This window comes from Bidens hawaiensis, unplaced genomic scaffold (assembly GCF_021521415.1).
Source record: "Bidens hawaiensis isolate Kalapana, Puna unplaced genomic scaffold, B.hawaiensis_p1.1 tig00009139_1, whole genome shotgun sequence".
NCBI lineage: Eukaryota > Viridiplantae > Streptophyta > Magnoliopsida > Asterales > Asteraceae > Bidens > Bidens hawaiensis.
Window position 1 is genome coordinate 607,956 of NW_027491672.1, and position 72,089 is coordinate 680,044.

The 72,089-nt window shown below is 36.9% G+C and overlaps 8 protein-coding genes and 1 pseudogene across 9 annotated transcripts in view; 4 read left to right on the forward strand and 5 right to left on the reverse strand.

Moving 5' to 3' along the window:
* Positions 1-2,351: 2,351 nt before the first annotated feature.
* LOC143531274 (protein LEAD-SENSITIVE 1-like) lies at positions 2,352-3,254 on the reverse strand. The gene is made up of 2 exons (XM_077026606.1): positions 3,164-3,254; positions 2,352-3,074 (listed from the first exon to the last, which is right to left on the reverse strand). The coding sequence occupies exons 1-2, from the start codon at positions 3,252-3,254 to the stop codon at positions 2,440-2,442; spliced, it is 726 nt and encodes a 241-aa protein (XP_076882721.1). The 3' UTR covers positions 2,352-2,439.
* Positions 3,255-7,536: 4,282 nt separating this feature from the next.
* Positions 7,537-9,548, reverse strand: LOC143531307 (uncharacterized). The gene is made up of 2 exons (XM_077026633.1): positions 7,735-9,548; positions 7,537-7,629 (listed from the first exon to the last, which is right to left on the reverse strand). The coding sequence occupies exons 1-2, from the start codon at positions 9,061-9,063 to the stop codon at positions 7,537-7,539; spliced, it is 1,422 nt and encodes a 473-aa protein (XP_076882748.1). The 5' UTR covers positions 9,064-9,548.
* LOC143531308 (uncharacterized) lies at positions 8,034-17,011 on the reverse strand. Its single transcript, XM_077026634.1, has 2 exons — positions 14,962-17,011; positions 8,034-8,166 (listed from the first exon to the last, which is right to left on the reverse strand). Exon 1 carries the CDS (start codon positions 16,303-16,305, stop codon positions 14,995-14,997), a length of 1,311 nt encoding a protein of 436 aa, XP_076882749.1. The 5' UTR covers positions 16,306-17,011; the 3' UTR covers positions 8,034-8,166; positions 14,962-14,994.
* A 4,260-nt stretch (positions 17,012-21,271) lies between these two features.
* Positions 21,272-22,388, reverse strand: LOC143531310 (protein LEAD-SENSITIVE 1-like). The gene is made up of 2 exons (XM_077026635.1): positions 22,084-22,388; positions 21,272-21,994 (listed from the first exon to the last, which is right to left on the reverse strand). The coding sequence occupies exons 1-2, from the start codon at positions 22,172-22,174 to the stop codon at positions 21,360-21,362; spliced, it is 726 nt and encodes a 241-aa protein (XP_076882750.1). The 5' UTR covers positions 22,175-22,388; the 3' UTR covers positions 21,272-21,359.
* A 3,316-nt stretch (positions 22,389-25,704) lies between these two features.
* LOC143531275 (protein LEAD-SENSITIVE 1-like) lies at positions 25,705-26,821 on the reverse strand. The gene is made up of 2 exons (XM_077026607.1): positions 26,517-26,821; positions 25,705-26,427 (listed from the first exon to the last, which is right to left on the reverse strand). The coding sequence occupies exons 1-2, from the start codon at positions 26,605-26,607 to the stop codon at positions 25,793-25,795; spliced, it is 726 nt and encodes a 241-aa protein (XP_076882722.1). The 5' UTR covers positions 26,608-26,821; the 3' UTR covers positions 25,705-25,792.
* Positions 26,822-39,537: 12,716 nt separating this feature from the next.
* LOC143531276 (protein LEAD-SENSITIVE 1-like) lies at positions 39,538-40,679 on the forward strand. Its single transcript, XM_077026608.1, has 2 exons — positions 39,538-39,636; positions 40,021-40,679. The coding sequence occupies exons 1-2, from the start codon at positions 39,546-39,548 to the stop codon at positions 40,647-40,649; spliced, it is 720 nt and encodes a 239-aa protein (XP_076882723.1). The 5' UTR covers positions 39,538-39,545; the 3' UTR covers positions 40,650-40,679.
* A 4,709-nt stretch (positions 40,680-45,388) lies between these two features.
* On the forward strand, positions 45,389-46,245 carry LOC143531277 (protein LEAD-SENSITIVE 1-like). Its single transcript, XM_077026609.1, has 2 exons — positions 45,389-45,486; positions 45,571-46,245. Exons 1-2 carry the CDS (start codon positions 45,396-45,398, stop codon positions 46,191-46,193), a joined length of 714 nt encoding a protein of 237 aa, XP_076882724.1. The 5' UTR covers positions 45,389-45,395; the 3' UTR covers positions 46,194-46,245.
* An 11,928-nt stretch (positions 46,246-58,173) lies between these two features.
* Positions 58,174-59,362, forward strand: LOC143531279 (protein LEAD-SENSITIVE 1-like). The gene is made up of 2 exons (XM_077026610.1): positions 58,174-58,298; positions 58,374-59,362. Exons 1-2 carry the CDS (start codon positions 58,208-58,210, stop codon positions 59,015-59,017), a joined length of 735 nt encoding a protein of 244 aa, XP_076882725.1. The 5' UTR covers positions 58,174-58,207; the 3' UTR covers positions 59,018-59,362.
* Positions 59,363-71,655: 12,293 nt separating this feature from the next.
* The window catches only part of LOC143531280 (protein LEAD-SENSITIVE 1 pseudogene), a 1,760-nt pseudogene continuing 1,326 nt past the window's right edge, over positions 71,656-72,089 (forward strand). Inside the window, exon 1 of the transcript XR_013134993.1 lies at positions 71,656-71,749. The product of XR_013134993.1 is annotated as a protein LEAD-SENSITIVE 1 pseudogene (transcript). The remainder of the gene's footprint in view (positions 71,750-72,089) is intronic.

Genomic DNA, 72,089 nt, shown 5'->3' on the forward strand with positions numbered 1-72,089 from the left:
AGACGCATTACAAGTCACTTATTTACAAGATGAGAAAGTTTTACATGAAGATAGTACATCATTCCATCAAATAAGGAAGTGTACACTACAAGATCAAGTGGTGAATTATCAACTCCAAAGTCTTAGATAAACTTTCGAAGAAGATCGAAACCCGTCACTTAAAGGATGTATAAATGAGGGGGAGTATTATACGCGTTGCACTCTTTTTCCCTTAGCTATGGTTTTATCCCACTGGGTTTTCCAAGCAAGGTTTTTAATGAGGCAACATCACTAAGTGTATTTCATTATGTGAATAGTCAAGGGGGAGTGTTATGAATACACAATAAGTAGTGACTCTCCACATTCAAAACTTTTACTTTTCATTATGTTTGTAATAATGTTATAGCCCTATAAATAATGGCTCTTGTTATTGTATTAGATAGACTTATCAATGAATAAGAACTTTTCTCCTTTATCTACTTCTCACTTTATCTCTATACTATGATTACATACATATTCTATGTAACTAATAGGTTGTTGTTTTACAACACTAATGATGTTTTGTCTTCTTTGGATTACACATTCTTTCTTTATGAAGTGAAAAACGTGGCAACTACACTTTTGCCATATCACAAATTATCACAAATCACAAATTTTATCCGTTATATTTATACCAAATTTTATAAAAAGTGTGAAAATATTTTGAATTTTGTTATATAAAAATGAAAATGTTTTTTATGTGAAAACGACAACTATGCACTCATGTACCCTACACATTATCCAACTTAACGAGAAAAATTAACTGGGCAAAGGGCAGAACATTTAACATTTAGTCTGGGGTTTTGGATCGGCTAACGAAATGAATGACAAAATTTTGTAACTTCATACTCTTTTTCCAATAAGATCGCCGTACAAATCCTAGAATACACGATTGGATGGTTTTTGGTTTGCTGGTGGTGTGTCATTTGGTATTATTCACTAGGTGTAGGGTTTTGGATCGGCTTATGAATCACATATTCGGGCCGGAAACAATATAAGTGATTAGTTTTTTTTTTGACTTTTAAAACTGATGTTGATAAACAAGCTAGGGTTAATTTCTTAAGTAATATGAGATAATGAGAAGCAATTATCGACAAGGATCTTTGGTCTATTATTTTGTAGGAAACAAGTTGTCCTTTTTTTAGACCGGCAACAAGTTGTCCTTTAGACCTCATGTGTCAAATTGGACTAACACCAATTTTAAGCCATAATTAAGTCCTTGTAATCAAGCTTATGAATCAGTACCAGTAAGCATCCAAGTGGAGTTTAAAAATGTACACTTGATATCGGATGGAATCTTTACCTATCAAGGGGTCATGGATATATAATATTGAGTATAGTTACGTAAATGTAATTAAAAGAATCTTCTAAATTAATACATAACATAATTTAATTGGTAATGGTTTGATAGTTTCCCTTGAACCATGTCGTCTATAAATATAAAATAACAAAAAAAACTATAAGGTGGTAGACCAGTGATGCTTGCCTTCGAGATTTTAAAATCCTCTCACAACACTAGATATTTATGAACTATTTATTATTATTATTATTATTTATTTTTTGGCTAATGATTCGATGTTTAACTTCTTCCTGATGGATGCCTTTTGATATGTTTCTAGTGCATGGGAATCGAAACGGGATTCTCATCCTTAGACACGTACCCGTGAAATTTGCCGGTAAATATTACTGTAATATTTAAGAAAATTTATCATATTTTCCCTGAAAGTATGTATTAAACATGAGTTGTGTGGAGAAGTAGGGTGTCTACTAATACAAGATTGGAGCTATAAATCAATTGAACTCGACGACTAATCGATCAGTGTGAGTGTGCTGATGGCAATACTCTAATATCCGATCAACAGATCGACAATCTTATCTTAATTCGATGACGATAATCAAGAAACATATTCTATATATAACCATTTCCACATGGTTAACAGTGAAGCTTCAATCCACGTCTTCACATGAGCCGGTCAGGTGGGGCCAAGTTGATGAAATCAACTTGTGAGAATCAAATTTCACACAAATTAACTATCTTTTTGTTGAAATTGAATCTTGTTAGGTGATAATTAACAATGTTGTTGTCTAGGGCCAACACACAATTTCATTAATCAATTTGTGTAGTAACTATAGCGGTTCATATCTTGGAAGGTTAAGATAAGGTAGTAGATTAGTGATGCTTGCCTTCGAGGTTTTAAAATCCTCTCATAACTTAAGATATTTATGAACTATTATAACGATTATTTTAGGTAACGGTGAATACATGTATTAATCAGTAATCACTAATCAATACCCAATACACTATAATAGTGTTACCCATTTGGGTGACTACATAATTGATAATTGACACAAATATTACATTCATAGATGAAAGCTCTTTTGAGCTTTCATGGAACACATCCCAAAATTGTTTATTCATTGCTACTTTAGAGAAGCACAAAAAGAAGATAACTCTTCCACAGGCACCTTCACAACATCCTTACGAAGACCCAAGTCTTTATCCTCTCTCTTCGAGAATGATCTTGGAATCGCGGTTGCATATCGAATAACACTTTCCCGCAAGTCGTTATTTTTCTTATCCTTGCTTGTTGGATGAACCATATTCGCTTGACTACTCCTCCCTTGATACCCTTTATCAGTGCTCCATAGACCAGTTTTACAATAAAGCGCAAAATCTTCACAATTATTATTCATCAAATCATACTTTCCATACCCATTTTCATGCAAATAAGTAGCCCTATGGATAACTTCTTCGGATGGATCAGATTCCGCCATGGTGCATGTTCCCCCAACGGCTTTTGCTAGAAGAAATACGCGACTTACTTGATATTCATATCGGCATAATGATCCCTTTTTAAGGAAGCAATCTATGCAAGACAATCTTACTCCACTTTCTGCCACTTTCTCCAACCTACAAAATGAAGTCGAACAGTGTGTTTTTTCACCGTCACCGCCACTTGTTGAGAAACCTCTAAAGGGTGCTAACAGACCAGTACCCCCGGCCTTCTTTTTCGGGTTCACAAAATGAATAATTTTGCCTTCCCCAATGAAGATGCCTGCACATATATATTTCTAACTAGTTATTTAATTGCCAGATTAATGTGTAATTAAACATAAACATTTAGTAGTTAAAAAGGGAACTAACCATGGTGAGTGTATGCCGATTTCCTCCAACTATATATATGGTCTCCTTCCTTGTGCTCAGATCTTTCGATTTTCTGGGATAGTAGACTCATTTGTGTCAATTAAAATGCTCTCAAGGATGCATGCTTGTATTTGTATATGTGTTACTATGTGTGTATATATATACTTGTAAATTATATGGAGGAAAAAGAAATGAAAGGGCCTTTCCAAAGTGGTCAAGTAATATATAATAGTTTGCTTGACTTTTGAATGTTCAGCCTATTGTTTATACGTCAACTCATATTTTGTTTGTGGACTGAGTAGGATAGACGGAGTCAAAAAACAGCTTTCTAAAAACAGTGAATCGCTTTAAATATTCAGGCCATTATGTGTCAAGTGGGTTAATTCTCATTCAAAATATTATTCTGAATCGGATGAGAACTTTCTTAAAAGGAAAATTAAAATAGAAAGATGTGAACACATGTACGAGGTGATTGAAACTGCATAGAGACTGATTATACTAGAATCCAGAAAATAATGACTGACTTCCAAAATCTTAGTACGAGATCCAACCACTTTGGAGCCATAAGCTCAAAGCTTTCCTTCATACTTGTTTGACTAAAGCTCAAAACACTTGGGTTAATAACTCTATCAATCAAAAAAAAAACTCATACGAATGATATATATAAATAGATTTGTATTTCAAAGTTTCAACACAGAACAATAAATATGTTCATGTTTAACCCTAAAGACACTTGAATTGGTATTAGAAGCAGTATGATTGTTTTGTGAAGCATCACTTCAGTATGATAATAACCGTCGCAGCATTGATAACTAGTTCACACCGTAACTCGATCCCAAACATTTTAACGAGACATGGGTTTGGACTTTTGTCATAACCACGCCCAAAACAAAAGTTTTAAACCGTTACTAATATAAAATCGGACCCAACTAAACAAAGAATGGAGAGCAGGTGAAGACAAGGGCATGTGGAGTGGTTGGATGATTCAACCAGAATTATTCATATCTAAAATCCAATTTTATACAATAGCCCCTCCAAATCAAAGAACATGGCAACTTGAGAGGAAAATTAAATGATTTAGCGAACTGGGATAACGAGAAGGAAATTAACGGGTGTTACAAGTCTACCCCCTTACAATGGGATTCGTCCCTGAATCCCGATGCTACAGGAACAACTGCGGATAAAGTTTCATCATCTCATCTTCGGATTCCCAATTAGCCTCGGAACCCTTACGGTGCTTCCACTGCACCTTAACCTGCCTAACTACTTTATTCCTCAAACGCCTTTCCTGACGGTCAAGTATAGCGACAGGCGCTTCAACATAGTTTAACTTACTATCAAGCTCGATATCATCAAGAGGCACACGGGCCTCCTCATCAGTTAAACATTTCCTCAAATGAGACACGTGGAAAGTAGGATGAATCTCCTCGAGTTTGTCGGGTAAATCCAGTTTATACGCTACCTCACCAACTCGTGACAAAATACGGAACGGACCAATGAACCTCGGACTGAGTTTCCCCCTTTTACGAAAACGAATAATACCCTTCCAAGGAGAAACTTTCAACATAACACAGTCACCAACCTCGAAGTCAATAGGTCTCCGCCTTTTGTCCGCATAAGACTTTTGACGATCCTGAGCGGCCTTCATAAAAGCCTTTATCTTATCGAGTTTTTCAGTCGTGGCCTCAACCACTTCCAAACTACCCAACTGTTCTGACCAATGGAGCCCCAACAGACCGGAGTCCTACACCTACGCCCATACAACATCTCAAACGGTGGCATTCCAATCATAGCGTGATAACTGTTATTATACGAGAACTCGACTAATGGTAAGTGACGATCCCAACTATCACCAAAATCGATAACACAAGCCCGCAACATATCTTCCAGAGTTTGAATGGTCCTCTCGGATTGACCATCCGTCTGCGGGTGATAAGCGGTACTAATAAGAAGTTTAGTACCCATCTCCTCATGGAATTTCTTCCAAAATCGGGAGGTAAAATGCGTATCCCTATCCGAAACAATAGATACGGGCACTCCGTGCCTAGAAACGATCTCATGAATGAATACATCGGCCAGCTGCTCAAAATTAAAAGTTTCTCTAATTGGCAAGAAGTGAGCGCTCTTAGTCAATCTATCCACGATTACCCAAATTGTGTCATAACTACCCTTAGGAGTACGAGGCAACTTAGTCACAAAGTCCATCGTAAGATGCTCCCACTTCCACTCAGGTATTTTTAGGGGTTGTAGCTTCCCGAAAGGCTTCTGGTGTTCAGCCTTAACTTGCAGACACGTCAAACACTTACTCACGTACTGAGCCACCTCATACTTCATCGCTGGCCACCAGAAATTCTTCTTCAGGTCTTGGTACATCTTGGTCGCGCCCGGATAAATGGAATAGCGCGACTTATGTGCTTCATCCAATATCTGGCTCCTGAATCCTCCATGCTTGGGTACCCATAAACGACCGTCCTTATACTTCACCCCGTCACCGACGTTTTCTAAAAATTTCTCCTGACCCCAAATACGTTCTGACATAATCCATTCCACCTGTAAGGCCTCGTTCTGAATGTTGGTTATCTGTTTTAAAATATCGGGTCTGAGGATAAGCTGGTAAGACACACGAATAGGATTCGGTCCCTTCTTCTGGCTCAACGCGTCGTCTACCACTTTCGCCTTGCCGGGGTGATACATAATCTCTACATCATTGTCCTTAATCAATTCTAACCACCGACGCTGACGCATATTCAGTTCCTTTTGTTCGAAGAAATACTTTAAGCTCTTATGATCGGTATAGATAATACAACGAACACCATACAAATAATGTCTCCATAACTTGAGCGCGAACACAACCGCCGCCAGTTCCAAATCGTGAGTAGGATAATTCGCCTCATGAGGCTTTAACTGCCGAGAGGCATAAGCTATGACTCGACCCCGTTGCATCAGAACACATCCAAGCCCCTGATAAGAGGCGTCAGAGTAAACAACCAGATCCTCGGTGCCATCGGGTAAAGCTAAAACCGGAGCATGCGTCAACTTGTCCTTTAATTCAAGGAAAGCCTCCTACTGCTTAGAACCCCACACAAACTTAACATTCTTCTTAGTCAACTTGGTTAACGACGAAGCGATTTTTGAGAAGTCGGGAATGAAGCGGCGGTAATACCCCGCCAATCCCAGAAAACTATGAATTTCAGACGCAGACTTAGGAGATTCCCATTCGTTCACGGCTTCCACCTTTGCAGGGTCGACCAGAATACCGCTCGAGTTAATGACATAACCCAAGAATTGAACCTCGCGTAGCCAAAAAGAACACTTAGAAAATTTCGCGTACAATTTATTCTTTCGCAAAGCTTCCAAAACTTCCGTGAGATGTCCAGTGTGATCGGACTCACTTTTGGAATACACAAGAATGTCATCGATGAACACAATAACAGAACGATCAAGCATCGGCCTACACACCCGGTTCATAAGATCCATGAACGCAGCCGGTGCATTAGTCAAACCGAAAGACATCACGAGAAATTCATAATGCCCATAACGAGTGCGGAAGGCAGTCTTAGGGATATCTTCCTCACGAATTTTCAACTGGTGATACCCGGACCTAAGGTCGATATTTGAAAACCAACTAGCTCCATGGAGCTGATCAAATAAGTCGTCGATCCTTGGTAGAGGGTATCGATTTTTCACAGTCAGTTTATTCAATTCACGGTAGTCAATGCACATCCGCATACTACCGTTTTTCTTTTTGACGAACAAGACTGGGGCACCCCAAGGTGAGATGCTCGGTCGAATGAAGCCCTTGTCAAGCAAGTCTTCCAGTTGAGTCATAAGTTCTTTCATTTCATTTGGTGCTAGACGGTAAGGGGCTCGAGCAACAGGTTTTTCACCTGGAACACGGTCTATTTGGAACTCGACTTCGCGATCCGGCGGCATATCTGACAAATCATCAGGAAAAACATCCGGGAAATCCCGAACAATAGGAACCTCACCGACAGTAGCATCCTCGGTTTTCACGTTTATAGCATACGCCAGATACGCTCCGCACCCCCGTTGCATCAATTTTCTCGCCTTAAGCATGGATCTGATAGGTGGAGTTGCACTATTCCGATCACCGAAGACCGTAATTTGGGTCCCATCCGGGGCCCTTAGACGTACAAGTTTCTGACCACAAATGATTTGAGCATCAACACTCACGAGCCAGTCCATCCCAAGCACCACATCGAAATAGCCAAGCGGCTTCAAGTACAGTCGCATCGGAAATCTATACCCAGACAACTCGATGGTACAACCCTGAATAGCCCTAGACACGGATACAGACTTTCCTATGGCGACCTCAACATCAAACATGTCAACCACGCGCTCAGGTAATTTATTCAACAAGGAACAGAAATTGGTAGACACAAAACTTCTACCGGCACCCGAATCAAATAAAACGGTTGCATGTATTTCATCAAGTAAATAGGTACCTGGTAGAATATTACACTACTTACTTAGCTACTTGAACACACAAACATTTCCAAAGGAAAAGAAATTCGAAATGGTAAATTATAATGACGTATTGGGAAAAGTACCCGAAACAACGTACGCATCATCTTTTGCCTCTTTCTTGGTGATATTGAAGGCCCTCGCCCTGACCTTTGGCTTTTCTTCCAATTTCCCCCTCGAGTAAGTTCCCGGGTCGCCCCCCCCCCAGTCTTGATAGTAGGGCAGTTTGATGCCAAGTGGCCAGCTCCCTTACAGCGGAAACAAGTCAACGTCGGACACTCGAAATGGGGGTGTCCAACCTTATCACAACGAAAACAGGAACTAGACCCATGCTTACATTTCCCTCTGTGCCGTTTCCCGCACTTCTTGCACTTTACAAAAGCCACATCCATCTTAAAATCCGAATTCTCAATCTTAACCCTCTTCTCGGCCGAATTAAAGTTGTTTCCCATGGGCCGTTTACTGTACGAATTGGGATTCCACGTCCTCCTAGTCTCGGTTGGCGGTAACTTCTCCCTCTGATCGTATAATGTGCCGGCTAGGGTAACCACTGAATGAAACGAGTTCATGTTGGTGGTCATCACACCTCTTCGAATATCCGTCGGAAGACCCTTCACATACTTGTTAATCCTCTTGGCTTCAGGAGTAACCAAATCGGGACATAAGCGAGCCATCTTATTAAACTTCGTGGTGTACTCCCGATGCGTCATACTGCCAGCCTCCAAGGTCAAGAAATCTTGTTCAATCTTATCCAATTCGCGTGGAGGACAAAACTGATCAGGAACCAACTTCTTCAACTCAACCCAAGTCATCCTCCTAATAGAACGATTGCTCATAGCCTGTACCAGATTATCCCACCAACATAGCGCTTCAGAACGAAGCGAGGCAATCGCAAAGGTCACCATGTCATCCCCCTTACACTTACTAACCCTCAATATGGCCTCCATTTCTCTCACCCACTGATGTGTTTCCAACGCACCCTTAGTACCGTCGAAGGGAGGAGGGTCACACTTATTAAAATCTCCATACGAACAGCCTCGGGTAGATGCACTAAAGGTGCGGACCTCGTCTTCATCGCCACTCGGCACAAACACCTCTTCCTCCCTGGCTGGCATCTCCTTACTCATCCCTTCCTTATCCGAACTCTTACTCAGCAGTGATTTCTCCATGGCCTTGACAGCCTCAGTAACGATTTCGGGAATGGCGCTATGGAGAACCTGGTAAACCTCATCCGCGATAGCCGTGCGCATAGTAGGATCTAGGGCAGGGTTACCCTCTTCCACAAGGACAGGGGTTTCTTCCGGTTGTGGGGCTGGATCACCTCTCTCGGCCTCGGCACGTGGCTTACGACCACGACCACGAACACTACCACGAACACAGGGACGTCCTCTCTTAGTTGCACGATTAATAACCATGTCTTATCCCTACAAATACAGAATCGTAACACGGTCAAATGACTTTAACGCTAACGCCATGAGAGTTAGCCATATCCTATCCATACAAAGACAGAACCCTAACATAGTCAGACACAAGTAGTATTTAGAACATGGAAGGTAAAGGTAAACTGCTAATAACGTTGATCAAGTGTTATTAGTCGTTTACTTCACCGGCCCGTCCTAAGCACCCCCTGCTCTTAACCATATTAACATCCCATCTAACACTTAAACAATTAATCATATTCTGGAAACTTTAAAATTCAAGGAATGACTAAACAATTAAAGTTACCTCTTGGCGTGCAGCTACTCGCGGTTGGCATACTAGTCTTTTCCCTTACAGTTCGAGTCCAAGCGTTCGGGGATGCTCGGATCCCTCGAACCATGGCTCTGATACCAACTTGTAAGACCCCGACTCCCGGTGGTCCCACAGTTGGTACTCATACACGATATTTACAAAAATACTTAAACTTAAACAGCTCGATCCATTAAAATAATAATTCAAAGTATAGGTTCAGCGAAAAATTATTAAAACAAATTCCCAAAATAAAATTGAAATGTATTTAATAAAACATTAAAATAGAATGTTTAATTTTATTGAAACTTCCGACTAAGTATGCCTTCAACAGACCGAGTAGTCTCGAGCACGTCCAAGCGGTAAGCATCATCCTCTTAACCTGAAACTCACACTAACATGTACACAAAGTCAGCTTAAGCTTAGTGACTTCAAGTTTAAATAAATAACATATTTAATAATAATAGATTTTAATTCCTCAGAAGCCACAGTATGCTACGGTGGCTACCGTAAGCTACGGTAGCCCCATCAGAAACACCATATCGACAATAATAACAGATAATCATTCTTATATATAAACATCTCAATACATGCTTTCCTATATATAAAAATATATACATATATATATAACATTCAGGGCCGAGAAAACGTACAACCCCAACACGTAACATTCCATCAACGCGTGCAAACACGAAGTATGCATACGTAACATCCGTAATCGATAACGACTACATCATTCGCCAATTATTGGCCATTCAATAATATATATATACACTTCCATACATCATTCAATGTTATCATTTGAAGGCCCATCATATATAAATAAGCCTATGCAAGGTAATTTAAATGGTTCTTCAAGCAAAATCGCTTAAGTGTACATGCTAGCCCAAAAACTAAAAAAAGAGTAAAAAGGGGCGTCATGAAACTCACCTGACACAAGGCACAAATTCACTACGAGCTAGAGGTCCCCTAAATATCCCCACAACTCAAACGCCTGTCGGTTTATAAACAATCATTACTAACGACACCGAAAGGACTCGTTTATCCTACGGGACGTGCTATCACGGCTCGAGTACCTAAGGCCTCGACCTCATCAATCTCATTCATAACAGCTCCCGGGTCTTAATTATACCCACACGACTCTTAGATACTCCCGGGAACAAAGAATTCCCAATTTGCCCCCCCGGAAGCACTATGTGATACTAACACGCGCGTTTAAGAGTTGGTTAGGCTATTAATATCCAACTCAGCCCCATGTGGACCCAATATGATGAATTCACAGTCAACAAGTCCACACGATGCTACACGAGTCAAATGGGTCGGTAACTCGCAAGTACAAAGCACCAACTATTCAATAAACGCGAATTCACGTTGTAACGACCCGTTTGAGTAACCGACAACCAATTCAGTCCCATCACCTTTAAAATCAATTTCCTATAGTCCATTAATCATACCGAGACTATAACATTTGAATTGGTTGTTAGTTCCCTCAAATAACGCGCTAGACATCACAATTCACAAACTAGTCAACCGAATATTAGTTTTCAATCTACAACTAGTTGACCAATCAAACAAACATCAACAGACATAATCTTAAAGTATGTTATACTAGACATACCTAGGAAGATTATGGAGTGAAAACCTCAATCACCTCAGTTCCGAAACTGCTCAAACGGGCAGCCACCCGGTAAGACTAAAACAAGCAGTTTATGATCAATACGTGAGTCATAAAGATGGATTATGGTGTAATAGACCAGGGGAAATACAGAACTTACCTTCAATAGAAGTCTTATGCCCACCCCCTGGGTGTAAACAAGATGATTGCAGGTGTGAGTTACATCTTTGCTGGCCGTTCAATTTAAGAAAGAAAAAGAATGAGTGAAGCATGGGGGAACATGATGAGTGGATGAGTTGTTGTCATGGGGGAGTTGTTCTTTTTGCTGAATGGTCGATTAGGTAGGGAAGAAAGGATGGAGAGCAGGTGAAGACAAGGGCATGTGGAGTGGTTGGATGATTCAACCATACTTATTCATATCTAAAATCCAATTTTATACAATAGCCCCTCCAAATCAAAGAACATGGCAACTTGAGAGGAAAATTAAATGATTTAGCGAACTGGGATAACGAGAAGGAAATTAACGGGTGTTACAAGTCTACCCCCTTACAATGGGATTCGTCCCTGAATCCCGATGCTACAGGAACAACTACGGATAAAGTTTCATCATCTCATCTTCGGATTCCCAAGTAGCCTCGGAACCCTTACGGTGCTTCCACTGCACCTTAACCTGCCTAACTACTTTATTCCTCAAACGCCTTTCCTGACGGTCAAGTATAGCGACAGGCGCTTCAACGTAGTTTAACTTACTATCAAGCTCGATATCATCAAGAGGCACACGGGCCTCCTCATCAGTTAAACATTTCCTCAAATGAGACACGTGGAAAGTAGGATGAATCTTCTCGAGTTTGTCGGGTAAATCCAGTTTATACGCTACCTCACCAACTCGTGACAAAATACGGAACGGACCAATGAACCTCGGACTGAGTTTCCCCCTTTTACGAAAACGAATAATACCCTTCCAAGGAGAAACTTTCAACATAACACAGTCACCAACCTCGAAGTCAATAGGTCTCCGCCTTTTGTCCGCATAAGACTTTTGACGATCCTGAGCGGCCTTCATAAAAGCCTTTATCTTATCGAGTTTTTCAGTCGTGGCCTCAACCACTTCCAAACTACCCAACTGTTCTGACCAATGGAGCCCCAACAGACCGGAGTCCTACACCTACGCCCATACAACATCTCAAACGGTGGCATTCCAATCATAGCGTGATAACTGTTATTATACGAGAACTCGACTAATGGTAAGTGACGATCCCAACTATCACCAAAATCGATAACACAAGCCCGCAACATATCTTCCAGAGTTTGAATGGTCCTCTCGGATTGACCATCCGTCTGCGGGTGATAAGCGGTACTAATAAGAAGTTTAGTACCCATCTCCTCATGGAATTTCTTCCAAAATCGGGAGGTAAAATGCGTATCCCTATCCGAAACAATAGATACGGGCACTCCGTGCCTAGAAACGATCTCATGAATGAATACATCGGCCAGCTGCTCAAAATTAAAAGTTTCTCTAATTGGCAAGAAGTGAGCGCTCTTAGTCAATCTATCCACGATTACCCAAATTGTGTCATAACTACCCTTAGGAGTACGAGGCAACTTAGTCACAAAGTCCATCGTAAGATGCTCCCACTTCCACTCAGGTATTTTTAGGGGTTGTAGCTTCCCGAAAGGCTTCTGGTGTTCAGCCTTAACTTGCAGACACGTCAAACACTTACTCACGTACTGAGCCACCTCATACTTCATCGCTGGCCACCAGAAATTCTTCTTCAGGTCTTGGTACATCTTGGTCGCGCCCGGATAAATGGAATAGCGCGACTTATGTGCTTCATCCAATATCTGGCTCCTGAATCCTCCATGCTTGGGTACCCATAAACGACCGTCCTTATACTTCACCCCGTCACCGACGTTTTCTAAAAATTTCTCCTGACCCCAAATACGTTCTGACATAATCCATTCCACCTGTAAGGCCTCGTTCTGAATGTTGGTTATCTGTTTTAAAATATCGGGTCTGAGGATAAGCTGGTAAGACACACGAATAGGATTCGGTCCCTTCTTCTGGCTCAACGCGTCGTCTACCACTTTCGCCTTGCCGGGGTGATACATAATCTCTACATCATTGTCCTTAATCAATTCTAACCACCGACGCTGACGCATATTCAGTTCCTTTTGTTCGAAGAAATACTTTAAGCTCTTATGATCGGTATAGATAATACAACGAACACCATACAAATAATGTCTCCATAACTTGAGCGCGAACACAACCGCCGCCAGTTCCAAATCGTGAGTAGGATAATTCGCCTCATGAGGCTTTAACTGCCGAGAGGCATAAGCTATGACTCGACCCCGTTGCATCAGAACACATCCAAGCCCCTGATAAGAGGCGTCAGAGTAAACAACCAGATCCTCGGTGCCATCGGGTAAAGCTAAAACCGGAGCATGCGTCAACTTGTCCTTTAATTCAAGGAAAGCCTCCTACTGCTTAGAACCCCACACAAACTTAACATTCTTCTTAGTCAACTTGGTTAACGACGAAGCGATTTTTGAGAAGTCGGGAATGAAGCGGCGGTAATACCCCGCCAATCCCAGAAAACTATGAATTTCAGACGCAGACTTAGGAGATTCCCATTCGTTCACGGCTTCCACCTTTGCAGGGTCGACCAGAATACCGCTCGAGTTAATGACATAACCCAAGAATTGAACCTCGCGTAGCCAAAAAGAACACTTAGAAAATTTCGCGTACAATTTATTCTTTCGCAAAGCTTCCAAAACTTCCGTGAGATGTCCAGTGTGATCGGACTCACTTTTGGAATACACAAGAATGTCATCGATGAACACAATAACAGAACGATCAAGCATCGGCCTACACACCCGGTTCATAAGATCCATGAACGCAGCCGGTGCATTAGTCAAACCGAAAGACATCACGAGAAATTCATAATGCCCATAACGAGTGCGGAAGGCAGTCTTAGGGATATCTTCCTCACGAATTTTCAACTGGTGATACCCGGACCTAAGGTCGATATTTGAAAACCAACTAGCTCCATGGAGCTGATCAAATAAGTCGTCGATCCTTGGTAGAGGGTATCGATTTTTCACAGTCAGTTTATTCAATTCACGGTAGTCAATGCACATCCGCATACTACCGTTTTTCTTTTTGACGAACAAGACTGGGGCACCCCAAGGTGAGATGCTCGGTCGAATGAAGCCCTTGTCAAGCAAGTCTTCCAGTTGAGTCATAAGTTCTTTCATTTCATTTGGTGCTAGACGGTAAGGGGCTCGAGCAACAGGTTTTTCACCTGGAACACGGTCTATTTGGAACTCGACTTCGCGATCCGGCGGCATATCTGACAAATCATCAGGAAAAACATCCGGGAAATCCCGAACAATAGGAACCTCACCGACAGTAGCATCCTCGGTTTTCACGTTTATAGCATACGCCAGATACGCTCCGCACCCCCGTTGCATCAATTTTCTCGCCTTAAGCATGGATCTGATAGGTGGAGTTGCACTATTCCGATCACCGAAGACCGTAATTTGGGTCCCATCCGGGGCCCTTAGACGTACAAGTTTCTGACCACAAATGATTTGAGCATCAACACTCACGAGCCAGTCCATCCCAAGCACCACATCGAAATAGCCAAGCGGCTTCAAGTACAGTCGCATCGGAAATCTATACCCAGACAACTCGATGGTACAACCCTGAATAGCCCTAGACACGGATACAGACTTTCCTATGGCGACCTCAACATCAAACATGTCAACCACGCGCTCAGGTAATTTATTCAACAAGGAACAGAAATTGGTAGACACAAAACTTCTACCGGCACCCGAATCAAATAAAACGGTTGCATGTATTTCATCAAGTAAATAGGTACCTGGTAGAATATTACACTACTTACTTAGCTACTTGAACACACAAACATTTCCAAAGGAAAAGAAATTCGAAATGGTAAATTATAATGACGTATTGGGAAAAGTACCCGAAACAACGTACGCATCATCTTTTGCCTCTTTCTTGGTGATATTGAAGGCCCTCGCCCTGACCTTTGGCTTTTCTTCCAATTTCCCCCTCGAGTAAGTTCCCGGTCGCCCCCCCCCCAGTCTTGATAGTAGGGCAGTTTGATGCCAAGTGGCCAGCTCCCTTACAGCGGAAACAAGTCAACGTCGGACACTCGAAATGGGGGTGTCCAACCTTATCACAACGAAAACAGGAACTAGACCCATGCTTACATTTCCCTCTGTGCCGTTTCCCGCACTTCTTGCACTTTACAAAAGCCACATCCATCTTAAAATCCGAATTCTCAATCTTAACCCTCTTCTCGGCCGAATTAAAGTTGTTTCCCATGGGCCGTTTACTGTACGAATTGGGATTCCACGTCCTCCTAGTCTCGGTTGGCGGTAACTTCTCCCTCTGATCGTATAATGTGCCGGCTAGGGTAACCACTGAATGAAACGAGTTCATGTTGGTGGTCATCACACCTCTTCGAATATCCGTCGGAAGACCCTTCACATACTTGTTAATCCTCTTGGCTTCAGGAGTAACCAAATCGGGACATAAGCGAGCCATCTTATTAAACTTCATGGTGTACTCCCGATGCGTCATACTGCCAGCCTCCAAGGTCAAGAAATCTTGTTCAATCTTATCCAATTCGCGTGGAGGACAAAACTGATCAGGAACCAACTTCTTCAACTCAACCCAAGTCATCCTCCTAATAGAACGATTGCTCATAGCCTGTACCAGATTATCCCACCAACATAGCGCTTCAGAACGAAGCGAGGCAATCGCAAAGGTCACCATGTCATCCCCCTTACACTTACTAACCCTCAATATGGCCTCCATTTCTCTCACCCACTGATGTGTTTCCAACGCACCCTTAGTACCGTCGAAGGGAGGAGGGTCACACTTATTAAAATCTCCATACGAACAGCCTCGGGTAGATGCACTAAAGGTGCGGACCTCGTCTTCATCGCCACTCGGCACAAACACCTCTTCCTCCCTGGCTGGCATCTCCTTACTCATCCCTTCCTTATCCGAACTCTTACTCAGCAGTGATTTCTCCATGGCCTTGACAGCCTCAGTAACGATTTCGGGAATGGCGCTATGGAGAACCTGGTAAACCTCATCCGCGATAGCCGTGCGCATAGTAGGATCTAGGGCAGGGTTACCCTCTTCCACAAGGACAGGGGTTTCTTCCGGTTGTGGGGCTGGATCACCTCTCTCGGCCTCGACACGTGGCTTACGACCACGACCACGAACACTACCACGAACACAGGGACGTCCTCTCTTAGTTGCATGATTAATAACCATGTCTTATCCCTACAAATACAGAATTGTAACACGGTCAAAGGACTTTAACGCTAACGCCATGAGAGTTAGCCATATCCTATCCATACAAAGACAGAACCCTAACATAGTCAGACACAAGTAGTATTTAGAACATGGAAGGTAAAGGTAAACTGCTAATAACGTTGATCAAGTGTTATTAGTCGTTTACTTCACCGGCCCGTCCTAAGCACCCCCTGCTCTTAACCATATTAACATCCCATCTAACACTTAAACAATTAATCATATTCTGGAAACTTTAAAATTCAAGGAATGACTAAACAATTAAAGTTACCTCTTGGCGTGCAGCTACTCGCGGTTGGCATACTAGTCTTTTCCCTTACAGTTCGAGTCCAAGCATTCGGGGATGCTCGGATCCCTCGACCCATGGCTCTGATACCAACTTGTAAGACCCCGACTCCCGGTGGTCCCACAGTTGGTACTCATACACGATATTTACAAAAATACTTAAACTTAAACAGCTCGTTCCATTAAAATAATAATTCAAAGTATAGGTTCAGCGAAAAATTATTAAAACAAATTCCCAAAATAAAATTGAAATGTATTTAATAAAACATTAAAATAGAATGTTTAATTTTATTGAAACTTCCGACTAAGTATGCCTTCAACCGACCGAGTAGTCTCGAGCACGTCCAAGCGGTAAGCATCATCCTCTTAACCTGAAACTCACACTAACATGTACACAAAGTCAGCTTAAGCTTAGTGACTTCAAGTTTAAATAAATAACATATTTAATAATAATAGATTTTAATTCCTCAGAAGCCACAGTATGCTACGGTGGCTACCGTAAGCTACGGTAGCCCCTGCAGAAACACCATATCGACAATAATAACAGATAATCATTCTTATATATAAACATCTCAATACATGCTTTCCTATATATAAAAATATATACATATATATATAACATTCAGGGCCGAGAAAACGTACAACCCCAACACGTAACATTCCATCAACGCGTGCAAACACGAAGTATGCATACGTAACATCCGTAATCGATAACGACTACATCATTCGCCAATTATTGGCCATTCAATAATATATATATACACTTCCATACATCATTCAATGTTATCATTTGAAGGCCCATCATATATAAATAAGCCTATGCAAGGTAATTTAAATGGTTCTTCAAGCAAAATCGCTTAAGTGTACATGCTAGCCCAAAAACTAAAAAAAGAGTAAAAAGGGGCGTCATGAAACTCACCTGACACAAGGCACGAATTCACTACGAGCTAGAGGTCCCCTAAATATCCCCACAACTCAAACGCCTGTCGGTTTATAAACAATCATTACTAACGACACCGAAAGGACTCGTTTATCCTACTGGACGTGCTATCACGGCTCGAGTACCTAAGGCCTCGACCTCATCAATCTCATTCATAACAGCTCCCGGGTCTTAATTATACCCACACGACTCTTAGATACTCCCGGGAACAAAGAATTCCCAATTTGCCCCCCGGAAGCACTATGTGATACTAACACGCGCGTTTAAGAGTTGGTTAGGCTATTAATATCCAACTCAGCCCCATGTGGACCCAATATGATGAATTCACAGTCAACAAGTCCACACGATGCTACACGAGTCAAATGGGTCGGTAACTCGCAAGTACAAAGCACCAACTATTCAATAAACGCGAATTCACGTTGTAACGACCCGTTTGAGTAACCGACAACCAATTCAGTCCCATCACCTTTAAAATCAATTTCCTATAGTCCATTAATCATACCGAGACTATAACATTTGAATTGGTTGTTAGTTCCCTCAAATAACGCGCTAGACATCACAATTCACAAACTAGTCAACCGAATATTAGTTTTCAATCTACAACTAGTTGACCAATCAAACAAACATCAACAGACATAATCTTAAAGTATGTTATACTAGACATACCTAGGAAGATTATGGAGTGAAAACCTCAATCACCTCAGTTCCGAAACTGCTCAAACGGGCAGCCACCCGGTAAGACTAAAACAAGCAGTTTATGATCAATACGTGAGTCATAAAGATGGATTATGGTGTAATAGACCAGGGGAAATACAGAACTTACCTTCAATAGAAGTCTTATGCCCACCCCCTGGGTGTAAACAAGATGATTGCAGGTGTGAGTTACATCTTTGCTGGCCGTTCAATTTAAGAAAGAAAAAGAATGAGTGAAGCATGGGGGAACATGATGAGTGGATGAGTTGTTGTCATGGGGGAGTTGTTCTTTTTGCTGAATGGTCGATTAGGTAGGGAAGAAAGGATGGAGAGCAGGTGAAGACAAGGGCATGTGGAGTGGTTGGATGATTCAACCAGAATTATTCATATCTAAAATTCAATTTTATACAATAGCCCCTCCAAATCAAAGAACATGGCAACTTGAGAGGAAAATTAAATGATTTAGCGAACTGGGATAACGAGAAGGAAATTAACGGGTGTTACAGAAATGATCGGAACAAAGATTATGACACATACAAAGTATGTAGTATATGAATTTATATTTTGCTAACCCGTAAAAAAAAGGTTTTGTTAGACGTATTAATGCAGGGAATGCAATATAACAAAGTTATGGATGTTGTGGTACTTATTTACAAGAAGACGCATTACAAGTCACTTATTTACAAGATGAGAAAGTCTTACATGAAGATAGTACATCATTCCATCAAATAAGGAAGTGTACACTACAAGATCAAGTGGTGAATTATCAACTCCAAAGTCTTAGATAAACTTTCGAAGAAGATCGAAACCCGTCACTTAAAGGATGTATAAATGAGGGGGAGTATTATACGCGTTGCACTCTTTTTCCCTTAGCTATGGTTTTATCCCACTGGGTTTTCCAAGCAAGGTTTTTAATGAGGCAACATCACTAAGTGTATTTCATTATGTGAATAGTCAAGGGGGAGTGTTATGAATACACAATAAGTAGTGACTCTCCACATTCAAAACTTTTACTTTTCATTATGTTTGTAATAATGTTATAGCCCTATAAATAATGGCTCTTGTTATTGTATTAGATAGACTTATCAATGAATAAGAACTTTTCTCCTTTATCTACTTCTCACTTTATCTCTATACTATGATTACATACATATTCTATGTAACTAATAGGTTGTTGTTTTACAACACTAATGATGTTTTGTCTTCTTTGGATTACACATTCTTTCTTTATGAAGTGAAAAACGTGGCAACTACACTTTTGCCATATCACAAATTATCACAAATCACAAATTTTATCCGTTATGTTTATACCAAATTTTATAAAAAGTGTGAAAATATTTTGAATTTTGTTATATAAAAATGAAAATGTTTTTTATGTGAAAACGACAACTATGCACTCATGTACCCTACACATTATCCAACTTAACGAGAAAAATTAACCGGGCAAAGGGCAGAACATTTAACATTTAGTCTGGGGTTTTGGATCGGCTAACGAAATGAATGACAAAATTTTGTAACTTCATACTCTTTTTCCAATAAGATCGCCGTACAAATCCTAGAATACATGATTGGATGGTTTTTGGTTTGCCGGTGGTGTGTCATTTGGTATTATTCACTAGGTGTAGGGTTTTGGATCGGCTTATGAATCACATATTCGGGCCGGAAACAATATAAGTGATTAGTTTTTTTTTTGACTTTTAAAACTGATGTTGATAAACAAGCTAGGGTTAATTTCTTAAGTAATATGAGATAATGAGAAGCAATTATCGACAAGGATCTTTGGTCTATTATTTTGTAGGAAACAAGTTGTCCTTTTTTTAGACCGGCAACAAGTTGTCCTTTAGACCTCATGTGTCAAATTGGACTAACACCAATTTTAAGCCATAATTAAGTCCTTGTAATCAAGCTTATGAATCAGTACCAGTAAGCATCCAAGTGGAGTTTAAAAATGTACACTTGATATCGGATGGAATCTTTACCTATCAAGGGGTCATGGATATATAATATTGAGTATAGTTACGTAAATGTAATTAAAAGAATCTTCTAAATTAATACATAACATAATTTAATTGGTAATGGTTTGATAGTTTCCCTTGAACCATGTCGTCTATAAATATAAAATAACAAAAAAAACTATAAGGTGGTAGACCAGTGATGCTTGCCTTCGAGATTTTAAAATCCTCTCACAACACTAGATATTTATGAACTATTTATTATTATTATTATTATTTATTTTTTGGCTAATGATTCGATGTTTAACTTCTTCCTGATGGATGCCTTTTGATATGTTTCTAGTGCATGGGAATCGAAACGGGATTCTCATCCTTAGACACGTACCCGTGAAATTTGCCGGTAAATATTACTGTAATATTTAAGAAAATTTATCATATTTTCCCTGAAAGCATGTATTAAACATGAGTTGTGTGGAGAAGTAGGGTGTCTACTAATACAAGATTGGAGCTATAAATCAATTGAACTCGACGACTAATCGATCAGTGTGAGTGTGCTGATGGCAATACTCTAATATCCGATCAACAGATCGACAATCTTATCTTAATTCGATGACGATAATCAAGAAACATATTCTATATATAACCATTTCCACATGGTTAACAGTGAAGCTTCAATCCACGTCTTCACATGAGCCGGTCAGGTGGGGCCAAGTTGATGAAATCAACTTGTGAGAATCAAATTTCACACAAATTAACTATCTTTTTGTTGAAATTGAATCTTGTTAGGTGATAATTAACAATGTTGTTGTCTAGGGCCAACACACAATTTCATTAATCAATTTGTGTAGTAACTATAGCGGTTCATATCTTGGAAGGTTAAGATAAGGTAGTAGATTAGTGATGCTTGCCTTCGAGGTTTTAAAATCCTCTCATAACTTAAGATATTTATGAACTATTATAACGATTATTTTAGGTAACGGTGAATACATGTATTAATCAGTAATCACTAATCAATACCCAATACACTATAATAGTGTTACCCATTTGGGTGACTACATAATTGATAATTGACACAAATATTACATTCATAGATGAAAGCTCTTTTGAGCTTTCATGGAACACATCCCAAAATTGTTTATTCATTGCTACTTTAGAGAAGCACAAAAAGAAGATAACTCTTCCACAGGCACCTTCACAACATCCTTACGAAGACCCAAGTCTTTATCCTCTCTCTTCGAGAATGATCTTGGAATCGCGGTTGCATATCGAATAACACTTTCCCACAAGTCGTTATTTTTCTTATCCTTGCTTGTTGGATGAACCATATTCGCTTGACTACTCCTCCCTTGATACCCTTTATCAGTGCTCCATAGACCAGTTTTACAATAAAGCGCAAAATCTTCACAATTATTATTCATCAAATCATACTTTCCATACCCATTTTCATGCAAATAAGTAGCCCTATGGATAACTTCTTCGGATGGATCAGATTCCGCCATGGTGCATGTTCCCCCAACGGCTTTTGCTAGAAGAAATACGCGACTTACTTGATATTCATATCGGCATAATGATCCCTTTTTAAGGAAGCAATCTATGCAAGACAATCTTACTCCACTTTCTGCCACTTTCTCCAACCTACAAAATGAAGTCGAACAGTGTGTTTTTTCACCGTCACCGCCACTTGTTGAGAAACCTCTAAAGGGTGCTAACAGACCAGTACCCCCGGCCTTCTTTTTCGGGTTCACAAAATGAATAATTTTGCCTTCCCCAATGAAGATGCCTGCACATATATATTTCTAACTAGTTATTTAATTGCCAGATTAATGTGTAATTAAACATAAACATTTAGTAGTTAAAAAGGGAACTAACCATGGTGAGTGTATGCCGATTTCCTCCAACTATATATATGGTCTCCTTCCTTGAGCTCAGATCTTTCGATTTTCTGGGATAGTAGACTCATTTGTGTCAATTAAAATGCTCTCAAGGATGTATGCTTGTATTTGTATATGTGTTACTATGTGTGTATATATATACTTGTAAATTATATGGAGGAAAAAGAAATGAAAGGGCCTTTCCAAAGTGGTCAAGTAATATATAATAGTTTGCTTGACTTTTGAATGTTCAGCCTATTGTTTATACGTCAACTCATATTTTGTTTGTGGACTGAGTAGGATAGACGGAGTCAAAAAACAGCTTTCTAAAAACAGTGAATCGCTTTAAATATTCAGGCCATTATGTGTCAAGTGGGTTAATTCTCATTCAAAATATTATTCTGAATCGGATGAGAACTTTCTTAAAAGGAAAATTAAAATAGAAAGATGTGAACACATGTACGAGGTGATTGAAACTGCATAGAGACTGATTATACTAGAATCCAGAAAATAATGACTGACTTCCAAAATCTTAGTACGAGATCCAACCACTTTGGAGCCATAAGCTCAAAGCTTTCCTTCATACTTGTTTGACTAAAGCTCAAAACACATGGGTTAATAACTCTATCAATCAAAAAAAAAACTCATACGAATGATATATATAAATAGATTTGTATTTCAAAGTTTCAACACAGAACAATAAATATGTTCATGTTTAACCCTAAAGACACTTGAATTGGTATTAGAAGCAGTATGATTGTTTTGTGAAGCATCACTTCAGTATGATAATAACCGTCGCAGCGTTGATAACTAGTTCACACCGTAACTCGATCCCAAACATTTTATAGAGACATGGGTTTGGACTTTTGTCATAACCACGCCCAAAACAAAAGTTTTAAACCGTTTCTAATATAAAATCGGACCCAACTAAACAAATGATGGAGAGCAGGTGAAGACAAGGGCATGTGGAGTGGTTGGATGATTCAACCAGAATTATTCATATCTAAAATTCAATTTTATACAATAGCCCCTCCAAATCAAAGAACATGGCAACTTGAGAGGAAAATTAAATGATTTAGCGAGCTGGGATAACGAGAAGGAAATTAACGGGTGTTACAGAAATGATCGGAACAAAGATTATGACACATACAAAGTATGTAGTATATGAATTTATATTTTGCTAACCCGTAAAAAAAAGGTTTTGTTAGACGTATTAATGCAGGGAATGCAATATAACAAAGTTATGGATGTTGTGGTACTTATTTACAAGAAGACGCATTACAAGTCACTTATTTACAAGATGAGAAAGTCTTACATGAAGATAGTACATCATTCCATCAAATAAGGAAGTGTACACTACAAGATCAAGTGGTGAATTATCAACTCCAAACTCTTAGATAAACTTTCGAAGAAGATCGAAACCCGTCACTTAAAGGATGTATAAATGAGGGGGAGTATTATACGCGTTGCACTCTTTTTCCCTTAGCTATGGTTTTATCCCACTGGGTTTTCCAAGCAAGGTTTTTAATGAGGCAACATCACTAAGTGTATTTCATTATGTGAATAGTCAAGGGGGAGTGTTATGAATACACAATAAGTAGTGACTCTCCACATTCAAAACTTTTACTTTTCATTATGTTTGTAATAATGTTATAGCCCTATAAATAATGGCTCTTGTTATTGTATTAGATAGACTTATCAATGAATAAGAACTTTTCTCCTTTATCTACTTCTCACTTTATCTCTATACTATGATTACATACATATTCTATGTAACTAATAGGTTGTTGTTTTACAACACTAATGATGTTTTGTCTTCTTTGGATTACACATTCTTTCTTTATGAAGTGAAAAACGTGGCAACTACACTTTTGCCATATCACAAATTATCACAAATCACAAATTTTATCCGTTATGTTTATACCAAATTTTATAAAAAGTGTGAAAATATTTTGAATTTTGTTATATAAAAATGAAAATGTTTTTTATGTGAAAACGACAACTATGCACTCATGTACCCTACACATTATCCAACTTAACGAGAAAAATTAACCGGGCAAAGGGCAGAACATTTAACATTTAGTCTGGGGTTTTGGATCGGCTAACGAAATGAATGACAAAATTTTGTAACTTCATACTCTTTTTCCAATAAGATCGCCGTACAAATCCTAGAATACACGATTGGATGGTTTTTGGTTTGCTGGTGGTGTGTCATTATTATTCACTAGGTGTAGGGTTTTGGATCGGCTTATGAATCACATATTCGGGCCGGAAACAATATAAGTGATTAGTTTTTTTTTTTGACTTTTAAAACTGATGTTGATAAACAAGCTAGGGTTAATTTCTTAAGTAATATGAGATAATGAGAAGCAATTATCGACAAGGATCTTTGGTCTATTATTTTGTAGGAAACAAGTTGTCCTTTTTTTAGACCGGCAACAAGTTGTCCTTTAGACCTCATGTGTCAGATTGGACTAACACCAATTTTAAGCCATAATTAAGTCCTTGTAATCAAGCTTATGAATCAGTACCAGTAAGCATCCAAGTGGAGTTTAAAAATGTACACTTGATATCGGATGGAATCTTTACCTATCAAGGGGTCATGGATATATAATATTGAGTATAGTTACGTAAATGTAATTAAAAGAATCTTCTAAATTAATACATAACATAATTTAATTGGTAATGGTTTGATAGTTTCCCTTGAACCATGTCGTCTATAAATATAAAATAACAAAAAAAACTATAAGGTGGTAGACCAGTGATGCTTGCCTTCGAGATTTTAAAATCCTCTCATAACACTAGATATTTATGAACTATTTATTATTATTATTATTATTTATTTTTTGGCTAATGATTCGATGTTTAACTTCTTCCTGATGGATGCCTTTTGATATGTTTCTAGTGCATGGGAATCGAAGCGGGATTCTCATCCTTAGACACGTACCCGTGAAATTTGCCGGTAAATATTACTGTAATATTTAAGAAAATTTATCATATTTTCCCTGAAAGTATGTATTAAACATGAGTTGTGTGGAGAAGTAGGGTGTCTACTAATACAAGATTGGAGCTATAAATCAATTGAACTCGACGACTAATCGATCAGTGTGAGTGTGCTGATGGCAATACTCTAATATCCGATCAACAGATCGACAATCTTATCTTAATTCGATGACGATAATCAAGAAACATATTCTATATATAACCATTTCCACATGGTTAACAGTGAAGCTTCAATCCACGTCTTCACATGAGCCGGTCAGGTGGGGCCAAGTTGATGAAATCAACTTGTGAGAATCAAATTTCACACAAATTAACTATCTTTTTGTTGAAATTGAATCTTGTTAGGTGATAATTAACAATGTTGTTGTCTAGGGCCAACACACAATTTCATTAATCAATTTGTGTAGTAACTATAGCGGTTCATATCTTGGAAGGTTAAGATAAGGTAGTAGATTAGTGATGCTTGCCTTCGAGGTTTTAAAATCCTCTCATAACTTAAGATATTTATGAACTATTATAACGATTATTTTAGGTAACGGTGAATACATGTATTAATCAGTAATCACTAATCAATACCCAATACACTATAATAGTGTTACCCATTTGGGTGACTACATAATTGATAATTGACACAAATATTACATTCATAGATGAAAGCTCTTTTGAGCTTTCATGGAACACATCCCAAAATTGTTTATTCATTGCTACTTTAGAGAAGCACAAAAAGAAGATAACTCTTCCACAGGCACCTTCACAACATCCTTACGAAGACCCAAGTCTTTATCCTCTCTCTTCGAGAATGATCTTGGAATCGCGGTTGCATATCGAATAACACTTTCCCGCAAGTCGTTATTTTTCTTATCCTTGCTTGTTGGATGAACCATATTCGCTTGACTACTCCTCCCTTGATACCCTTTATCAGTGCTCCATATACCAGTTTTACAATAAAGCGCAAAATCTTCACAATTATTATTCATCAAATCATACTTTCCATACCCATTTTCATGCAAATAAGTAGCCCTATGGATAACTTCTTCGGATGGATCAGATTCCGCCATGGTGCATGTTCCCCCAACGGCTTTTGCTAGAAGAAATACGCGACTTACTTGATATTCATATCGGCATAATGATCCCTTTTTAAGGAAGCAATCTATGCAAGACAATCTTACTCCACTTTCTGCCACTTTCTCCAACCTACAAAATGAAGTCGAACAGTGTGTTTTTTCACCGTCACCGCCACTTGTTGAGAAACCTCTAAAGGGTGCTAACAGACCAGTACCCCCGGCCTTCTTTTTCGGGTTCACAAAATGAATAATTTTGCCTTCCCCAATGAAGATGCCTGCACATATATATTTCTAACTAGTTATTTAATTGCCAGATTAATGTGTAATTAAACATAAACATTTAGTAGTTAAAAAGGGAACTAACCATGGTGAGTGTATGCCGATTTCCTCCAACTATATATATGGTCTCCTTCCTTGAGCTCAGATCTTTCGATTTTCTGGGATAGTAGACTCATTTGTGTCAATTAAAATGCTCTCAAGGATGTATGCTTGTATTTGTATATGTGTTACTATGTGTGTATATATATACTTGTAAATTATATGGAGGAAAAAGAAATGAAAGGGCCTTTCCAAAGTGGTCAAGTAATATATAATAGTTTGCTTGACTTTTGAATGTTCAGCCTATTGTTTATACGTCAACTCATATTTTGTTTGTGGACTGAGTAGGATAGACGGAGTCAAAAAACAGCTTTCTAAAAACAGTGAATCGCTTTAAATATTCAGGCCATTATGTGTCAAGTGGGTTAATTCTCATTCAAAATATTATTCTGAATCGGATGAGAACTTTCTTAAAAGGAAAATTAAAATAGAAAGATGTGAACACATGTACGAGGTGATTGAAACTGCATAGAGACTGATTATACTAGAATCCAGAAAATAATGACTGACTTCCAAAATCTTAGTACGAGATCCAACCACTTTGGAGCCATAAGCTCAAAGCTTTCCTTCATACTTGTTTGACTAAAGCTTAAAACACTTGGGTTAATAACTCTATCAATCAAAAAAAAAACTCATACGAATGATATATATAAATAGATTTGTATTTCAAAGTTTCAACACAGAACAATAAATATGTTCATGTTTAACCCTAAAGACACTTGAATTGGTATTAGAAGCAGTATGATTGTTTTGTGAAGCATCACTTCAGTATGATAATAACCGTCGCAGCGTTGATAACTAGTTCACACCGTAACTCGATCCCAAACATTTTAACGAGACATGGGTTTGGACTTTTGTCATAACCACGCCCAAAACAAAAGTTTTAAACCGTTACTAATATAAAATCGGACCCAACTAAACAAATAAACATAAACAATATGATTTGAATGGGCCCAAAAAATAAATGGACTAAAAACTAATAAATTTGTCGAAATATGATTCAAATTATTATTCAGGAGTGTTACTTAATTATCTTTTAAGTATTTAGTTTTTAAATAAGGGTTGTTGGGCCTGTTTGTTATGTTGGCCGAGTCTTTTGCTTAGAGCCGTTCAAGTTATCTTTTGTTTTTCCTATTTATTGAGACTTAGTGCTCTCAAGTTGTTATTCACTCTTGAAATAATAAAAACCCTAAGAATTTGGTTGCAATCTTGTTCTGCAATTGTTCATATGCCAACATTAGTGGTATGAGAGCAAGGTTAAGTATGTGTTCAAATTCTTTAGATAAATCTAATTCCCGTCAAACCCTAATTCCATGGCTGATCATACGAAACCTACCATCCCTATTCCAGTGTTCAAAGGCACAGGTTATGAACATTGGAGCATCCGAATCAAGATGATTCTAAGATCATCTCTGGACCTGGTGGAGTCCGGTGTTGATGATAAAGAAAATAATAGTCCGAAGAAGGATGCTTATGCTATGGCTATCATTCAACAAGACATGCATGAGCAACTCTTCTCACAAATTGCTGTTGCAAAGAGTGCCAAGGAAACGTGGGATATCCTAAAAATGAAATTTCAAAGTGATTCCCAGGTGCAATCCATCAAGCTTCAAGGCTGACGCAAGGATTTTGATAATCTTTGCATGAATGAACATGAGTCCGTTGGCCGGAGAGTATTTTTCACGTGTTATGGAGATTTTCAGTCTAAGAAGGTCGTTCGGTGAAGACATCACAGATCAATCCATAGTGGAGAAGGTGTTACGGAGTCTTACTTCCAGATTTGATTATGTTGTGCCTTCAATTGAAGTGTCTCACAACCTAGCAACTCTATCTCATGTCAAGCTAATGAGGTCTCTACAGTCTCATGAAAAAAGAATTAATAGAAGGACGACTGTGAAACAACAAAAAAATGAACAAGAATTACTAGTGATGCTTGAGAAGACTCACTTAGGGTCTCAATCCATTAGTGGATCAATAGGGCGAGGCCGCGGATTCTTCAGAGGAAGAGGATGTAGCGGAAGCTTTGAGAAAAAACAAGGTTACCCAGTGTACCATATGCAACAAATTTGGGCACTTCAGAAAAGATTGTTGGTATAATGAAGAACAACAAGTTAATGTTGCAACCGATGATGAAGAAGTAAGACAATATGAAGGAGGAGCTGAGGCTGTTCATGGCACTTATTCCTGAACCTCAAATGTCATAATTGATGATTAACTCCTCACAACCTCGTAACAAACCTCGTATCTAGTTTTAAGACTCTAGTTGCTCTAATCACATGACTGGAATTAACGAGTTTTGTTAAGATGAATGAAAACTTTAAGTTAATTGTTCATCTTGGTGATAAGAATGAGATTCAGATAGAAGGAAAATGGACGTTAAGGTTGAATTGGAAAATGGAAGTTACAAACTTCTGGACAATGTTTACTTTGTTCCCAAGCTTGAGTTTAATTTGCTCAGTGTGGGCCAACTAATGAGAAAGGGCTATTCATTGTTATTTGATGATGACAAATGTGTTATCACATATAAAGGATCAAAGATGGTTCTCATGACGGTTCCGGTTGCCAGAAACAATATGTTTCTGGTTGATGCATCGAAACCAAAAGTAAATCAGAAAGAATGAGCTGAAAGTCAAAAGTCTACACATAAAAGATGAATCAACAACAAGACTTCGGCATTCAAGGTACGGTCACTACAACACATTCGGTTTAAAACTATTGCATGACAAAGGGATGGTACTAGGCCTGCCAAGTATCAAACCTTTGGAATCATGTGATCACTATGTTTTTTAGGAAAGCAATCTTATGAGCCATTTACATCTAAATCATGGAGAGCCACACAAAAGTTGGAACTCATTCACATGAATCTGTGTGGCCCCATGTAAGTGGTTGGCTTGGGTGGTAACTTGTATTACTTCCTTCGTATTGATGACCTAACACGTATGTGTTGGGTCTACTTTGTTACTAATAAATTTGATGCTTTCAGCAAGTTCAAATCATTCAAGGCCCTTGTTGAAAATCAAAGTAATCATTCTATCAAAGTTGTTAGACCCGATAGAGGTGGTGAGTTCACTTCTAAGGAGTTTGATAAGTTTTGTTATTCACATGGCATAAAAAGAGAACTCACACATCCTTATGCACCACAACACAATGGTATGTGGAATGCAAAAATCGGACCATAATGAATAATGGACTGACTAGAAGCATGCTAAAACATAAAATGATGCCTAATTATTTCTGGGCAGAAGTTGTGGCTATGCCTGTCTATTTAATCAACATTTCCCCTACAAAAGCCTTGGCCGATAAGACTCCTTGGGGTGCATGGAATAGTGCCGAACCATCGGTTAGGCACTAGAGAGTATTTGGCTGTTGTGCACATTGGCTAATACCCTCAAAAAAACCAGAAGAAATTGGATAACCGATCTAAAAAATGCATCTTTATTGGCTAGCCGTCTCAATCAAATGGTTATCGGCTATATAATCCCACGAATCAAAATTCTAAACCAGTAGAGGCATGGTTTTTCACGAAGACACAAAATGGGATTTTGGTCACGGTCATGATGGTAGTATGTATGACATCAACTATATTGACTCGTTTACTTTGGAACCTATACTTGAAAATACAAATGATCCTATCACTCCACAACCTTCGATAAATACTGACCACTCTCAATCATCACACAATACCAATAACTCACCTTTGCCTTCACAACAATCCACATCCACACAAACCAACTCCAACAACTCTGATCGAACCAATAATTTCCAGACTACAAACCCAACCATACCGTACCTTCGCAATCAAACCTCTCATATACCCAGAATTATTGATCTTAATGATGTCTATGACCGTGCACCAGAATTGATGAAGCTACGCATGCTGATTTTTTGAGCTATCAATTTGCTCTTACCAAAACCGATTCTGCCACTTATAAAGAAGCATTAGTCAAGAAAGAGTGGCAACTTTCTATGAAAGAAGAACTTCAGTCCATTGAAAAGAATCACACATGGGAACTTGTCACTCTACCTCAAGGCCGAAATCTTGTGGGACTTAAATGGTTGTACAAAACTAAGATAGGGCCAAGAGGAGAAGTGGTTAAGTACAAGGCCAGGCTCGTTGCAAAGGGTTACTTTCAACAACATGGTATTGATTATCTAGAAACCTTTGCACCCATTGCAAGGTTTAAAACTATACGGGTTGTGATTTCTGTGACTGCTCAAATGGGTTGGCTTATACAGTAATTAGATGTTAGGTCAACATTTCTCAATGGTATAATCTAGAAGAGGAGATATATGTTTAGAAACCAGAAGGTTTTGAAGTTGTTGGTCAAGAAAAGAAGGTATATACGTTGAATAAGGCCTATGGTTTAAAGCAGGCTCCAAGGGAATGGTACTCAAAGATTGATGGGTACTTTGTCAAGAACGAGTATAATCGAAGTCACAATGAACCTACACTTTGTGTAAAAAACAATGGGAGTAACCAGCTGATGTACGTATGCTTATATGTTGATGATATTATATGTACAAGTCAAAATGCAAAGCTCATCAATGAGTTCAAGGAGGGAGTGAAGAAAGCTTTTGAAATGACGGGTTTGGGTTTGTTAAAATATTTCTTGGGCTTAGAGGTTACTCAATATAAGCAAGGAATATTTTTTTGTCAAGAAAAGTATGCCAAGAACTTATTATCCAAATTTAAAATATGTGGTGGCAAAGTTGACGATACTCCTGTGAACTCGAGTGAGAAGTTAATGGTTGTTGACTTGGCTGATAAAACAAATGAAAGTATGCACTGAAGCTTGGTTGGCGGTTTAATCTATCTTACCCATACTCTGCCCGATGTCACACCCCGACCAAAGGCGGCGGAACATGCCGGGGTGCAATGTGATTGGACAAATACACAAGACACTATTTAAAGTGACCATATTTATTCAACTCATTTTATTTCAACAAATCAATAACAACACATCTCGTTCATATAAACAAAAAGCATTCGTATTGTTCGTTTTACTAACACCCTAATAGTCTTGGTAACGTTTTCCGTCAAGCACTCGAGTCAACAAAAGTCAAACCTGTAACATTTCATAAAATAAAGTTTGTCAACACAAAGGTTGGTGAGCAATTCATAAGTTTGAGCATATAAGTATATAGTAATAAAAAGAAAAGCCACAAAACTTGTATACAAAACAATAAATAATAGCAACAATTTAGATATGTAAAAGATAAATAGTTCGGACCCTTTCTAAATGGTAACAACCAAGTATACTCGGATCATAGTGTCCATGAGGCTACCCGCCTCATGCTAAAATAGTTATCGTTAATAAGAATATATTAACGACACCCTCCATAAGAGAATACCAAATGGATTCGGGATTTCGTGAAGTCGTTAATAAGAATACATTAACGGCACCGTGCTATAAGAGAATACCAAATAGTTCACGGATTTATGAATCAACCTTCCAAAAGCGGTAAACACATAAGCATATAATCAAGTAAGCATATAACACCAAATCGAGCATTTATTTAAGTAAACTATACAATCACGTTTGTGGGTTTAAAGATTCAAGTAAATAAAGCATTTAGTTTGATAAGTATGAAATGTCACCCAAAAATGGAAGATGGAAAAAGGGGTATGAAAGTACTCACCTCGATTGACGAATCGGGAAATATTAAATGATCGACATATAAAAAGCTTGTGAACGAAACGAACGAATCCGACTTGAAAGCTAATTGAAAACGAATAAATAAAATATTAATGAACTTGAACATTAGTTGAAACAACATTTGAAACATTGAACGAGAAGGTTCGGTTGTTAACCGGGTTACCGGTTAATTTGTTATTGATTAGAGACTCGTACTAAATTGGTAATTTAAAATAAAATAATATTATTTTATTGGGCTTTTAAATAGCTAAACCAATATTAAATAGAAACAAAACGGATTTAATTTAAGAGTTCAGTTTTATAAAAAAAATGAATTGATAATAAGGCTTATAACAATATTATTAATAATAAAGATAGTAATAATAATAATAATAACTTTAGAACATGTTATATATATATATATATATATATATATATATATCTAGACATATAAGATAATGGTAAAAATAATATATGAATATACTACTTATCGAGAAGTTGTTAAAACTAATAATAGTAGTAGTAATAATATATATAATAATTATTACTTTTGTTGTTGAATGCGTTATTAATATATTTATAAGTTTTAATAATAATAATTATATGTCCATATTAATAATAACTAATACTTAACATTTTAATAATAGTAGTATTAGTGATAAAAAATATAACTCGAGTGGTGACGACGTTAAATGGCAACTAGGCCCGACATGTGTTTCGGTTCAATAAACAAGTGGATAACATCAACAATATTAGAATTTGGTAATATTACCTAATAATCATAATAAAAATGATAATAATAATCATAATAGTAATAATCTATTAATTATGAAATAACGATAATAATAATTGTTTTGTTAATAATAAGACATTAATAATTATAATAAAAACTATCTTGTTAATGATAATAATTAAAATCTAGATAGCAAATATAATATTAATAAAATAGTAATATTAGGTTGAGTAATTTGTTAACGAAACACCAAAGTTGGTCACGGAGGGAAAATCGAACCCGTGACCTCAAGCTTAAACACACACACGCCAACCAACTGCTCTAGACGATCATATTGTTAGGATTTAGGAAAAAAAAATTAGTTTTTAAACGTTACACATAAACATAATCATTCCCAAAAATAACATTAAACCTAGATCCGATTAGTTCGATTAATTAACAGTTAAACTGAAAGTCACCACTACCTATAATACCTGAAATTGAAATCGGAGATGAAGAACAGGAGCCGGGAGTGAACCACAGCGGGTTCGAAGACGAAGAACAGGAGCCGCCGGAGCTGATTCCGGCCACCGGAGGTGCGCCGGAAGAACGGGACAGCGAGGGAGAGAGAGAGAGATAGAGAGACGGTGAGAGAGAGAGAGAGCCGAGGGAGATAGAGAGGCTGCGGTACACCGGTGGCCGGTTTTCCGGTCACCGGAAAAACGTGTAGAGGGAGAGAGCTCGCCGGATTTACGAAGGTGGGGAAGGAGAGGCAATGGGGGTACAGTGGTGGTGTATCGGAGGTGGTGCTCGGAGGTGTTTGGCGTTGCCGGAGGTTCCGGGGTCGCCGGACCGTAGCCGGAATCGAAAGAGAGGAAGAGGGTGGTGGCTGGTGTTGGCTGGTGTTGCCGGAGATGGTGGCCGGAGATTCGCCGGAAAACGGCGGCCGGCATGGTGGCGGCTGATAGGTGTTTGGGGTAAGGGTTTGTTTGTTTAAAATGTGTTAGGTTTAGGGTTTTTGATATATATATGTATTAATGAATTTACATAAAGGACCCTAGACTTTTATTAATAGTTTAAAACTTGAAAGAGATATATGAACTCTAAAAAAAAGACCATTCCAACCCCTACGGTTTATTAACGATCCATTAGAAGACAACTAACGAACTTCACACTTATCGATCAATGCGATATAATTATTTATTAACCAAATGAAATGTTAGAATCCCTTAGTCGGGTTTACAAATACGGATATGGATTCGAATGCAAGTGTAATTTATTAAAATAAAATGCGAAAAATCGAAATGTTACACCCGATATATCACATGCTGTTGGAATTGTGTCCAGGTTTATGCAAGTTCCATCAAAGATACATCTTAGTGAAACCAAGAGAATAAATCAGAGTTGCATTCATTTAGCGGAAGACTTGTAAAACTTGTGGATTTAAGTTGTAAATATTTACAATACAAAAGTCGGGATTATAAAATATTCCCGAACTATTTCAAAAGATTACTTGTTATATATTACAAAAACACCATCGTTTATATATTTAAGTTTAACAAAATATCCGAGCCATCGGATATTCAAAGCACTTCGTTACTCCAAGTGCTAGACTTGTTCACCTGCAAAATGTAAGAAAATACGTCTGCAACGAATGCTGGTGAATACGCTGACGCAAAAATAACTTCTTTTACTTTATTACCCCTCGAGACTACGCCTGCCTCGGCCCAACGTGGCTTAGGAATAACAAAGTCAAATAATACATTATAAATCGAGCCTCTACTCTAGGTCACCTCAGCAAACACCGTAGCGTTTGACTTAGTTAAGTACACGTAAATATACACAACGATCGACCAAGGGTGGTGCGATCATGCCCATACATTGCATAGTACCACCTATGTAAGGATCCAGACATATGTATACCACAGCCTGAGGGCTAGGTTTATACCCTTATTCATAATGGTTTTAGGAACACGTAGTCCCTTGTAAAAAATTTCATATAACACGTTTGACTTATTTGAAAACAAGTTTAAAAGTTTGGGGGCGTAATCACCTTATCTCTTTAGGATCGGCTTCACTCACCGTCCAAGGGTCTTTCCCTTCTTTATCTCACACCTATAGTACGAGTATAAATATTTGTTAGTCGGATACACGATCCGGCTTAAGACCTTTAGTCTTTTTGTATATCTCAATCCTCGATTGAACCTTTACTTCAATTCTTATTTACTTGAAAACCTTTAGTTTAAAAGTAAATTATAAACCTTTAGTTTATATTAAAACCCGACGTTTCTTCTTCTCCAATAAACGTAGTCTTTTCTTTTATTATTTAAAAATACTCTTTATTCATTAAATAGTATTTTCATAACAAAGAATATAATCATATATACTTACACACATATATATGTATCACAATATTCAATAATCAAACTTTCATACGTTTCTTTGTTATGTTTTCTTTTCTTTTCTTTTATTGAGGTATCGAGTATAACCTCGACTTAAGGCTTAAGCCTTGAATATAATATTGAATTATATTGTATTCATTATTACGCCTAACCTTAGTGGCGTATAGAAACTCTAATGACTCGAGTAGCACTCAGACGCTGCTTGATCTTCTTGGTCGTTAATGATAACGCCAAACCTCAACATTCGTTGACACGCTTAATGAGACTTATCGCCATTTTAACAAGCATTGTCTTGATATGTGGGTGGAGGGTAGTACAAACTCTAAGGAAACGTTGGTACACAAACAAAAGATTCAAGGCACGCTTATCGAGGAAACGAGGCACGAATTTCGAGGTATTCTAGAGAGGGAGTAGAGAGATATGAGAGCAGGTTTTGGGATGTGGAAATGATCTGCCCTTGGCCGCTATTTATAGAGCTCAATTTGGTTCCCATCGCGGTACGCGATGGGTCCCTGGGCAGGCCTATCGCGTACCGCGATATAGGCCTGCTGACGCAGAGGTGTAGACCTGCCACGTGTTGACACGTGGCAGGCGCCGCTCCACGTGGCGGCAGTGTTGCCACGTGGTGACACGTGGCGGCAGTGTTGCCACGTGGTGACACGCACATAGTGCCACCGTGTGCCACGTGGCACACGTGTCACACATTGTCATACACCCCATCGCGGTACGCGATGGGTGTGTTCTTCTGACTCATCGCATAGCGCGATGGGTCAGGAAAATCAAATTTTCATTTTTAACCCTCCAGCTTGGATTTTGGCAAATTTTAGTCCCTAGACTTTGGAAAGTTGATACTTTGAACTCAAAATTTTCACGTTGTTACATCCTCCTTACCTTGAAACAAATCTCGTCCTCGAGGTTGCTTTACTCGAACAAGTGTGGGTATTTTCTTTTCATTTCCGATTCGAGTTCCCATGTATATTCGGGCCCTCTACGCGAGTCCCATTTCACTTTCACTATTTTCAAAGTTCTTCTTTTCAATTTCTTTGTTTTCGAATCTTCAATTTTAATTGGACGTTCTAGGAATTTTAAGTTTTCGTTTATTTCTACGTCTTTCAATGGCATAGCCAAAGATTCGTCGGTCAAACATTTACGCAGATTCGAAATATGGAACACATCATGTATTCCTTGCATTTCCTCGGGCAGTCGCAAACGATATGCAACATTGCCGATTCGTTCAAGTACCACGAAAGGTCCAACGAATCGAGGACTTAACATTTCTTTCTTACCGAAGCGAACTACGCCTTTCCAAGGCGAGACTTTTAATAAAACTCTGTCACCAACTTGAAATTCTAACGGCTTACGACGGACATCGGTATAACTCTTTTGGCGATCACGTGCCGTCTTAAGTCGTTCTCGAATTTGAATAACTTTGTCGGTGGTTTCTTGGACTATCTCAGGTCCAGATAATTGATTATCTCCGGTTTCAGACCAACACACGGGCGTCCTACACTTACGTCCATATAACGCCTCAAATGGTGTGATTTGAATACTTGCGTGATAACTATTATTGTACGAGAATTCCATTAGGGGTAAGTGGTCGTCCCAACTTCCACCTAAGTCTATCACACAAGCGCGGAGCATATCTTCCAACGTTTGAATAGTCCTTTCGCTTTGCCCATCGGTTTGTGGATGATAGGCGGTGCTAAGGTTTAATTTCGTACCAAGAGCTTGTTGGAAGCTTTTCCAGAAATGAGACGTAAAACGACTGTCTCGATCAGATATTATAGATAACGGTACTCCATGTAAAGCAACAATGTTGTTCACAAAAATACGTGTTAGTCTATACATTGAGTACGACTCATTGATGGGTATGAAATGTGCGGATTTTGTTAAACGATCCACAATTACCCATATTGCATTATGTTGTCGAGTCGTCTTCGGGAGTTTGGTAATGAAATCCATGGTTATCAACTCCCACTTCCATACGGGAAGTTCGGGTTGTTGAAGCAATCCCTAAGGCTTTTGGTGTTCAGCCTTGACTTTCAAACAAGTTAAACATTTCGCAACATGCGAAGCGACATCCCTTTTCATTCCGTTCCACCAATAGTTTGCTTTAAGATTATGATACATTTTATCACTTCCGGGATGCATCATGTATTTCGACTTATGAGATTCGTTCAAAATTTTCTCACGCAACCCTCCAACGATTGGTACCCAAATCCTATTACCGAGTCTAAGGATACCATCATCACCTTTGACTAGTGAGTCAATGGTGCCATTATGTTTTCCGTCGGAGATTTGATTTTCATTGATTGCCTGAGTTTGAGCTAACTTGATTTGTTCGATAAGATCAATTTGAAGTTCTAGACGTAACGCTCAAAGGGAGAAGAGTATGATTTTTTTGCGAAGATGTTTTAAGCAAGATTTCTTTGCTTTTCTTTTAAGATGAAAGAAGATAACTTAAGATCTGTTTTAAGAAAAAAACAAACAGTCTTCAAGGGTAATGTCTGTGCGCGTGCAGACATTAGCTCCCTTGAAGATGTTTGAAGAAAAAACAAACACCCCCTTAGCTGACTTCGCCACCGTAGCGCAATCTGTTGGTTTAAAGAGAATGTTAATTTCTATTTTGGTAATTTTTTTCAGGGGAAGGTTAACGTACAAATGAAATTAACGTGCTAAAAGTGAGAACCAAGTAAATTAATTATATATAAAAGTAGAGTAATTATCATAGAGTAATTATGTAATTACTCTATGATAATTACTCTACTTATATATATAATTACTCTACTTGATTCTCACGTTTAGCACGTTAATTTTATTTGTATTTGATCCAAACTCATTTTTTTCATATAGTAGGATAAGTAAGTGTTTAATTGTTTGCTTGGGGCGGATGGGGTTGTTGGAAATAGGTTTAATGCCCATATTATTAATGTCAATTAGTTGTTTGTTGTCCATCTTATCAACCTCTGCAACTTGTAAGGGGTCTATCAACTTGTACTGAGGTGGGTGGGGAATAGTGAGTTATTTTTGAACTCTAATTAAAGCTTAACTGTACGTAATATTTTGCAATTTCTTAATCGATTGATGATTCTATAACCTTCTACGTATCCCGATTAATTAAATCATCAATTTTTTATCGATTCAAAAGTTTTTGATGTTAAACAACGTTCGATATTGACTGGTCCATGATCAACAATGTTTGATTTGTGAGATTTCGTAGTTGAGCTCTAATTAGGGTTCAGAAAACTGTGCATATTACGTTTATGCCATCCCATAGTTTCAATATGGATTTGAAATCGGTGTTGTAGGAAGTCACGCACGTTGTTTTTAATTTATTTGTCACCACTCTTCATTTTATTCTACACTATCGAAGTCACAATAATAATTTATACACTACAATTTTTTTCTATCCAAAATCAATTTCTTCCAACTAAATTTATTAACAACCATTAACGCTTAATTTATTTTAATACCCATCAATATATAATTTTTCTCAATTGACATAACTTCAAAAACTAACACGTCATGACATTGTGATTGTGATGAATAATACAAAAAGTTATCCATTGTGTTAGCTAGCGGCGAGTACACTTTTAGTGGCATCACTCTTTAGGGGATATCAATAGTGACTAATACCGGTCAATAGCCGCTACCCAATAGCAGTGACATGTCTCCGCTAACACTTTTAACATCGATTTTCAATACATTTAGCGGCAACAATTGTGACCTCTAATGACACTTTTCTTTGCAGTGTTTACCCCCTCAACCTTTCATAACTATGCCATTAACATTTAGATAAATAACTTTTATTTATTTAGTACACAATTGTATATCTCCAGATCTTACATGCGAAAAAATTTAAAATTAATATCATACACCCGTTTCAACACTCGTCTTAGATGTTTAGGGTTTAAGGTATTTCTATCATATTCGAGTTTCATTTTCATCCCAACTTGAGCGTTTAATAATTGTGGGTATAAAATAATAAATAAAAACTTTTATTTATTTTTGTAAGTTTTCATGCGGCGTTTATCTTCAAGAAAGAATGAAAAATATAAATGAAATGCAATAGTACATATGATATAGTGAAAAATATTATTTCAATACTTCAAACTTTCGAATTAAATAAAATCAAAAGATAGTGAAAAAGAAAAAAACAAATACAAAGCAAAACCCGTTCTACATTTCTTACGAATTTAATTAAGTCGGTCGAAGTTAACACAATTTCTTTATATATATACACATGCGCATACTTAATTGTACAAATGGAGTTATTTAGTCAGAAGGTTAAACCATCAGAACTCGAGAAAGGAGACCATGTCTATACTTGGAGGAAGAAGATTTACACTCACCATGGTAAGCACTTAAAATTTCTATAATCTGTCTACATCTTACCCTCCTCAGACCCTACCATAGCATTGCTATTGGTGGGATATACTGAGTACGATGATGATGATGATGATTTTTTATTGAAAAGCGTATGCTATAGTGATAACAATGTTTCTTTCAAAAAATCATAACACTTGTCACATCTCACTGAAGTGTGAATCCCCTTATAGTGGTGGCGTGATGCCGCCCATATTTCAGAGCACCCATATGCGCCGATAGTCGAACCTAGGATCCCTAGAAGAAAACTCTAAGGACAACCTCTTGACCACCCCACAAAAGTGGTGATGACTAATCTATGTTTATTGATTGATTTGTGTTTGCTATTCATTTGTAAGAAACTTGCAAGTGCAGGAATTTTCATTGGAGAAGGCAAACTTATAATTCATTTGGTGAACCCTAAAGCAGATGGACTTCTTCATGTTTCAACTGCTTCTAAGAGCTGGATCTCAAGTGGCCGTGGCAGAAATAAGGAAATAACTACTTGCGCAATGTCGGATTGTGGGTTGGAAAAAGTAGTTGGTAGTGGTGTACGGGTGTCTTGCATAGACTGCTTCATAAAAAAAGGCTCACTATACCGATTCAAATACGAAGCAAGTCGCGAGTTCCTTCTAGCCAAACTTAGAGGTGGAACGTGCACCACCGCAAGATCCGATCCACCAAAAGAAGTCATACATAGGGCCACTTATCTGCTTGAAAATGGATATATAGAGTATGACTTGATTAACAACAACTGTGAAGATTTTGCACTTTATTGTAAAACTGGTCTTTGGAGCAAGGATATAGGCTACCAAGGGAGGAGCAGCCAAGCGAATATGGTTCATTCGACAAAAAAGGAAGATATCATTAACAACTATGTGGAGTGGCTCAAAACGGCTATTCCAAGATCTTGTCTGAAGAGGGAGAATAAAGATTTGGGCGTTCGCGAGGATGTTGAGAAAGTGCCTGTTGAGGAGTTGTCTTCTTTTCATCTCAATCTTTGAGATATTTATGTTGTGAATCCGTTCATTAGGGGTTGGTTGCATGTAACAATAGAGGAAAAGTAGGAATATACTGTGTATCCCTTGTCCAGAAAAATAACAAAATAAAAAGGTAAACTGTCAAATAACATAAATAAAGGTAAAATGTTTGTAGAGGAAACACATCATATAAAACCAATACACTTTCTTTCTGTCTTTCTTTCTTCTCTTTTTTGCTAATAAAAGTCACTCTCTTAACAACTTTTTGGACATTAAAATCTCAATACATGTTACTTTTAAACAAAATTGGAGTTTATTTTAAATTAATTACATGGATAGGTTTTGTTGGTTGACCATATTACAACTTAATTAGTCCCCAAGTTCAAAATGCTACAACTTTAAACTCGTTGTTTGCATTAACATGACACACTTGGTCCCTATGAGATTAACTTTTTTCATTGAGTAGATATGAAACTATCAAAATACCCTTAATATTCATTAAAGTTATATGGTCACTTGTAACAAAACAAATACATAAAATCTTAATTTAAATACAATTAACATAAAGTGATAAACTCATGACAACCATAGCTTTTCACGCGAGAATAAAATATGGTCACTTCAAATTTTGGTCACCATTGCAGATCTGGTGATGACGGGTTTGGCATAGATCTTACGTTGGCGCTCTGAGCCATCGTAGATGAAGAGACAGTAATGCATGCCTTAGATTTGACCAACGGGTTAGATGAAGAAGTTGAGTTGTAGATGTCAAGGATGAAGTCAGGCTAGGGGTTCGTGTTTTCCGACCAATAATTGCATATCTATGCCGTTGATGTTTGGGTGCGGTTGTGCTGTGGGGGGGAGGGGGGGGGCGACCCGTGCTTCAAGAACAAATACAAAATTTTCTTCGTTTTTCTTCGTGCTTTGGCTCCTTTGCTCGTTTAAGGCCATCCTCTTTCTGGAAAACAAGATTAAAGTAACAAATACCTGTTTCGAGTATATTTGCAATAAATAGATGTAAGATTAGATTATTTGATGAAAAAATAGTGTATATTTTTTGTGTACATCTATTTTTTGATGATACAATTTCGTTCTCTATTTTTATTTGAAAGGGTTCTTATGAAATTGATTTTATTACCACCCAGCTAAAATATATATATATGTTGTTATATTCAATAAACTAAAAACATTACTTACATTTAGAGATATATATTTAATTACATTTAGAAATTAGAAATCTATTTGTTTAAAAGTTCTAACAGGAAAATAAGAGAGAGTGGGAGGGTGGGGGGAGCCAAAGAAGAAGAAGAAGAAGAGTGGAGGTTCGATCGAGTGCCTTTCGCAACTTGTATATTCTTTCGCGTAACTCATTTTAGAAAAAAAAAATTCAATTAAAAAACATTATATTCTTAAAAGTTAGGATAAAAGAAAAACACTTGAGAGCGCGTCACATGTCAAAATTAAGCCGGTTTGACCACTCCTGTTGGCAAACCCAACTTGGGTTGTTCCATTATTTGAATTTATAAAACATTAAAAAACAAGAAAATGTGACAAACGGCTTGATGGACCAAACTAGTTGGTAATCTTTTGGCTCACGCATGTCACCACTTGAACAGACATGCTTTTAGTTTATTTCTATTTTTCTTTTCACATTAATTAGTTTTAGCTCAAATATTTATTTTTTTCTAATAACTTGTAATCATTAAGTTTTTTTAAAAAAATCAAAAAACATAGTCTTATTTAGCTTCTTTTAACATTCCGGTTTAAATTTTATTATAAGCAGAGTTTTTTTTACAAATAAACAATATTAATCATTACCAAAGATTTTTGTTATTTTTAGATAATTTCAATGTAATATATATCGTTTATTTTACACAAATAAATTATTTTTTAGTTCTAGTAACTTTTAATAAAAAACAACTATAAATTTTATTTATTTAATAAAAATAGTGAATGTTGGGTTGCTGATAAGTGTGTAAAGTTTGATTTGGTTGGATTGGATAGCTGAAAAAGAGAGAAGTTAATTAGTTTTATAATAAAGATTGGATTTGCTTGGTTTGTGTATGGGGATGGTCTTAGGTGGCGACAATGATAGCAACAACAACATAAACAACAATGACGATGACAAGTAATTATGCCCAAATGGCTTGTAAAAAAGTTCTTAAAACACTTGTACATCAATACATGACATCATGAACATTTATTTTCAGATGTAGCGTCGACTTTGAAAATAACATGTTAGTTTTGTCTAAAACCAAATTTGATCCATGATTGTCTTGTAAGCATATGATATTTAAAATAAATTAGTGCATATTGACCCGCCAGCCCGTTCAGCTACGGGTCATATTTATATTAACCTGATAGACTTGTGGCTTAACATGTTTAGTTAGTCTATTTATTTTTATTGTTTTTAAATGCGTTTTATGTCATATATTATATTGGTTTGGTACTTTATTCCAAAACTAAAACATAAAATCGAAATTGACCTAATAGTTCATAATAACTAAAGTATAGTTGGTTTATGTGCATTTGTAATTTTTTGTTGTAAAGATTCTTGTTCTTGTTAGCCCATGAATTTTCAGCACATGTTAACGTTCATATGTCCCAAAATTTTTGAGTTCATGTCATATGATTGGATTGCTAAATTTTACACACATGACTCGTTTAACACCTATTGAAGCCTTGAAGGTACTTGTATGAAGAACCATCTTATTTGAATAGACTTGTTCAACAAAATGTTCTTTTTTTTCTCCCTAAGAAATAAAACCCAGTGAATTTAGGGTCAATTAGCAAGTTGCTAATATTGTATATGTAACAGTTTTGTCCTTTAACATGTTAAATTGGATGGAAACCAGTTTCAATCCATCATTCAGTCCTAATTTGACGTACTTGTATAAGGAACCCATTTTACTATAATAAACTTATTCAACCGAATGCTTTTTTTATTCTCTTCTAAAGGAATAAAACCCATCAAGTTGACTAGGGTGGATTAGCACGTTGCTAATATTATACACGTATCAAATTGTCATTTTAACCATCTAAATTAGATTAAAACCATTTTCAAATTTCAATTCATCATTTAGTCCATGTAATTAGTAATGATCAAAAGGGTCTAACCCCAGCGTTGAAAACCAAAACTTCATATATAATATCAGTTCAGTATGAAAAGTTCGGCTCCAAAGTTTTGTCATGCATGCTTTAAACTAGTGTTTCCCCGGAACGTTGCGCCGGGACAGCTGGTAAAACCCCAACGTTGAAACTCGGGTGTTGTAATACCCCGAGTGTTACGACGGTAAGTCGACATGACCAATTTAGACATTATTGATTATGCTCGTAAGGTATAGAAATCGTTGGTAAGACCTAAGCGTTAAAACCCAAAAAATAAATTTGTCATATTAACATATAATAAAAATAAAATGTTCAATGTTTATTTGGTCGGTAAACCCGAGCAGTGGTAAAACCCAGGCGTCGTAAGTCTAGGGCCTTGAGGTGGTAACTCGACACGAATTCGGTCAATTTAGGTTACTATCGTTACGGTACCAGAGCTAAAAAATGGTAAAAATATAAATTTGAGGCGGACCAATGGGTGGTGTCGGTCGAGAAACTTGGGCGTTGGTAAAACCGAAACGTTGTCGGTCATGGTGGTTAAGGTTGTGAGTCTACGCGGATTCAATCTGTTATGTTCCTTACGGTACCAGAACAAAAAAAACAAAATGATAATGACCAATACGATGCCATCAAGTGACCCAATCGGCACCTAACGACACCAAACTTCCTAATTATTATATATAATAATTGTTGTATCTAAATATACACATAATAGCATCCATAGTGGTTGCACGAAAAAGTAAAAAGCATCTCGTCATGTCGCTATTATGAAAAATGTCCTACAAGACATGTTAGTACTAACAGGAACCAATTTAATTAAACCCAAGTTGTACCATATGCAAACAATCATTTATATATATATATACATAATTTTGTTAACATACATATTCTAAATTATGTAAATTTTAAATCTAATCACAAGTAGGCATCCAAGTGGAGTTTAAAATCTACACCTGATATCAGATGGGGATCTTTGGGTCTCACCCATCAAAAGGTATAAAATAAGGAAAATCACGTAATTAAAAGAATCTTAACCAAGTCATAACGTAATTTAATTAGTAAAATTTGATAACTTCTTGCGGACCATCAACACACCCAAATCTAATTTTGACACCCTATATATGCATCATATAGATTTATATGCAACGTATTACTTTCACAAACTCTAAAGTCAGACATTGTCTGACTATTCCAAATCATAGTCTTGCTTTTCCGCGGTTTGTGTATATGTCAAACAACCGTTGACGTCAAATCATAGCTTCCTACATTTCAAACGGCCTTTTGCGTGCATGTGGAAGACCTGGTGTAGAAATATTAGAACAGTAAACGACACGAACGTGGGGCCGTAGCTCATATTGTTGGGTAAAACTGGGGTAGATGGGTTGGTGGAAATAGGTTGAATGCCTTATTATTATTGCATGTCGGTGAGTTGTTTATTTGGTTCTATGCTATTAACTTCTGCAACTTGAGTATGTATATTGCATGTATGAATAACATCGGTGTGTTGACAGGAGTCAACGGTTTTTAATTCTAAAAGGCTTTTTTGACCTGTTCTAAACTTCTCTGCACCAATTAAAGTCAGTCAAACACTATTTCACACTCTATATATACATATGCATCTCAGTCCAATGGTATGTGAGCAATACTCTACTAATTATACAAATGGAGCTATTTAGTCAGAAGGTGAAACCATCTGAACTCCAGAAAGGAGACCATGTTTATACTTGGAGGAAAAACATTTACACTCACCATGGTAATTAGCATTTTATGTTTCTATCTTTATTTGTTCATTTGTGGTTGCTTATTATTAATTTGTAAGAAACTTGCATGTGCACAGGAATCTTCATTGGTGAAGGCAAACTTATTCATTTAGTGAACCTAAAAGCAGATGGAATCCTTCATTTTTCAACTGCTTCTAAGAGTTGGATCTCAAGTGGCGGCCGGAAAAAGGAAAAAACTCCATGCGCAATGTCGGATTGTGGGTTGGAAAAAGTAGCCGGTACTGGTGTAAGGGTGACTTGCATAGATTGCTTCATTAAAAACGGTTCACTATACCGATTCAAATACGAAGCAAGTCGTGAGTTCCTTGTCGCCAAACTTAGAGGCGGAACATGCACCACCGCAAGATCAGATCCACCGGAAGAAGTCATACATAGGGCCACTTATCTGCTTGAAAATGGATATATAGAGTATGATTTAATTAACAACAATTGTGAAGATTTTGCACTTTATTGTAAAACAGGTCTATGGAGTAAGGATATTGGCTACCAAGGGAGGAGCAGCCAAGCGAATATGGTTCATTCGACGAAAAAGGAGGATAGAGTTGGGAACCCTGTGCAGCGGTTTGCAACGGCTATTCCAAGATCTTGTTCGATAAGAGAGAATAAAGATTTGGGCATTCGCGAGGATGTTGTCAAAGTAGCTGTGGAAGAGTTATCTTCTTTTCGTCTCAGTCTTTGAGATAATTATGTATGTGTGTTATGAATTAAGTCGAGTATGTGATTTCAATGCTATGTATGAAATACCAATGTTTAAGATCATTAATGAATTAAATCAAAGTATTGAAGTAGGATTAAACCCTCCCATTTGTCGCATTTGACGCCTTGCGAGTTCATATATAGGTTATACAGGTAAACAAATCGTCCCTCTTGCCTATCAGCTAAATATAAAGAATTACTTAATTAGTTAGGGGAAACTAATTTCATAGTATGTTCGGGTGCAAGTTGGGGCATGTTGGCAGGGGACAAGATTATTATATATATGTGGTGGTTTGCTTTGTTACACGAAAAGACGAAAAGTTCAAAACCAAACCTTTTAAATAATGTTTATGTGTCATGTTAACAAGGTTCTCCATTATAAGCAAACATACGTTTTAAGGGATCATCTTCCTACTTAGACCATCCTTTATGGTGGGGGTATCGAAGCCTCTCCACAGTGTTGTGTGCCACGTCAGTGTCACGTAAGCATCGGGCATCGAAGCCCCAGCCAATAATGTCCTGCTATGGTTTAATGCCCCAAGGGCGCCCCTATTATAATATATATATATATATATATTGGATCATTTCAGAAGTTATGCACCTACACATAAGAAAGGGAGTGAAATAAGGGATTAATGGAGTTATACCTTCACTTCTCGCACTTGTCGCTGTAATATCACGTACTTCTCGCAAGATCCATCCCCTATGCATATGTATGTATGTGTGTGTGTGAGAGATGGGGAGAGCTGCTGAGAGGAGGACCCACATTCACACACAAAGACGCCCATCGTTTGGACAACCCTTGGGTTCGCGCCCCACCATCAAGGGCGCCCTTTGATGGTGTTCCGCGAGGGCGCCAACCACCTCACTTGACCACGCTCCATAGTGGGGTGGTCTTATAATCGTATAAACGTTTTATCATAATCCAAAAGTCAAATTATACAACACGAAAAACAAAATAACATTTTCATCAAATTTTGAAACATAATTTTCTAGTGTAACATATTTTGATCCATGTTATTTTTGGTGCTTTCTTATCGATCTTGTGGTCTTGTTCCTGCTTTTGTGAATCTCTTGTAACGGGTCATGTATTGTTCTCTCTAGTTATGAATTAGTAAAGGCATATTCTAATTTAACATACACATGAAATTAACGTGCTAATTATGAGAATCAAATAGAGTAATTATATATACAAGTAAAATAATTATGTAATTACATTATAGAGTAATTATGTAATTACTCTATAATATAATTAATAAATATAATTAGTCTACTTGTTTATATAATTACTCTACTTGATTACCACAATTAACATGTTAATTTCATTTTTATTAGATCCAAACCCTATATATAACTCTTGTTGTAAGGAAAAAGAAAGTATAACTTAATATATCGTTTACGTATATCATATAAATTATCAATGAACTATTGATTTAAAAAGTGAACTAATAAAAAAATGGCGGTTTTGGTAACGAAAGTGATAATTTTAGACATCACACATGAGTTGACTCATAAACAAAAGGAGTGAACATTCAAAGTCTAGCAAGTAAACTGTTTTTATATATCGAAGGTGCATTTCGTGTTCCCACCAACCAAATTATATTGACAATAATGCATGGGTCTCTTTGTGTCAATACATCATGTGGAACAGATTTTCGGGGCCGGAGTGATTTAATCAAGTTTGGGTTTGATTTAAACAAATTGATAAAAAGAAAATTTTGGTTACGGATCATATATCATGTTTTGGTTGGACGGGATTAGAGCAGTTGTTTTCTAGGCTCATTGGATTTTTAATCTTGAATCAAAGAAAATTTTCTATGTTGCGGACCAGGTCGAGGTGAGTTCGGGTGAGGATATGGGATCTTATCCCTGGTCTAGACGAACACAGCATGTTGTTGAGGAAAATTTGGAATTAGGTAAGTTGGTTTAGGTAATTAGCTCGGTGTCCTTATCATTGGCTATTGATAAATGGTCCTGGATTTGGATGGTCCAGGTTTGTGTTGGAATTCCTGAGACACTTTCATATCGAATTAATTTGGTGTATCGTTCGAATACCCAATCGTATAAAATTAGAATGAAACAAGAATTTTGTATTTGTTCTAAATCAATTTTGAGAACCAATGAATTCGAGCAAAATGAACAAATTCGTATTTACAAGTTAGGGTTAGAAAACTGTCTTTGGCATTTTCCATTTCGAAATTTCACATGGCATTAGAATGCGCATTTATGGCATTGAATTTCAAATGTGAAATTTTGAAAATTTAATTTCTAAAAAATATTTATGGCAACAATAACTCGACCACAGCTAAGAGCATAAGAATCGATTTGGTTATTCAAAAGAATATGTTACATATATGTATATATTTGGTCTCATTTATTGCATCAGGAAATGAGTATGAAAAATAAAAGGGAAACATATATGTTATTTTTATATGAGTCAATTCTTAAGCATCAAAATCACTATGTACGGTTGGCATCCTGTCTAATGAAGACTCGCCGGGATATTGGAGTGGTTTCAAACGTTTTTCAAAAAAAAAAAATTAGTATCAACATAACACACATTTAGCCATGATGTACATAGAAATATACATCTTTTCGGCATCAAATAATCTCTAAAAACTGCAATTTCTATCAAATAACATAGCATAAAAAGCTACTTATCATAATAAAACATAATTTCAGGTAAAACCAAGCCCCAAACGAAGAAACAAGCAAAAAGACGAAGAAAAACAGAAGAAAACACAAGAAAACAAAGAAACACGCCCCCATGTCTCAAGAAACACGCCCACATGTTTCCAACACAAGAAAAGATAAAATCTGGAAGCAAAAGCAGGGGACCGTGCTCATCAGGCACGGGGCCGTGGACGAGAACACAGAAAAGACAAAGAAGAATTGAGCACATGTCACTAAAAACCACGGGGTCGTGCCTACCAACCACGGGGCCGTTGCCACCTCACAGAAAAGACAAAACAAATCTGGCACATGTCATAAAAATACACGGGGGCGTGCTCATAAAGCACGGGGCCGTGCCTCACTATCCAGATTGCCTATAAATAGTGGCTCATGTTGCACTTATTTGGTGTGCCTTAAAAAGAAATCTATTCGGTTCTCTCTTATAAAAACACACACTAACACTCACTTTGAAGATCTAGTGAAGAGTTTGAAGGCTTGGAGATCATTACCATCAACCATCATCATCAACCATCATTACCATCATTAATTGGTTAGATTGTTCCAAGTTTAATCATGTATTTGTTATCATCAATCATCTTAATGTCTGTCATCATGCTCATTATGAGCTAAACTCCTTTTACCATCTAAAATCTATGAAGAAGCTTTGTTTTATTTGATAATTAATCAAGACATGTGATGTAGTATAGTAAAGTACATGGTTATATTACAATTATCTTTTGATGAGAAATGTTTCACCATCTTAAATCACTAATTCAAAGTTGATGGTTGTCAATTCCATTGGCAATCGTTCATGATCGATTCATGTTCTTGAAAGATAGAAATACTTTGATACATTATCGAAACACGGATCCTTATATTGTACTTAGAAATGATGAGATATAAGTTATGATGTATTTTTCTAAACCTTGGTAATCCGAAATGGCTTTGCTTAGGATATCAAATTAGTTAAAGAAATCATATGTTAACGGAATATGTAATTATAACCTACATAAATCAACCAAGGGGAGGTTGCGTGATGAACTACAACCACCCGAAGTTGTTAGAATTGGTATTTGAGAAATCAAAGTCAATCCTAATCTTTCTACTTTACGAAACTACTTGCCAACTTAAATTGACATCATTGAGATGGTATGACATTAGGAAAGGGTGGACTTAAAATGGGCATGCTATCTCCTTAGTGCCAAAGATGCTCACTTAAGGTTTAAAGAGCTATCTATCATATATTGCTATGGCAAGTTTATCACATGTCCAAATATTAATTATCAGTGGATTCTTGATCTTAGATGGTAACCTTTGCATGATTGAACAAATCGTTAGAATTTCTTGTCTTGGTCGTCTATATATTATATATAAGTATTTACACTTTATAAAAAGTTCAAAAATTAGCCCAAAATGATTAAAACCTCCGATTAAAGTAAAACAACGATTTATTATTAGAAACCTTTGTGTCCACGGATCGATACTTGGTTCTTACCAATACTATTCTACATATACGATAAGTACACTTGCTTATTTTGTATGTGTTTAGTCTTTGTAGAAATCACTTTTATAAATTTAAAACACGATCTTGTGCAAAAGCTAAATATCCAATCTATCATATTTATACAAGCTACGCAGCACACATCAAGCCACATTTAAAAAAAAAGAACACCAATGTGATCATCAATTTAAAAAAAATGCAGTTAAAGAAAATCAGGTAGGCTAAGCTAAGTCGAGGAAGAAGACCGCGTGTTGGGTCCATGGTTCGGTCAGAGTATCATCAATGCACGAAAGTTCACTTACCATTACGAATAATTTTCCCACCATGATCTCTCTTCTTTCTATCTCAATGAGACTGGTCGACCAAGGTCCTTACACAATGACTTTTTCTTCGAAAATGCATGTTATTTTTTGAGAATTTTGTCCACGCTACTATTGAATAAATTAGGCTTATCATTGAGTCGATGTTTCAACATAAGATAAGAGTTCATTCTTGCTTAAGCTCAAACCTTACATTTGTTTTTAAAAATCCACGTAAACGTGCTCTTAGCGGGAAGGCTTTGTGCTCAAACCTTACATTTGTTTTTAAAAATATGTGACATCCACGTAAACGTGCTCTCAACCGGAAGGCTTCGGGCTCAAACCTCACATGTGCCACCATCGAATAAATTAGGCTTATCATTGAGTTGATGTTTCAACATAAGATAAGAGTTCACTCTTGCTTAAGCTCAAACCTTACATTTATTTTTTAAAATGTTTGACGTCCATGTAAACGTGCCCTCAGCCGGAAGACTTAAGGCTCAAACCTTACATGAATACCATTTATACATAGAGATAATTGTCATGTGTTATTTAAAATAGGAGCATGTAGGTTTTTTTTTCTTATCATTCTGTGATTGAGGATGACCGGTGAACATATAATGTCTCCTGAGTTGAGTCCGAGTCCCGAAAGTTTCATGGTTATGTTAATAGGTAATTGGTCGACATTAATTTCAATGCCGTAATACAACAACGACCCAATTAAGTCTAAAAGCGCCTTAAGCCCATAAATGTATCTATCCAACTACCATAATATATGAAATTAGCAAGTGTTGTGGTAGGCTTGATAGGTGTCCCCACCCTTCATTTGGAGGTTTTCAATGGGCATGCTCTCCCCCTCTCAGATGAAGAAGATAGTGCCCGCTAAAACACTGACGCTTCCTCTCATTTGATCTCTCTCCCTCTCTCTCTCTCTCGGTCATAACGTTCGAACCGATAACGTTCAGATTTTACCAACAACCCGGTTTTACCGACCTTTTTGTTTTAGTGTCGTCACAAACATAACCGACCGACTTAAGGCACTGGAAACGAAAACGCTTGGTTGACCGTCATCACAACATTCGGGACTGGCAACACTCAGGTTTTACCAACGACCGGGTTTTACCAACCCTTTCGTTTTAGTTTCGATACCATCAAAACGTAACCGAACCCAATCGAATTCGCGTCTACTCAGTGCCCTACCACTAAGGACCGACAACGCTCGGGTTTTGCCAACACCTGGGCTTTACAGACTGAATAAACGTCGTTTAAGTATTTTCTTTTCCATATCTTAATTTGAAGATTTTTTTAGTTTTAACGTTTAGCTTTACCACGGTAACGTAACGAACTGACGGAAACCGACAAAATTTGCCTAGTCTCGCTGCATTTCGTTTTAGTTCTAATACCATAACAAACGTAATGAAAACCGACTGACTGTTGATTTTTTTCTTAGTTTTGGTATCGTAACGAACACGGTAGGAGCCACTGTATTTGCATAGACTAACCACCTTTATGTCCTGGATCGCTAACGATCGGGTTTTACCAAACTCTCGAGCTTTATCAACCGACACCGCCCTATTGGTCTATCCCAATTTCTATATTTTTTTGCTTTATTTTTTTTAGTTATGGTATTGTCTCACACGTAACCGAAACCGACAGAACTTGCATCGACTTACCGCCTCAACCTCGGGACTAACAACGCTTAGGTTTTACCAATCTGTCCCAGCGCGTTGTAAAACACTAGTTTTAAATAATGTTCATGTATCATGTTAACAAATTTCTCTTATTAAAAGAAACATACGTTTTCAGGGATCATCTTCCTACTTATAATCGTATAAACGTTCTATCATAATCCAAAAGTCAAATTAGACAACACGGAAGACAGAATAACATTTTTATCAAATTTTGAAACATATAAGTTTCTAGTATAACTTATTTTGACTCTTGCTATTTTTTGTGTTTTCTTATCGATCTTGTGGTCTTGTTCTTACTTTTGTGACTCTCTTGTAATGGGTCACATTTTGTTCTCTTGTAATGGTCTTGTTCTAGGATAACTTATTTTGACACTTGTTATTTTTCGATTTCTAATATATATATATAATATAACTCTTGTCATCAGAAAAAAAAGTATAACTTAATGTATCGATTTACGTATATCAAATAAATTATCTATGAACTGTTGATTTTAAAAGTGATAACTAATAAAAAAAAATAGTGGATTTGGTAAAGAAAGTGACACAAAAAAGTACTAACGTCACACATGAGTTGACTCATAAACAAAAGGGTTGAACATTCAAAGTCAAGCAAGTAAGCGAATAAACGATTTTTTATATATGGAAGGCACATTTCGTTTCCCACCATCCAAATTACATCGACAATAATGCATGGGTCTCTTTGGGTATGTTTGTGTCATTACATCATAGTTCATGTCCGTGGTTGTGGTCTATTATGTCAACTAAACTTTCAAACCCAATCATGTGGAAACAGATTTGCGGCCTCGAGCGATTTAATAAAGTTGGAGTTTAATTTAAACAAATTGATAAAACGAATTTTTAGGTTGCGGGTCATATATCATGTTTTGGTTAAACTGGATCAGAGCAGTTGTTTTTGCGCTCCTTGGATTTTCAATCTTGAATCAAAGAAAATTTTCTTTGTTGTGGACGAGGTTGAGGTGAGTTCGGTTGGGGATATGGGATGTTATCCCTGGTCTAGACAACGGCCGCATGTTGTTGAGGAAAATTTGAAATTAGATCAGCTGGTTTAGGTAACTATCTCGGTGTCCTTATAATTAGCCGTTGATAAATGATCATGGAGTTTTGATGGTTCAAGTTTGTGTTGGGGATTCATGAGACACTTTCATATTGAAATAATTCGGTGTATTGTTCTAATATTCAATCGTAAATAATTTCAGAATGGCACAAGAATTTTTATGTGTTCTTTGTCAATTTCGAGAACCAATGAATTCGAGCAAAATGAACAAGTTCGTTTTTTAGTCAGGGTTAGAAAATTGTCTTTGGCAATTTGCATTTTGAAATTTCACACGGGGCATTAAAATGCGCAATTTTGGCACTGAATTTCATATGTGAAATTTTCAAAATTTAATTTCTATTGAATTTGAAATGCAACAATAACTCGACCCTAGCTAAGAGTATAAGAATTAATTTGGTTATTCTAAAGATCATGTTACATATATATGTATATATTTGGTCTCATTTATTGCATCAAGAGATGAGAATTTGAAAAATAAAACGGGATCATATTTGTTATTTAAGATGAGTCGGGCCTGAAGCGTCAAAAGCACTATGTAAGGTTAACATCCCGTCAAATGAAGACTCGTCCGGATATTGAAGGTGGTTCCAAAAGCTTTACAAAAAAAAAAACTTTTAGTATCGACAAACCACACATGTAGCCATATTTTAAAAATGAACACCAATGTGATCATCAATTTCAAAAAAATACAATTAAAGAAAATCAGGTTGGCTAAGCTAAGTCGAGGAGGGTAACCGCATGTTAGGTCCATGGTTTGGTTAGAGTATCATCAATGCACGAGCGTTCACGTACCATTACGAATAATTTTTCCACCATGATCTCTCTTCTTTATGTCTCGATGAGACTAGTCCACTAAGGTCCTTACACAATGACATTGTCCTCGAAAATGCATGTTGTTTTTTTGATAATTTTGTCCACACTACAATCGAATAAATTAGACTTATCATTGAGTTGATGTTTCAACATATGATAAGAGTTCACTCTTGCTTAAGCTCAAACCTTACATTTGTTTTTAAAAATATGTGACGCTCATGCAGACGTGCCCTCAAGCTCAAACCTACATGGATACTTTTATACATAGAGATAAGTGTCATGTGCTCTTTAGAATAGGAGTATGCGGTTTTTTTATTCTTATTGTTATGTGATTGAGGATGACTTGTGAGTTTATAATGTCCCCTAAGTCCGAGTCCCGAAAGTTTATAAAGAAAGAGTTGAACGTTACGGAAGACGACACATACGACGAGGTATGTAGTGATGAGGCTTTGGTTTGTAGTGTTGAGAGTAACGTTCATGCTTGGGTGATGGATTCTGGTGCATCATTTCAAACCACTCACTGTAATAAAACAATGATGAATCTTAAGGTTGGGGATTTTGGAAAGGTTCGACTTGCGAACGATGATATTCTAGAGGTTACATGTATGGGAGATGTTGATTTGATAACTTCAGCCGGTACTTCTTGGACTTTGAAAGATGTTAGGGTTATTCCAAGTTTGAAGAAACATTTGATTTCAGTTGGGCAGTTGGATGACCAGGGGCACGAAGTTAAGTTCGGGAATGGGCAGTGGAAAGTAGTTAAAAGGGAATCTCGTGGTTGCTCGTGGCAAGAAAATGGGTTCGTTGTGTATGGTCGATATGTCACCGAAAGGAGTGGATCCAGTTTTGGTAAAAGACAAAGTCCGTTCACAGAATCTCGTGGGCAGAAGAAGGTTCGTTTTGCAAGTAACAAACCCAGAGCCAAAGTGAAGATTCAGGATGAACGAGTTAGGAAGGTTAAATCAGTCAGAGGACATCGTGACAGTGGGAGCACATGTCGTGTTTCAGTTACAATTCCAGGTTGCCAGTGGATTAAGAAAACCAGTATTCCAGCTGTAAAAGTCTCTCTAGTGGATTACTTGCTGAATATGGAGAGTGTTTGTTCTCAGGGTATCTCGGGATCCGGTAGTTTGTTTCAGTGGGAGCCGGTAGGGACAGAGAATGGGTTAGGGGCAGTTTTAGCCGTGACTGACGTGTTGGAGCTCCGGGAAGCTTCAACGGTCCTTCAGGTTAATTGATGAGAAGGCGGTGGCAACTAGAAGATGGTTAATGTTCGGATTACAGAAGTACAATAAGGAGTGCAGACGAGAGTACTCAAGGCCTTCGAGTGGGAGATTATTGGGTTTGTAGGCCTTGTTGGCCAGATTTATTATTTGAAGTCTAAAGGGCTGATGGGTGTAGGGTGGCTAGACCGAAGCCCGGCCCGGTTTAGATTTCTTGTTCAATAATTTACAAACCCTAGACTAGTCTCTATTTAAACAACGTTATGTACTTGTAATCTTTTGTCACTCAATGAAGATATACCTAGTTGCCACCCGTGGACGTAGTCAGTTTAGACCGAACCACGTTAAATCCTCGTGTCGTTTATTGCTTTTGTGCTTGTGTTTGGTTAGTGTGTGTTTAATCCTAACATAGGAGGCATCAATAAACCAAATACATTATTTAATAGCTATTTTGCTTCAAATTATAGGTTATGAATCAAATCAAACGTTATAGATTTAATTAGTTACATTTAGATATTAGAAATCTACTTGTTTAAAAGCTGTAAGAGGAAAGTTAAAAGGGGGGGGGGGGGGAAAGAAGAAGAAAAATACTATAAAAGAAAACCAAGCTTAGAGTACCTTTCGGCTTTCACAACTTGTATGTTTGTCTTCAATGACTTGTATATTCTTTTGCCAACACGATTTAGAATAAAATTTGCATCGAAATACATTATATTAAGGTTAGATAAAAAAAACTATGAGCGTGTCACAAGCCAAAAGTTGGTTAGGCGGCGGCGACAACGATGACGACGACAATTAATTATGCCCAACTAGCTTGTACAAAAGTGCTTAAAACACTTGTACATGTTGACGTGACATCATGAAAAGTGATTTTATGAGATAGCACCGACTTTGCAAATTGTAATTAAACATGTCAGTTTTGCCTAAAACCAAATTTGATCCATGATTGAGTCTGACATGAACCAGACACGAAATTTGTTGGTTTGAGTTTAGTGAAAACGTGTTCGGGTTAATTTCAGGTTGAACCCGTTTAGCTAAACATGTCATATTCATGTTAATCTGATAGGTTCGTTGTCTCACTCGTTTAATATGTTTATTTATATTGTTTTTACATGTGTTTTATGTCATACCTTTATACCAAAACTAAAACATTGCATAGAAACTGAACTAAGAAATCATAATTCAAATATAACTGGTTTATACACATTTGTAATTTTCTGTTATAAAGATTCTTGTTCTTGCCCATGAATTTTTATGACATGTTTAGATTCATATGCCTGACACAGTTTTTAAGTTTTCATGTTATATTTGGATTGCTAAATTTTACTGTTTGTAGTGTCATGGCTCATTTAACACCCCTTAAGCTTATTGAAGATATTTGTATGAATTAGAGCCATCTTATTTGAATAGACTTGTTTAACATTTTTTTTTTCTCTCCCCAAAAGGAATAAAACCCAATGAATTGACTAGGGTAAATTAGCAAGTTGCTAATATTGTATATGTGACAATTTGTCCTTTAACCCGTTAAATGGGATGGAAATCAATTTCATTTCCATTAGAATGGTTTTAATTATTTTATCTTCCCAAAGGAATAAAACCCAAAAATTCTCCTTTAAACTGTTAAATTAGATTAAAACCAATTTCAATCCATTATTGATCAGTCCATGTAATTAGGACTGATCAAAAGGGTCTAACCCGTGGGATCTTGATTGAATTGACCTTGAACCAAGAACCGTGAGTGGTTTTTTTTCTAAAACCGGAACCAAAACCGTTACCACAATATCAGTTCAATATGAAAGGTTCGGTTCCCGAGGTTCGAATGTGAATGTGTATTGCAACAAAACTCTTAATTTCCTGCTTTGTTTGTCATACCTCGAATATGGTTGTGTCTACAATTATATATACATAAGAGCATCTATGGTGATTGCATGAAAAAGTGAAAAACGTCTCGCAATGTCATTGTCACGTAGTTGAAAAATGTCCCACAAGACATGCGCTAATACAAACAGGAACCAATTTAATTGAACCCAAATTGTAAACATACATATTCTAAATGTAAATTTTGCATATAATCAAAAGTAGGCATCCAAGTGGCGTTTAAAACCTACACTTGATATCAAATGAGATCTTTGGCTCTCACCCAAATTGTAAACATACATATCCTCACCATATATACGCTGCGTATAGGTGTGTGCAGTGTACTACTTTCACAAACTCTAAAGTCAGACAAATACAATCTGTCTAACTTAATTATTTCATATCATAGACCCCTACTTTTCCAGCCGTTTGCGTATACATGGAAGGCCCGGTGTAGGAATAGTATAACCGCAAACGACACGAAGGTAGGAAAGTATCTCATATTGTTGGGTCAAATAGGTGTTTACTTGTTTGCTGGAGGTAGATGGCATGGGTTGGTGATAGGTTGAATGCCATATTATTATTGCATGTTGCTTTGGTCCTATCAACTTGTGCAACTTGTTCTGAAAAAGTTATAAATAAAATAAAATAAAATGTAATGGTACATTACAACGAAAAGAAATTTCAATTCTCCAAAGTTTTTTAATAAGTTTGTAAAATAAAAAAAAAAGGCAAAAACAAATTAGATTTGACCCATTCTAAACTTGTTACAAATTTAAGTCGGTCCAAGTCAACTCAATTTCTCTCTATATATACACATGCATAGTTGCATAAAGATCTCATTGTGAGCAACTTAATTATACAAATGGAGCTATTTAGTCAGAAGGTAAAACCATCTGAACTCGAGAAAGGAGACCATGTTTATACTTGGAGGAAGAGCATGTACACTCACCATGGTAAGCATTTTAGTTATACATTTGTGGTTAGTTATTAATTTTTTATTTGTAACTAAGAAACTTGCATATGTGCAGGAATTTTCGTTGGTGAAGGCAAACTTATTCATATGGTGAACCCAAAAGCAGATGGAATTCTTCATTTTTCAGCTGCTTCTAAGAGCTGGATCTCAAGTGGCGGCCGAAAAAAGGAAAAAACTCCATGCGCAACGTCAGATTGTGGGTTGGAAAAAGTAGCTGGTAGTGGTGTAAGGGTGACTTGCATAGAATGCTTCATAAAAAAAGGTTCACTATACCGATTCAAATACGAAGCAAGCCGCGAGTTCCTTGTTGCCAAACTTAGAGGTGGAACATGCACCACCGCAAGACCCGATCCACCAGAAGAAGTCATACATAGGGCCACTTATCTGCTTGAAAATGGATATATAGAGTATGATTTGATTAACAACAACTGTGAAGATTTTGCACTTTATTGTAAAACAGGTCTATTGAGCAACGATATTGACTACCAAGGGAGGAGCAGCCAAGCAAATATGGTTCATTCGACGAAAAAGGAGGATAGAGTTGGGAACCCTGTGCAGCGGTTCACAACGGCTTTTCCAAGATCTTGTTCGAAAAGAGAGAATAAAGATTTGGGCCTTCGCAAGGATGTTGTGAAAGTGGCGGTGGAGGAGTTATCTTCTTTTCATCTTAGGCCCCGTTTGTTTTTTTTAGAGATTTAAGTCTGAATCTGAATAACACATCTGAATGTTAAGAGGTGGTTCAAATGTCTGAAATCTGAATCATTAAGAGGTGGAGGCTAGAGACGAACCTCTAGTCGTCGGAGATGAAGCCTAGTCTCCGGGTTAGAAGTTAATGGAGGCCGGAGACAAACGTATGTTTTTTTTGGGTTAAGATGTTTTCAGACCCACTAAAAGCTCTTACTAGTTCAGATGCTATTAAGACGCTGAACCTCTTAATGCCAGAAATAAAAACAAACAGCCCCACGTCTGATTACGTCTGACCGAATCAGACGTTTTCCTCTATTCAGAGAAAAGAGGCAAAAACAAACAGGGCCTTAGCCTTTGTGATAATTAAGCATGCCATTAGTGGTTTGGTTGCTTTTAATATAGTTATTATGTATGTGTGTGATGAATTAAGTCGAGTATCTGATTTCAATGCTATGTATGTACAATATATGAATGTTTAAGATCAATAATGAATTAAATCAAAGTATTGAAGTGTGATTAAACCCTCCCATTTGGCCATTTGTCGCCTTTGACGCCTAGCGAGTTTATATACAGGTTATTCAGGTAAACAGATAGTCCCTCTATTTAACAAAATATTAAAGAATTACGTACTTAATTAGTTATGAGGAAACTAACTTCATAGTATGTTCGAGTTCAAGTTGAGGCATGTTGTCAGGGGACAGGATATCTATATCTGTATCACTAAATGTATTCTTTAAATTTTAAAAGGTGCAAAACTTTATACAAAATATACCGTACGTAATGTATAAAGTTATGAAATTTTATGAGTAATATTATCTTTAGAGCACTTTCTTAAAAAAAATAATTATAAGTTTGGTCCTCTCACATTTTTCTAATATACATAATAGTTACACATTTACTCATTATTCAAAACCAATTACCTTACGACTTTTTAACAGCCATAACTTTTTCACACGTTAATATTTAAAAAAAAAAATACACCATAAAAATGAGCATTTAATTATCTTTAATTTGAGTATGGTATCGTTATACTTCTTTAATTTTAAAAAATTTACATATTACGCGCTTACCCGTTAAGACCGACAACAGTCAGTCGAGCTTGGGTCATGTGTAAGACCGGATCAGGGTCGAAATGAGTGGCTACAAAAATGGTTAAATTTGATTCGGATCGGTATGGGTTTGAGTCGAAAGGGGTCACGTTAGAACCGTGTCGAGTTGGAATGGGATTCTGGCTAAAACGTATTAGTTTAAATGTATATATAGGGGCCGATGACATTGTTTACATCTACCGAGGGCAATATACATGTATCCAGCGCCACGCAATGCGTGTAACCCAACATTGGTAAGCGCTCAACCCAGCGCTCTGCACCAGGAACGTATGTTTAATGTTGGTAACGTACGTTTCGGTGCCGGTTACGCATGCTAAATCTTCTGTTACACGCTGTAACCGTACTAGCAGGCGGTACAATGATCGTGAGTCCACTCGTGGAGGTCGTGGACGTGGAGGAGGGGCGAGGACGAGGTGGTCGAGGGTCGGGTCAAAACTGTGGTTATCAAGAAAACGTCATGAACCGGGAAAACCATGAGCATAAGAGAAAACCCCGAGACCTCTCAAAGGTTTAATGTTATCGATGTGATGTGTTTTGACACTTTGAAACATAAGCTTACCTTGGGTTTTGGGATGCATGTCTTCTTCCCGATCCCGTTTCTCGTATGCTTTTAAACGTCCCACCACCTCTTCATAACCAACAGTTTTGAGATCCAAAGTTTGTTCGGATGCATGCAACAACCCGGGATTGACTATGACGAAGCACGATTCGAGAAGATACGGTTTTTAATTGCTCTCGCGTGGATTAAAATCAAGGAGATGCAAGTTTTGCTAAAGTTGAATGATCTCCCTCATACGAATAAGAAATTACGTCCAACAATCACCCCCCCTAATTTCTGATTCGCGTCCAATTTCGGGTTCCGTGCATGCCATCATCATATGACACATTAACCGAAACTGATTAAGCGTTTGATGCCAGGTTAAGCGTGCATCCCCGCCGTATCACACGGGCATCCAACTAGTTATATGTGTGTGTGTGTGATGATTTGCTTTGTTACCCGAAATTTATTAAGCTCAAAATCAAACCTTTTAAATAGTTTTTCATGCATCATGTTAACATGTTTCTCTTATTATAAGCAAAAATACGTTTTAGGGGATCATCTTCCCACTTATCATCATATAAACATCTCTTATTATAATCCAAAAATCTCAAATTATACAACACGGAAGACATAATAATATTTTTATCAAATTTTGAAACATAATTTTCCAGTATAACTTATTTTGACCCTTGTTATTTTTCGTGTTTTCTAATTATCTCGTGGTCTTGCTCATAGTTTTGAGTCTCTTGTAATGGGTCGTATTTTGTTTTCTCTAGTTACTTAGTAGTAAAGGTATTTTCTAATATATATATATATATATATATATATATATATATATATATATATATAAATGGTTTGAATCAAATACAAATAAAATTAATGTACTAATTGTAAGAATCAAGTAGAATAATTATATATACAAGTAGCGTAATTATGTAATTACACTATGATATAAGTATATAATTACACTACTTGATTCTCACAATTAGCACGTTAATTTCATTTATATGTTAACTTTTCCCATATATAGGATTGAGATCATGTGAGAACCATTTTGGACAACAAAATAACTCATTTTAAGAAAAATAAAAAGTTTTATAAAACAAAAAAAACACGAAAATAAAAAAGTAAAAAAAAAACAAATTTTTTTTATTTTCATCCTAGTTTCATAAAAAATAAAAAAAATATCGGTTTAGCAAAATTATACGTATATGTTTAATACTTATTTTTTTAATTTTATACATGTTATTCTTTATACACATATGTACAATTAAGAAAAGTTATAATGTACATATGTGTACATTATGTAAATGGAGATTAAATAAAAATATATATATGTGTATAATTAGCTTTTTTATGAAATAGGGATAAAAAATAAATTTTTTTAGCTTTTTTACCTTTTTAAAATTTTCGTTTTATAATTCTTGTAGTGTTTTTTTAAAGAGGTTTTTTGTGATTTAAAATAGTTATAAAAAGTATTCAATTTTAAAAAAATCTCTTAGATACTCATCCTCTATATATATATAAGTAATGTCGAGGTCAGAAAAAGAAAAAGTATAACTTAATGTATCGATTTACGTATATCAAATAAACTATCAATTAACTGTTGATTTAAAGGAGTGATAACTAATAAAAAATACTGGTTTTGGTAACGAAAGTTCAAAAAAGTACTGACATCACACATAAGTTGACTAATAAACAAAAGGATTGAACATTCAAAGTCAAGCAAGTAAACGAATTTTATATATGGAAGGCACATTTTGATTTCCTACCATCCAAATGACATTATGCATTGGTCACTTTGGGTCTGTTTGTTTCATTTCCTATCATCCAAATTACATTGACAATAATGCATTGGTCTCTTTGGGTCTGTTTGTTTCATTTCCTACCATCCAAATTACAATGACAATAATGCATTGGTATCTTTGGGTCTGTTTGTTTATACTAGTTTGTGGTCGTGGTCTTTTATTTCAACTAAGCTTTCAAACCCGGGCATTTGGAAACAGATTTTTGAAGCTCAAGTGATTTAATCAAGTTGAAATTTGATTTAAACAAATTGATAAAAATAAATCTTTGGTTGCGGGTCGTATATCATGCTTTGGTTGGACGAGATAAGACCAATTGTTTTCTAGGCTCCTTGGATTTTCAATCTTGAATCAAAGAAAATTTTCTATGTTACAGACCAGGTCGAGGTGAGTTTGGTTGGCAGTTTCCATTTAGAAATTTCAAATGGCATTAAAAAAGGCGCAATTTTGACACTAAATTTCATATGTGGAATTTTGAAAATTTAATTACTCATGAATTTTTATTGCAACAATAATTCGACCCCAGCTAAGAGTATAAGATTTGATTTGGTTATTCTAAAGAATATGTTACATATATGCATGTATGTGTGTGGTCTCATTTATTGCATCAGGTGATGAGAATTTGGAATATAAAATGGGAAAATATCTTTTACTTTGGTTGAGTTAGGCATGAAGCGTTAAAATCACTATTTACAGTTGACATCACGTCTATAAAGGTCCCTCCGAATATTAGAGATGGTTCCAAACACATTTCAAAAAAACTTTTAAGTATCGACATACCGCACATTTAGCAATATTTTAAAAAATAACACTAATGTGAATTAATTTAGAAAAAATACAATTAAATAAAAATCAGGTTAGCCAAGCTAAGTCAAGGAAGAAGACCGTCTGCTAGATCCATGGTTTGGTCAGAGTATCATCAATGCACGAGCGTTCAGGTGGCGTTATGGCTAATTTTTCCACCATGATCTCTCTTCTTTCTTACACAATGACTTCTGCCTCGAAAATGCATGTTAATATTTTTGAGAATTTTGTTCACGCTACTATCGAATAAATTAGGCCTATCATTGAGTTGATGTTCCAACTATCGAATAAATTAGGCTTATCCTGATGAGTCATCGCAGGGGTGCCACGTGGTCTGACACGTGATGCCACGCGTCCACACGTGTCATCCATGTAGAATGGGCACTTCGGGCAGCGCGAAGCAACCTGGGCTAGTTCTTCGCGTAGCGCAAAGGCGTACTTTGGGTTCTGTGTTTTTCCCTTCGTGTAGCGCGAAGAATCGGTTTCTTGTCCGTTTGCGTAGCGCGAATGATAAAATGCAAAGTGCGACATCAAAACGCCACATTGTTCCCATCGCCTGAGCCCGTGCCCAAGCTCTTGCGCGTGCGCGTCGGATGCTTTGCACCCTTTCGCTATGACCACTGGGTACATGCTAGGCATAAAAGAATATTACTACGGAAACTCATCTTCTTATAAAGAGCTTCCAATTTTTTCTAATTTTTCATGTGGGAGGAAAATTTTCTTTTCATGTTTATACTTATGCAGGATTTTTTTTTGAACGACCAAGTAACTCCGGGTACTCCGTACGCGGCCCCCATTGGCTAAAGGTAGCCCGAGCCGGCCACTAGTCCGGACGGACAAAGCCCCTAGCAGTCCACCTATTGAGGGATTCACCGAATAAAACCCGACCCCCACGCCCGCCAAATGGCACGACAGTGAGGAGCCGATAAAACTGGTGAGATCAGGACTCGAACCCGAACCCGAACCCTGGTAAGCCAGGGTCATCCCTCATATCTCTCATATAAATTGGTGATAGTGAGGTTTGAACCCCCTACCTCTCACTAGTAAAGTGAGTGCTCTACCATTGAGTCACGTCCAATTTATTATACTTATGCATGATACTTCCACTTTCTCAACATGGAATTGTTTTATTTCCTTATCTCATTTTTTTATTATTTATCTTGAAAATATTTTTGGTCATTTATCTTTATTAAATTGTCAAATTTGGATCAAAATTTTGGGATGTTACAGATGACGCTAGAGTACTTACAACTGATACATGATAAGCATATATATATATAGGGGAGGGTTATACTAAAAAGAAGTAGTTTCTTGGGAAGACTAGGAATAAATCATAGCCATTGGATCATGTTAATCAATGGTTTAAAATCACCAATAACCGACATAATTTCCTAGAATTACTCTTTAATCATTATAACCGACATAGTTTCCTAGAATTGTTCTTTCACCATCATTTGTAATGCCAAATGTCAAAAATTTATTGGTTCTTACCATTCTTAGGAAACTCCTTATTCTTATTTGAACCCTTATATATATATATATAATGAAATAAAGAATAAAAAGAAATAATGAAAGGTAAGCCTTATGAACAAGCAGCCAAAGTGAGGGGATGAGGGTGCGAATTAAGAGGCGACGAGCCTAGCGAATTAGGGCGTTGATGATTGTTGACAACGAAGACAAGAGAGCCATTGACTATGACTTTGCGAGGGACGCCTAGGGTTGTGATGTGTTCTTGGTTTTGATTTTCTCTACACAAACTTTGTTATTAAATTGGAATCTCTCTTATTTAAATATACTCAATTCACAAATATGTTGCTATTTTTACAAATCTGTTCATTTTCGTTGTTGGTATTAATCTGAGAAGTCTAGGGCTAACAAAACCGATTTAAGCGTGTTAAGCAAGTCAGACTGACACAACAAGGCACACAAGGCCGTCTATGAGAATCCCTTAAAATTTCGGGCCCGGGGCGAGTAAAAAATAACCTCTATATATAATTACAATATTTGATTTGCACATCAATTTAATTTGTATTAATGTATGATATCCAAACCATATATACACACACACACGTATCATTGTGAGTTTGTTCTCATCAGAGACAGCCAACTATTTTGGTGTCCTAAAACAAATATAAAATTTGAGGCCCTTATTCAAATAATTGTTGATGAATACAACCAATCAATTGGTGATAAACTAGAATCCCAGACAAACAACTATTCATTCAATCAAAACAAACATAAAGATTAATTAATCATAAAACTAATCACACTTTAATCCAACAAATGATTGGAAACACATATTATTGAATAAGATGAATAAGAATTATTATTGGTCAATATTAATCAATAGGGATTATTAAAATTCAATAAACATTTATTATATATATAATTTATTTAGTTTTAATTGAAATTAGGACTCAAAAATTTAGGGGCCTAAACAGGGTCACAACTACTTTATGAGTAGGGTTGTCGGCCGACCCCTGTGAGAATTTTTTTTAGTGGTATATATGTGTTAAACTCTCGACCGACCCCTGTGAAATTTTGACACCGACCTCTGTGAAATTTCAAGAACGAAAAAAAGACCATGTGAAAATTCGAGAATGACCCCCATGAAATTTCGAGACCAGCCATAATAAAAATAAATTTACAAATTTACATTTATAATGAGCTAAATGTATACAAATAACTAAATTTGAGTTTAATTAAACAAATTTAATACAAATTTAAGCTCAAATGTCAATCAATCTATTCCTAAGTTATAAGTCCACGCCCAAAACTCTCAACTCAATCTACAATTAACTTATTAAAAAAATGTTACAATGACGCAAGTAATTTGTTAGGTAAGCATTCAACGGATTATAAGAATTTTAATCTAAAGAAAATGTTTCGACTTTCTATATACGTTGGTTTGCTCACAAAATTCATTTGTTTTGGTTGATCGTTTATTGAGGTTAGCTCTTGTATTACTTGTCGCAACCGGAAACGTTGAAAATACTTTTCAGCGATAAAGTAGGTGAAGTTTGATTTGTGTAATCAAATGAGGGATGAGAATTTAAATGATAGTTGTATTTGTTTTAATGAAAAAGACATGCGTAATATATGATTTTTTTGTTAAGCTTCAAAAACTGAAATCCCGTAAAGAACAATTTTAGACATATGACATTTTATTTATGCATTTCTATTTAAGTTTAACGTATTTTTTTGTTTGATTATGTTTTTTCTATATTACTCAAGCCGACGCGATTCTAGCCGATCGGAGGGACCCAACCGGACCAAAAAGATTATATAACGATTATTTGACACAATTGGCCGAACCGAATCGGAAAAAAAATTATGTAGCGATAGTTAATAGAATACAGACTAAAAAGTTTTCCGACCCCTGTAAGAAAATTTCTGGATCCGTCACTAGGCCTAAAGTTCTGGTTTCACCTTATAACATATATGGGCCAGCCCTGGTTCTCACATCCGATCCTACTTATACTATATGAACCAATGCTTCTAAATAATAAGTTCACATAATAGGCTTATTATTTGAGTTTGGATCCTTAGTTTAATTTCCTATTTTAGGCCTACATGTTTAATAAGACTGTAAGGCCCCGTTACCGGTGCCTCACATTTGGGCGTTGGATTTACTCATCAACATAGTTCTATTCATCAGAGTTAATAAAAACATACGCGGAATATAAAAACTTTCATAAATTATTACATAACGATCCATAACATGTCTTAAACACCCATCTTGTCTTTAGAAAACTAAGTATTTAAACATAAAGTGATAAACGTCTTGAGTCTTCCGATGCCAGCCTCTTATTCAATGCCACGTGTTCCCCTCAAGCGAGCTGTCTCATCCTACTCACCTGCGTGCATACTAAAAGTCAGCTACGCTGAGTGAGTTCTAGTTAATCATACAACATACAATCGGTTCACATACTTGCACACATGCCTGAAGGGGTGTGCATTAGTCATACTTACTTTTCATACATAACTATCCATCCTATTTAAAGATCCTTCCGCCCTATAACATCACAGATATTATAAGGGTCTGGTCCCTAACATCACAGATATAATAAAGGGTCTGGTCCCCACCATCACAGATATTATGAGGGTCTGGTCCTATCCTCACAGATATAATTAAGGTCTGGTCCCTATCCTCACAGATATTATTAGGGTATGGTCCCTTTGTTTCGTGCAACTGTACCATACATGTCTTTTCATACCTTCCATGACAACACGTGCAATATCCGAAGATTGTTCACGTGCCATCAACATATCATACATACATCAAATATATTCATACATTCATCATTCATACATCATATATGTTCATACATACATCACTTATACATCTTATATATTTATCATATCTTTAACTTCCACCTGACGGTACGTGCAATATCCGAAGATCGTTCACGGACCGTCAAGAAATCATCATACATAAATCATGCAAGGCATACACTTACCACTTAAGGTAAATGTATTAACTATCACATCGAGTATGCACACAGCCCCGAAAACATAACAAGGAAGTGGGGCTAGAAACTCACCTGAACACGGTTACGTTCACCGTTAATTGTTATTCCTTTCTTGAGCTGTGCACGACTAACTGTATAACAATTACACGTATCAATCAACTATTACTACTCGTATCGCATTTCTGTCTTTAAATAACCCACAACGAACGGGGTCCGGGGGCAGCACCCCTGGCAGCGGGGTTCTAGGGGCAGCAGCCCCTAGCGGGTTCCAAGGGGCAGAGCCCCTGGCTAGGGTTAAGCTGTAACAACTCGGACTTTCCAAGATTTAATATTTATATTAAAACATGACCCATTTCGATTCCCGAGAAAGTTTATCGCTTTTATCGAGTTAATTAAATTATTATTATATTATTGTTTAATTAATTTTATAATATAAATATAACTTTCTTACTTTGACAAAAACCACCCAAAACCAAAGTTTAACTCCAACTGTTTCCATCCTCAAACTTTAGGGGCTAAAATGCAAAATTTAATATAACCCATTTAGAAATCTGGTTAACCCGTATCCTAACCCAAACCCACTACCCGTATGACGAATCGTGTACCAAAACAGTTAACTTGGACCACAATTCACGCCACAATCATGGAAATCGAATCAAAATATATGTTATACATACCATATGCGCCTAGACAATGACTTAATTATGTTATGTGAATCAAAAACGGATCTGCGGATTGTTTATCACCTAAGCCGACACTAACCCTAACTTAATATGCTTATAAACGATCGCAATACATCAATTAAACTTCGATACACCTTCCCCTAACCTTAGCCGTCATAACCCACATAATTAATTGAATTAACACCAACGTTTGCTTGTCCGTTCTTGTTCGTTTTTGGCCGGCTACTGTTCGGATTAATTAACCCTCTTTGTGACACCGATTAAGGTAATTAAATAGTTTGTTTTGATCGTTGTTCATAGTTCTGTGTTAACCCTATGAGTAAATAACAAAACACAAACGGAATCGATCGATTAATCTTGTTAGGGTTTGTTTGTGAGTTATGAACAGGCCGCAGCGTTATAAACTTTGATTCCTATCTGTATTGCATATGGTTGGATAGCCCAGCTTGTTAAGCGTTGGACTTACAGGGGGCAGGTCGCGGGTTCGAGCCCCTACCACCCCGAGTTTTTAGATTGTTTTGGTTAGTTTTTCTTTTAAATCATTTTAATGTGTATAATAGTAATAATAATTATTTAACAATTATTTTTATTAAAAACCGATCATATAATACTTGTTTTCTTGCACTTGTCGTTCGTGTATGTACGTATATGTAGACATATATGTATATATGCGTATGTATATTATATAATACCACGTAAACTAAAATTTTTTGTTATATATATATACTATATAACAAACTTACTAAATGTTCTAACAAACTAATAAATATTCTTAAAGATGTATTTTACTTGAATAATATTTTTACGTAATAAAATATTTAATAAATACTATTAACGGATTAATAAACTAATAATGTTTTTATGGATGCGTTTTACTTATATAATATTTTAATATACCTTATTTATAATTTAACAAACTAATAATTTTTCATAATATTATATTAGTTATGAGTAAAAAGAATATAATATGGCTTAATGTTAATCATTTAACTATCGAACTCTCTTATCCGATCTATTTCGTTTACTTAGTATCTTCGTATTCTATCTCCTTTGTTAGGCCTTATCGTCAACGTGTGATTTCCGCGAATCATCATCCTAATATTCCTCTTTTCACTATTGTTCGTCTATCGAGGTGAGTACCACATTCCCTTATTTTACTTGTTTTTTCACGTTTTGGGGACATATGCGTAAATATATTTCTCATTATATACTTATCCTTAAAACAGCAACTTTGTCTTATGTGCTAACAACTTATACCTTACTTGTTTATGTGCTTATTTGCTTTGTATGCTTTCGCATTCGGAGAGGTCCAACATAATCTCAGTCTAGTATGATCATACGCCAGTCGTTAGCATTTGTGCTTCTCGACATCTCAGTTATACTTTTTCATTTGCGGCCGAAAAAGGAAAGGGTTTGTGTGTGTTATGGAGGTGTAGAGAGAATAAGATGGAAAATATGGATGGAAATGGAAAGATTTAGGGTTTAAGGGGTATTTATACTCCCTTAAGCCCATGGACCTAAGGCCCATCTTTCCTTTTTAGTCCATGATTAATTCTCTCTAATTAGCCTGCTTCTCTTTCCCTCTTTTATTATTATTTTATTTACCGTCTTAAGTAAACTTGTCCACCATAAGAGATAATATATAAAATATTATTTATTGCAAATTTTGGTATGTTACATAGACTGACTTGATAACCAACTACACCACGAAACCACTTTGGTTTAATAACTTTATTCACAAAACAAATACACAACACAGAAGCCTCCTCAAAAAACTAGAGGGAACAAGAAGACAAAATTTGGCAAAGAAATGATGTTACATTTCGATCTATTTTAAAACCACAATAACCCTCAAATCTTGTTGTCAATGATGCTTTAAATCTTGACTTCCTTTCCTTTTCCTGTTTTTCATAGTCTCTAACAATCTATGATAACAATGACAAGAAACACTTTCTGCTCAATACTTCTCAAGCCGACATTCTCATGAAGCTTCAACAAATCTCTCATTGAGAACACGAAGATCGGGGGCACCCTACACCAAACAATAATATGATGCACACCATGACGCCACAAGACACTGAAAAGATGTGTTCCACCGAATCAGGACTAATCACATGTACGTACACCTGAGAGAGTGCACCTAAATATTCCTCCTAAACAACCCACCAACTCCATTTCATGACAAATAACTAACATCTTTGGAAGAAACAAAAGTACGCTTAGCTGACCTAACTGAGAACTCCCCCCCAAAGAAACAAATGTCATTGCCATCACCCACCATCCCTTTAATCAAGTGATGGAGTCTAACATCAGCCAGATATAAGTCATTTACCACTCTATCGATGTTTTTTCGAGTTCTAGTGAAGCTTTTATTAACCGGGACCACCCACACCCCTCCCTTGGCATGTCGACAGCCTCGATCACCATTCTCCAAAGGCCCTCCTTTCTTTTTTGGAAGAGCCACATGGACTGCCCACCCAATGAACCTTGGTGAAGCTGATCCCCCCACCCCACCCTTCTCCCGGTACGACGCACATACACATAACCCCATGTCATAATTCCTTCTGACTATTTGATGACCTTAGCTAACACTTTAAAAGAGCAAGTAATAGTAGATCGGCAAACTCTCGAGTGCATATTTAATAAGAGTGGCCCTACCTCCAATAGTTAGAGAGTGCGCTTTCCATAGAGATAATCTAGCCTCGAAGACGTCAATGACTTGCTTCCAATTGTTAACTTTGTTTATATTATATATCCCCAACCATAATACCCGTCCTACACCGTAACACCCTTCCCATGTTCCTAATTATTATTTATAAATACATTTTTAAATAAAAATAACATTATACAAATTACAATATATATATAATTTTTCAGGTTTGGTAGAAGGCTTGCGTTATCCAGTGGAGCCCTAAATTCGATCCTCACCTGTGTCACTTTTGATAGATTAAGACAATGAATAATTTGAACTAGGCCTTGTACAAGGTTGTCGGTTCGAATCCGATCCCACCCGGGTTTTTCGTCCCACCGTATGTTACGTAAAAAACATCTGCTCTTGTAATGACTCCACGACTGTCAAGTGATGGTTTTTTGTGAGAACGCTCAAGCCAAACTTTAAAGCCTTGGGCCCGGTTAAAAAGTAAAAAAAAAACTAGAAGCCGGTCTATATTTACACTTGCTCTTTGTTTCAAACCCTAGAATAAAATTCCAATAAACAATCAAGGTAATCATAAAAAATGGGTTCTCTTTCTCGCCGAGTTGATCCAGGTGAAATAAATCCCGGCGATCACATTTACACCTAGAGAACTGCATTCACTTACGCCCACCACGGTCTGTACTTTTATTCACACGTTTAGAACAATATATACATTCTGCATGTGTTCTACGTTGATAAACAACTCTATCGTCTTATATATATTTGGGAATCAAACAGACAAAGCTATCATATTATTCATGAAAAAGAATTTGATTATTTGATTCTTACCTATATATGACCTATCGGTCGATAATAATCCATACTTGCATGTTGACCATTATAATCCTAACTTTCATTTTTGTTGTCCCGGTAGCATAGTCATAATAGATTTATATCGATTTCCCTCACATTAAAGATTATGAACGGAGAAACGTGGTAGCGATATTGAGTATAGATAAAATGTAACTGAGTGTA

Bases quoted from the DNA above. Each gene is read 5' to 3' on its own strand.
- LOC143531277 (XM_077026609.1), top strand. From the start codon at position 45,396: ATGGAGCTATTTAGTCAGAAGGTGAAACCATCTGAACTCCAGAAAGGA. The intron at 45,487-45,570 runs GTAATTAGCATT...GCATGTGCACAG, and splicing joins AAACATTTACACTCACCATG to GAATCTTCATTGGTGAAGGC.
- LOC143531307 (XM_077026633.1), bottom strand. From the start codon at position 9,063: ATGGTTATTAATCGTGCAACTAAGAGAGGACGTCCCTGTGTTCGTGGT. The intron at 7,630-7,734 runs GTACTTTTCCCA...ATATTCTACCAG, and splicing joins TGATGCGTACGTTGTTTCGG to GTACCTATTTACTTGATGAA.
- LOC143531308 (XM_077026634.1), bottom strand. From the start codon at position 16,305: ATGGTTATTAATCATGCAACTAAGAGAGGACGTCCCTGTGTTCGTGGT.
- LOC143531310 (XM_077026635.1), bottom strand. From the start codon at position 22,174: ATGAGTCTACTATCCCAGAAAATCGAAAGATCTGAGCTCAAGGAAGGA. The intron at 21,995-22,083 runs GTTAGTTCCCTT...ATATATGTGCAG, and splicing joins ATCGGCATACACTCACCATG to GCATCTTCATTGGGGAAGGC.
- LOC143531275 (XM_077026607.1), bottom strand. From the start codon at position 26,607: ATGAGTCTACTATCCCAGAAAATCGAAAGATCTGAGCTCAAGGAAGGA. The intron at 26,428-26,516 runs GTTAGTTCCCTT...ATATATGTGCAG, and splicing joins ATCGGCATACACTCACCATG to GCATCTTCATTGGGGAAGGC.
- LOC143531279 (XM_077026610.1), top strand. From the start codon at position 58,208: ATGGAGCTATTTAGTCAGAAGGTAAAACCATCTGAACTCGAGAAAGGA. The intron at 58,299-58,373 runs GTAAGCATTTTA...GCATATGTGCAG, and splicing joins GAGCATGTACACTCACCATG to GAATTTTCGTTGGTGAAGGC.
- LOC143531276 (XM_077026608.1), top strand. From the start codon at position 39,546: ATGGAGTTATTTAGTCAGAAGGTTAAACCATCAGAACTCGAGAAAGGA. The intron at 39,637-40,020 runs GTAAGCACTTAA...TTGCAAGTGCAG, and splicing joins GAAGATTTACACTCACCATG to GAATTTTCATTGGAGAAGGC.
- LOC143531274 (XM_077026606.1), bottom strand. From the start codon at position 3,254: ATGAGTCTACTATCCCAGAAAATCGAAAGATCTGAGCACAAGGAAGGA. The intron at 3,075-3,163 runs GTTAGTTCCCTT...ATATATGTGCAG, and splicing joins ATCGGCATACACTCACCATG to GCATCTTCATTGGGGAAGGC.